At 39.0% G+C, this 72089-nt stretch overlaps 3 protein-coding genes across 4 annotated transcripts; 2 read left to right on the forward strand and 1 right to left on the reverse strand.

Annotated features, from left to right (window-relative positions):
* The first annotated feature begins 2042 nt into the window (after nucleotides 1-2042).
* On the forward strand, nucleotides 2043-4893 carry LOC124159475 (putative nuclease HARBI1). Its single transcript, XM_046535305.1, has 6 exons — nucleotides 2043-2710; nucleotides 2794-2850; nucleotides 2954-3172; nucleotides 3349-3557; nucleotides 3658-3949; nucleotides 4314-4893. The coding sequence occupies exons 1-6, from the start codon at nucleotides 2450-2452 to the stop codon at nucleotides 4344-4346; spliced, it is 1071 nt and encodes a 356-aa protein (XP_046391261.1). The 5' UTR covers nucleotides 2043-2449; the 3' UTR covers nucleotides 4347-4893.
* A 1223-nt stretch (nucleotides 4894-6116) lies between these two features.
* Nucleotides 6117-9751, reverse strand: LOC124159482 (myb/SANT-like DNA-binding domain-containing protein 3). Of its 2 annotated transcripts, XM_046535324.1 has the most exons (4): nucleotides 9335-9751; nucleotides 8437-8719; nucleotides 7749-8077; nucleotides 6117-6554 (listed from the first exon to the last, which is right to left on the reverse strand). In XM_046535324.1, exons 1-4 carry the CDS (start codon nucleotides 9512-9514, stop codon nucleotides 6534-6536), a joined length of 813 nt encoding a protein of 270 aa, XP_046391280.1. In that variant the 5' UTR covers nucleotides 9515-9751; the 3' UTR covers nucleotides 6117-6533. The 2 variants fall into 2 exon arrangements, with proteins under 2 accessions (XP_046391280.1, XP_046391273.1); XM_046535317.1 differs by lacking the exon at nucleotides 6117-6554 and having other exon boundaries at nucleotides 7052-8077.
* A 29950-nt stretch (nucleotides 9752-39701) lies between these two features.
* On the forward strand, nucleotides 39702-41534 carry LOC124164221 (scaffold attachment factor B2-like). Its single transcript, XM_046541805.1, has one exon. The coding sequence runs from the start codon at nucleotides 39702-39704 to the stop codon at nucleotides 41532-41534; it is 1833 nt and encodes a 610-aa protein (XP_046397761.1).
* The last annotated feature ends 30555 nt before the right edge of the window (nucleotides 41535-72089 follow it).

The following is a 72089-nucleotide window of genomic DNA, read 5'->3' on the forward strand; positions in this document are numbered from 1 at the left end:
ATTATCATTGGGCATCGTGAGGAATACCAATATGTACCCAATCACCAAATTTCATTGATCCAACGGTAAATCTATGGAAGTTATGCCCATTTACGTATTTGCTATAATAATCGAATCGTTTTTTCGATCTTACTGACATCTGTACTGTAAAATCCGCAATGCTATTGGTTTTAAATCCAGTCAATGGGTATCCACTATTTAATCCCTAGTAAGCTATGTCCTTGAATGTTAAATCCTACATGTTATAGCAATTCGATATATTTTAAGAAAAAGTAGATTCGATATATATCGAACGTGAGACTGAATACAAAACATACTACCATAGAGTATCGTGAGGAATACCAAGATGTACCTGTTTACCAAGTTTCATTGGTCCAACGTACACACTTATCAAGTTATGCCAATTTGCGTATTTGCTATACTAATCGAATCGTACTTTAGACACTGCTGACATCTGTACTGTAAAATCCGCAATCCTATTGATATCCCTTCTATGGTCACTCCCTTATCCCTGCCTTCTCTAATATCCCCGCTTTCAAAATTTAGCCTATGTTCTTATATTGGTGACGTAGACAGACGGGATGCGTGTATTTCTTACGGGGGCCCAATACAAAAAGATATAAATTCAAATCGATGTATCTTCAGTAGGAAACATAATATATCTAAATTATTTATGTGTGCGCATAATTCATTCTTTTCCTTACATATTGTTAGAATTTTTATCTCCGTAACTATGTAAATAAGCCCAAAAAATGGCTCAATGGAATACAACCTTGTATCGATCATAACTTCGAGTCTAATAAATCGATTCGCCTGATTTAACTTTTGTCGGATGAATGACATTTTCAGTCGTATTTTGTATGACATTCATGTTCAAAACTTGATTAATAAAAAAGTTATTAGCGATTAAAGCGTATCCAAGGAGATTCGTATCGATATAACTCGCACATGAATCGATCGAGCGGAATGGTCATCATTGCTAAAGTTGACCATTTTAATAATATTATTACTCTGAAAATTTCATTCCTCTAGCTTAAACGGTTGCTAAGATATTCAAGATTGCATGCTCCACAAAAAAATGGCGACAATGATTTTTCGCTTGCAGGACATTTTTCGGAATTTAATTATGAATAACCCAAGAGGGATACGGCGAAAGTAAGCTCAAACGTGAGGGTTCGGAGAACCCTCTAACGGTTTTTCTTGGAGATTCCAAATTTTCATATGGCACATGTCTCAACGCCGAAATCCAAGATTGAAAATTCGACCACCTCTACAATGGAAAGTCGAAATCGTTTATTCCTCGGAATTGTTTCGACATATGAAAATTTCGAGATAGCCAAAAAATCAACCAAAAAATCTAGTATCTTGCGTTTCAAGGAATTTGTCCTGCGATGATTGCAAGTTGGTCAAAAAAAATCCTAACGTAGTGCCATAAGAAAAGCATGGGGCACTTTCAAAAAATCATAAAAAATACTAAATATCAATTTATCGCAATGACAACCACACCAAAAAATCAACCAAAAAATCTAGTTTATGTCAATGGAATCTCATGTTCCTCACATATTTAAAAATACATAATAAAAGCGAAAAAGTTTTAGTCCCATAAGGCTCCAATGTTAATTCAAGTCGATATATCTCGAAAACCAATCGACTTTTTTAAGATTTCAGATTTTTCCTCCCGATGAATATTTTTTTACTTTTACGTCCAATAAGCCAAATATCCACACATATCACCAGTTTGGCTACTAATTTGTATCAATCACACAATCAGTGAATCAAATCCTAGCTATATAGGGACTTCAATGAAAACAAATGGTTTCTATTGTTTGTCGCCATAGAAATCATTTTCTCATTGACTGATTTGAAAAAAATCATTTGCATTACTCTTAAAATTGTATTCCAGACATCGAAAACTTAACGCTTAAAAAGTGTTTCTTTCAATGCCAAAAAGTGAATGTTTCCTAACAGCTTTTTCTACCATAATGACGTGCTACAAAACTTCTCGCGGAGATTAAGGTTGGAATTATGCCTCTTAGGGCCGTATTTTAAGACGTTCCTAGAGGAACGACTCTTCCCGTATGACGCGTTACTAGGGGGAAGTCAACCTCTAAGCGTTTTTTAAACGAACCTCTTCGTTTGTAGGACCAGCTCTATCTACAAGCATACCGATTGTCTCCCTACTATTTTGAGCATGGCTCAGACCATGCTACTAAATTGTAGGAACGGTTTCAAGGCCTAACATGGCGGAATGCGTTGATCACCTCCGGATTTTGGCATTTTTTTTTAGACACATGTGGCAATATGCGATCATAATGTAGTTAAAATGTCGCTTCTTTAACCGGTTGATGTTTATTTATTTCATCATATATGCCTGTTATAAGGAAACGTATAAAAAGAACGAAAAAGTGAAGTCCGTAATAGCAATGAAGTAAACAAACATTGCATCAACATGGACGCAGCATTTGCAAGGTACGTGATGGAAGAGCCGTATATTTATGTTGGAAGAATGCACCTAAGGGATAGGCAGAATCCCATTGAGTTTTATTCAGAAGCGGAATTCCTCCAGAGGTATCGCTTCTCGAAGAGAACGGTCTCAGACGTTTTATTACCTTATGTGAGGAGTGAGCGTTTAAGCAACCGTGGTTTGCCGATTCCGGATATTTTGAAGCTGCTAATTGCCTTGAGGTTTTACGCCACCGGGTCATTCCAGGTATGTGGTATCTTTTACGTAATATTTATAAATGTTTTTTTGTCGCGTTGATCATGTAATACATATTCAAATCCCTTTTGTAGTTAGTTTGCGGCGATCTGGCCGGGGTTACTCAGGGGACGGTGTGCAAAATTATTAAGGTATGCTTTCTCCTTAGTTTGGTACTTGTATGAGCGTAAAATTTCCATTTGTGGGGGGAGAGTTATAAGGCGTTTCATGACAAATATTTGGTAATCATTACAGAGCATCAGTAATGACCTGGTGGCAGTATTACCTCGGCACATGAAGTTTCCAAGTTCAGATGAAGATACTGCTCGATGCAAGAGATCTTTTTACGAAAAAGGTCAATTTCCTGGAGTGGTGGGTTGTATCGACTGCACCCATGTTCCGATTGTGAGTCCGGGGGGGGAGTTTGGCGAGTTGTACAGAAACCGGAAGGGGTGGTTTTCCCTAAATGTGCAGGTATGTATATTTTATTTACCAATTTATCGTCATCATGTTGCACCAAGTTGTTAGATTTCTCGATGTTACACTACTATTTATTCAAGTTTCTTCTGCACTACTATTTAGAATGCAATTTCATTGTTTTTATGTCAACAAGTGCTAAAGTGGAATCTTATAATTTCATTTTAATTTAGGTCGTTGCCGGTCCAAGTATGGAAATAATGGATATAGTTTGCAGATGGCAAGGTTCAGCTCATGATGCTAGAATTTTCCACAATAGTCGCCTTAAGCTGAAATTTGAGACCAATGAGGTGAAGGGCATCCTGCTAGGAGATAGTGGGTATCCTCTATTGCCATATCTTTTCACACCAGTTTTAAGACCAGTGTCTGCTTCTGAGAGGAGGTAAATAGGGAGAGAATTTGTGATTCACGTTGTAATTTTGACAAAAGTTATAGCACCTCAATGCCTTAAGTATGGTGATTTATGAAAACTAACCTTTCAGGTACAACATCTCCCACATTAGGACAAGGTGCACAGTGGAGCGTACATTTTGGGTGTGGAAACGTAGATTTCCATGCATCAGTATGAAGCTCCGCGTGAAGTTATTTACTGCACAGAAGGTCATTTTGGCTTGTGCAGTTCTTCGCAATGTGGCTATGCAGAATCATGATCCTATGCCTGATCGTATGCCAGCTATGCCCAGGTTGGAAGTCCCTGTACAAAGACTCCAACCTGTTCACGGTCGCCCAAATGCCATCCGGGCGGCAATCATAGAGAGGCATTTTGGTGAAGAGGTAATTATTTTTGGGAAAATTAATATGATATGAAAATTACCATTTCAACTCCATTTGGCTTACTTTATGTGATATCAAAGAAGGAAATGATATGCAGAAATTGAGATATGTATGACAATGGCTGGAAAGATTTCAATTTTAACTTCCATAATTTCATTTATTTTGAAAGCTCACTGATAAAATATGATTCGATTTGATTTAAGATTATATTCAGTGTACTCCATTGAGAATTCACCATGTTAATCTTCAGATCTAACAACAATGTGCTATTGACTTAGATTACTCATTATATGTAGCCCTGAAATTGTAAGGTACCTATGCATGTTCTAACGAAATCATACAATGTCATTTTTCTTTTAAATAGGTCAATGTTCTTGAACCTCAGAACGTGGCATAGGATTTGATTCTGCATAAACACAATGAGAAGAACTTCACGACCCCAAAAATCTTGTGTGAAGTAAATAACTTCATGTGGCATGGCACCTTGTCCCAGGAAGCAGACCTAAGGTATAGAGGATACTTACTGACTCCAAGGATATCATTTGTCTCATTGGTCTATGCATGCCATCTTTTTTGGAAAATTTTGCATCATGAGCTTCAACTTGTCATTTGTAAACATATCCATTATTTCTATTATTGGGTAAAACATCTCTGTACAATTCGCCGAGTAGGGAGCATGGTTGCAGTGCAATCCACAACTCCAGGACTGCTTGCATTGCGCAGTATCTTATGCTGAAATTGGCAACTTCATCTCGAGGCAAATTATGGTTTGAAAATATCCGGATGAGGCAAACCGCGGTTGCTGAGGAATTCTACTTCTGAATTAATGGGATTCTGCCAATCCCTTTTGTGTATTCTTCCAACATAAATGCACGTGTCTGCCATCACGTACTTTCATAGTGAATTGTTCAATTGCAATGGATCTTAATAAATAAATTATGTTATTCGGATTTAAAACCATGTATGTAGTTCCTTCATTTCCCTTTTTGCTCTAGGCTCCCACAAGTTTTGCATGTTCCTTGCAATGCATGAATATGGATAGCAAAATGAAGCATATGAAAAGAGCTATAATTACTTCTCATGGCTATAACCCTAATTTCAGGCCTCTATCTGCGTGGAAATTAATTTAATGTTTTATGTATTATACATACTAAAATTTATCTAGCAGGCACATCCATGGACCATCGGACCATGTTATGCCCTTTCAATTTGGCCATTTCATATTTGTGAGGAAATACAATGTCATGGAAAAATAATCATGAACGATGAATAGGTAATCAGATAATATGACAAAAAATGGGCTTTGACAATTAAATTTCAGGAAATTAATAAAATTAAACAATTCTGTATTGAAATTAGCATCATTTAAAGAAAACCTTAGCAAAATTACTTTTCATTAAAACCTGAAGAGGTAGTCAGTCCCCATAATGAAACATGACTGTATGATGGTAGGACTGATCATAGGGAAGAGCAACAGGGGAGGGTTATTCAAGATCTACCCACTTTCCATATTCTATGCTGCTAACATATCTTACAACAAGGAGAAGGTAATAAAAAATGTAAAGCAGGAACTTGATGTCAGCAATGGACCACTAGTACATTGGAGAATTGAATCAAGAGCTATACTCAATCAACCTTCATATTAATGACAGATGTGATAAACTACATAGAATATCAAATGAAATCTAAAAAAAAGCCTCCTACAAAGGCAGCAATACCTTGCACAGCAGTGAAATTACTAATTAGGGGAGTTGTGTAAGCATAGTATTTCATTAGCATTAAATTATTTTCATTCATGGGAGGTATTAAGAGAGATCGTTCACATGAAAGCAACTATATGCTAGAGTCACTATGGTTAACCATGATGCATTAATGACTGACATGTCAGCATAAATATTACTCACTCAATTTGCTAAACGAAAGTTTTTCCAATGAATAGTTTGTGTTACCTTCAGCAATATGTTAAAGTGATCCAAAAACTGCTTTGTATTAAACCACAAAACTACACCTTTAATGGTGACCACTCATGGTGAGAAAGGAATGCATAAAATTAAATATAATTATTACATTACGTATTGCTTTTACCTACGTCACCGAATTACCTGAACAGATTGAAAGAAAGAGTAGTTAAAGGAATGGGAAATGCAGCTAAATAACATTATCCATGTTCAATTGAATTAAACTTTATTTAAAATTTAAAAATAAATAAATAAATACAAAATAATTACAAAGGAAGGACGAAGTTGTTGGTTGACAGACAAAAGATATTTCTGAGAGCAAGAAGAGGATGCAAAATCAAATGCAAAGAAGGCAAAATTGCTGGTTGGATGTGCAGAATTACATGAGGAAGAGTTGGGATATGGCTAATGAAAGGCAGGAGTCAAGCAGGATGGAAAATAGTCATGCAGGTGCAGAGGATCTCTTTCCAGTTACAAAAAGGGCACCATCACCAGGGGAAATGGTCCATGAGAAGGCATGGAAGCAGGCGGGAGTAATGGCATCTTAAATGACACAGACGCATCCAGCAGTCCGGGAGAGAGAAGCAGGAACAGGAAGCACACCAACGCCAAGATAGAGGAGGAATTCATAGAGGTGTATCTGAAAGCTTACAAAGAAGTTGGCATATAAGCATATGATGCATACAAACTCCACACAACAATACAGATGTAATTTGGCCCCTCAAATCATGCATTACAACTTCATATCAATATGCAAATACAATGGTCATTCACATGCTTTTATTTACAATCATTCATTTAAGGGAGCATTGCATGGATTAAATGTTATCATGCTGGGTTTCATAACTGCAAGACTTCATACAATGAAAAGTTGGCTATGCATTTGAAAGTTTGAGTTCCCACAACTAATATGCCAATTCTGCAGAAAACTGAAACATGCATCAAACTTAACATACATATATTTTGTTTTCATTATCCCTAAAATTGGCTGATTTTAATGAATGTACTTTCCTGAATAGCCATTGGATTAGAATCATAAGCAAATAACTTTAAAGATAACAAGATAATGGAGGATTTTAACAAGAAATACGCTGGCAACACCTTTACCTAGGTGAAAGAACGCACATATTAGGGATAGTGAGTAACCAAGTAATGAATCCAGTAAGAAATAACTTTTTTATTTTCCAGTATTTTAAAGTTATTGAAAAATAAAGACATGCCAGTCCTATAATTAAAAGCTATTAAGAGAAAATAGAGAAATCAAAAAATAAAAAAGATGTGTGACCATGACATGCATTATTCAAGAACCAATGAGAAAGTACCTTAAGCTTCATTGTCAATTCCTGTCAATACACACTTCAGTGAAATTTTAAATAAAACCAAATTAAAGGAAGTACTTCATACCTTGATGAATTTAATCTTTTAATGGGGGATAATAAAAAACTTCAATAACGGGCAAATGGAATGAGTGGAAACAGAAATGTGTTCATGAAGAACTGGAGGTATTCCCTCCAAAAGCAGTCTGCCACTGGTAGAGATATTATTTCATGCTGTAGATGTTTCATTTATCACTATTCCAAGCACATCATCAAACAACAAGATAAAGAACAATGGAATGTCCTAGAAATTAAAAGGAATGCTATGCTTATTGTAAGTTAGCTATTTGCAGAAATGTTATTCATCAAGAGGTGTATTAAAAATTTTGGAATGAACACTGATGCATTATGAACTCACAATAGGAATGATTATTGCCTCACGTTCACATTTAAGATTCTACTCATGTATTTGGCTGTTACTAAACTTGTTTCATCTTCAGCATAGTAATATATCATAACAAGTACCACACGCTTCCGCTTCGCCTCCTCCGTTTGAAGCTGTATACTTAAGATACGCCTCTTAAATTCCTCCTCCATCTGGATGGTCTTTCCAGCAGCCTTGGCGTTGGCTAGCTCCTGTTCCTTGATTGCGCATGCAATCTCTGCTTCTCTCTTCCGGATCCGCTGGATGGCATCCTCCTTTTCATTATAAGATGCCATGTGCTCCAGCCTAGCTTCCATCTCCTTCTCAATGGCCGCTTCCCTGGTAAATCGTGCCCTTTTCGAACTGGAAGAGGTCCCTGCACCTTGAATCCTCGGAGTGTATGCTTCCTCTACCGGTCTTTCGTCACAATCTGAGGAAACATCATAAAATACACCATTGATTAATGAAAAACATGAGATACTTAACATTCCTGGAAATGGTATCAAGAAACTCAACTTAAACTTGATTATATTTGATATCCAATAACAACTTCCATAAGTCGCAGGAAAATAAGAACATAATACACAAAGGCTAGTACGATACAGTAAAATTTCTCTTAAAAGAAGTGTTATTCTTTCATGGAAAATCATGATACTGTACACCACTACTAATTTTTGGCTGGCAGATGTTATATGTGATACTTTTTTGATTGTTGTTAATCTCAGTGTGACACTATGGAATTCCCTTCATTAATGATAGGTACATAATCCTTATTTTCAATCAACTTGCCTGATATCTCAGAAACGTTGGGAGGAAGCAAACACTCCGAGGTCCCAACCCTACCCACCGTGGAAACGCTGGGGACCGGCAATGCATCGCAGTCTCCAGCATTCGGCGGTGAGTAGGAGATGGACGACATGGCAATTTCCATCTCTGGTGGCAAATCTTCCCTGCTGGTGGACGGCATAGGTCCGCCACCAGTCCTCATCCTCTCCTGCCTTTCATCAGCCAGCTCTTTCCTCTTTCTCATCTTCAGGTTATCCCAACTCTTCCTCAATTGCTTGGCGGTGCGCTATAATGGCGAGAAATTATCGCTAACATTGAGGTTTACGACACAAAATAAATTACTGGACAAACTAAAAATCAATATCCATCAATACAGCCACAATTTATGATGCTACGTTTATTAAAAAATTACTTACTTTAACAATTACAACTACTCCGCCACCATTGTGGAGTAGTTGTAATCATTACCGCTACCACGCCGATACCAAAAGCTCACAACAATAATTCCAATAGCATTCCATAACATGGAATTATTATTGTGAAGCTTTTGGTCTCGGCGTTGGAAAGTAACATTTATTTGTATTGCATGGCGTGAATCATATTTCATCTTGCATTGCTAATGAAGGGAAATACGTTACAAGTAAAATCTCTGACAGCGACTTAATCACAAAGGTTTTTTGCAATCTACTACCAAAATGCACTTAAGGATTCCAGCAAAGAATGGAAAACAAACTTCAAAGTTTTATCAACCGATTCTAAACCCCGAAGCCAATGAATGATCCAGGAACTTAAGTAGCGTTCAAAAAAGTCCTTCTTCTGAACAGAGTTATACGAGTTATGCAGAACCTATCCTACAATCGCACAATACATTCATAACCATCATACTTCCAAAGTTACTTACCTTCCGCACAAATTCATTAGAATTAAATTCTTCCTGCACATCCAACCAGGCTTTCGCCTTCTTCGCATTTGATAATGCATCCGTCTTCTTGCTCTCCAAAACCTCCTGATGCTTAACTATGATGTCAACCAACAACTTCGTCTCTTCCCTTGTGAGCCGAACCATACGTCGGTCCTCCATATTTCTGTCTGTTTCTGTTTCGCGCAATGAACTGTGGGCAGCAAACGTCACACGAAACGTCAAGGACGCGTGACGTAGATATGAGAATTTCAGCGAGCAGCTCAACACTCACTACTTCGAAGAGGAAGAGATTGCTTTCGTAGTAGGAACGTTCTTGACTGCGAATAGTAGGTGGAGATACATCTCTAACTCTCCCCACTCCGGCGAAGAGTAAGAGAAAGAGATTCGTTTAAAAATACGGCCCTTAGCCCTACAACCGTCCTGGCAATAGATTTGTAAATTTGTCAAAAATTTTTGTGGAACGTTTTGAGGATGAAAAAAAGATGACAATTCGTTCATGAAGACATTTTTTACTAAGAATAGCGCAATTAACGCTGTTTAATGCTTAAATACTATTTTCGGGTGCCCTGCACAATCTTTTTATCATTGGTAAGGTCTCACTGTTAACTGTTTTTGCAATTTTTATCATACTTAGCAGCACCAATATCACCAAAAAATTACCTACTTACTCCTTGAATAGCATGCAAATCTCCCGAAGCTCTCAATATTAACAAAGTTGGGGCAAAAGATACTTAAATAAAAATAAAAATGAGCGCATTGACCCTTTCTCGCTGTTAGGAGACCCAATCGATTGAAATTCAGATTAGTAGGAGCAGATATCAAGCTTTGTGATATTAAAAATTAAAAGAGGTGAAAGATTTTGTCATTTATAAGTTTTCAGCTGCTAAAAATACAAATATTAATATTCAAAACATGTAGTTTCTTATGTATCGGATTATTATGTTCGAAATTCCGCTTTTTCCAATTTCATATCGTAATAGATCTCACAGAGATACCTGATAAAAAAATTTTGTCAAGTTAGATAAAAACTTGTAATCATTTAGAGGGAATACGTCTTTCTTTAAGAAATTGAAAAAGAATGGCGTGTAAACATGCTAGAGGCCACATATCGGGGATTTATTTCGCTCTAGATATTTGTATCGAGCCATAGTCGACATTTGGTCTCATGTCAACTGCTTTCTCTGATAAAATATATCAATGTAGAATCGACTATTAAAATTTATAGTCCTTATCTTCATCCTTTTTATTGCATTCTTTATTGCAGTTATTTCTGTTTTCGATCAATATAACTTCTAAATATGTGACATTCATTGATTACCATGGCATTGAATGTGGGGATCGGGTTGATGTGGTAGCCAGAGTGTAGGCTTCCTATCCCGTGGGCTCGGGTTTAAATCCCGGTGGTGGCAGAGAAATTTCAGAGACTGCCCGATCCCTGCTGGAATGGTGTGTGGAGTACATTTCAAGCGCAACGCTCCGTCCGTCGGAAGGGATGTTGAGCCATGATCCCCTTGGCGTCATTCGTTATGAGCTGGCTAATGTCGACGCCGTGTTTCTCTCCACCCTACCCTATCTACCCTTCCCTCATGGCGCGAATGATCTCAGCTGTCGATCGCCTCCTCCAAATACCATACGATATGAGCATTTTATGCGAAATTATTGAAAGGTACTCAACTATACAGTTTTTTAATGGGCTATGCATGCTTGGCTGAAAACACTATCAAAGAGTTGGTCGCTTCACAAGGCTCACTTTTATCCTTGTTCTCTCATTCAACTAAAAAATTAATTCGCAGAACGAGAATGGAAATTAACGGAAGTACATTAGCCAGGGATGTCAAATACCGCATTATTCATACTACTCATCAATTGGGGTAAAGATATACGTAGCCAGTTAATTGACTCTAGGTCAAACAGGAAATCATCTTGTCTACGGGTATCAGTTAGATGACATAACTATATTCTTCTCTTTGGCTCGAATTTAGACAAACCTTAATCTTTTATTGAAATAATTCATAGAATATGATTTACTTTCCGGCTTTGAGTCATGCAACGTTTATTTTTCTCGAAAATTTTTAAATGGTTGATAGTTAGTAGTGTCCATTATGTCCCCTAGTTATATGTTCGAATGGTAATTAATCTACAACATGAAATGATCTAATCACTTTTTGAAATCATTCGTCACTTTTATAATGCAAACTAGATACTATAGCTTGGATGAGGGTTTTAGTGTCAACAAGTTCCATTGCGATGATAACCCACTCGCCTTAGTTTTTCGTCTTTTTACTTATATTATAGGCATTGAGAGCTCTTCCAGTATATTTGGCAAAGCCAACTCATATGTACTGGCATGTCTTGTGATCGGAAATATACGCTTCTTATCATAAAAAATATTCCAGCTAACCTAACATCTTGTCTTCAAGTCATCATCAAAGTCTTTAGCAGCGGAAACGTGAATTTGACTTTTTCTTGCTTGCCTAATATCTTTCCCTTGTGTAAAAGATTTCACCTCTCACTCCCTTCTCAATAACTGAGTAAATAGTTTTAAAATCGATTACTTAATGTTTCAATATTTTCTTTATTTTTGATACATTTAATAAAGACTGAGTTGCACACGTCAGATGGTATTAGAGGAATTACCGCTTAGACTTGTGGAAAGCAATTATCATGAATTATTGTACTCATTTTTAACTAGGTGAATGCTTAGCATGAGCTGCAAAATATCAGCAGCATATTTGGATTTGCGACTATTTTAGTTGCTGAAAAAAATGTAGCAAAAAGAGAGGGAGAAAAAAACCGTAAGGGCGAAAAATCTCCCCGTTATTTCTTCAGTTTTTCCAAAACTTCGAACTACTTGACTGCATGCCGAGTGATTCAATCGTTTGCAATAAAATCATTTTTAATGCAATATAAATTCCCTACAATTCTAATGAAGCAAATGGAACAACTGCGGGACTCAGCTGTGCACCATTAAAATTGAAAATGACTGATTTGAAAATTCTCAAGAAATTAGACGAGAAGATTATGAGGTGGATCTGTGACCCTACAAGGGAAGTAGATAGAATGAAGAGTTGAGACGATTATGGAGATAAGTATAATTCTAGAAGACTAGATATCGTTGGATCCTCTGGGACCCTACGAATGGCTTGGGTATCTCATAAAGATAGAATGGGAATTAAAATAATGCCTAAATGTATTCTCAGTAGGTGGATAGTGGGGGTCAGGAAAAGAGGTACCTAGACCACGGTAGATATGGTACAAGATGTGGAAGGAGCCCTGAAGGGAAAGGAATAATAGGCGAATCCATACTGTATAGCTGTAGAAGATGATGATGATGGTAATACATAGTCATAGCCTTAATACTATGGAAATTCTTTACTATAGAGATCTATTCTATTTTTGGGGATTTTTCCACTTTTGTCACCTCTAAGGGAAAGCTCTGGGTTGCTACCTCTTGCAGTATGTACCCGAAAAAAGTTTCTGGGTAAGGCCTCTTGCAGCTTCACGAAGGAAATTTCTCTAATCAATCCGTTGGGTATTTTCAGAATTAAATCATACTCCTCGACAAACTTAAAGCGAAAAGTAAATCTTATCTAGCGAATCGTATGTATGCATCTATGACTTCTACCGTACTTTTGGTCGTACCGAAGGGCGGAGCGTGGCGATACGGCAGCAGGTGATCTTTGGCGTATTCCATCGGTTACTCCAAGCGCCACTCTGAGAGGCGAGCCAGGGTAGGGCCGCATGGTCCAGCCGAGGGCGGCCGCAAGAGTGACCGGCCGGAGGGCCGCGGTGGCGCCGGCAGCTGACGCACCCGACACCCGGTGACGCCTCGGCCATCGACCGCCGACTCGCCCGCCCTCGGCCGGCCGCAACGCACATCGGGTTGATTGGCGTGGTCCGGTGAACTAAAATCCAGCGATGTGGTTGTCAATCTGAAACTTGGTGACATTGTTTTATCGATTAATCCGGTGAATTAACCTCTTTGGCGTGCTCTGTGGTGTGCACTAATTTCTTTTTCTTTGGCACATCCATCTAAACAGTCATCTACTTTTGCTACAGAGATCGAAAATAAAAAAAATAGCTTGATATCATCAACGATCTAAGCATCAATGGCCAAGGGTGAATAATGATGTGTAGCACCGCGCGCGGCCATCATATTTCCTTTGAGCTAATCACTCCTGGCAGCCCTTTAACTAAACTTCATATTAAACACGTTTTCATCTAAGAATCAGCGCGTTTCGGTTTTATCCAAGCAACTTTCCTCTGATTTTTTGAGAAAAAGGAACGCATAATATGAGATGTTCTCCTGTTTCTAAAGATAATCAATATAATATTGGAAAATAATTTAAACTATCATCTAAGTACTATAATTCTACGTACCTGAATGGTAACATTCCATGGTATAATGTCGAAACTGGTAAACTAATTTTTTAATTTTTTGCACCTCGATGTCAAGTTCGGAAGCTGGCCGCGATCACCGTCCGTACTTCCATGAAAACGTTAACTTTCGGCAACAAAAACAGATAGGTTACTAATAGCAATATTTAGCGATAATAAAACTTTGGCCGGTCCTCCTGAATGTGATGCACTTAACTCCAATCTCATTGACTCCAATTGAAAAGTACCAAAATTCTCACGTTGGATTCTCGACTCGAGTTCTCGGAGGCAGGCCATCCGCCGCGGCGACCGCCACTCCCTCCACACCTCTGTCCGCATCACCCGGTGACCGTTGGCCTCTCCCAGCGTCCCACACCCGACCGGCTGACGCCACAAAATGTCTCCCGCCCTCCACCGAAAATCATTATATCCCACCCTTTCCTGTCCTTCCCGGGTGGAGACTCAAAATGTGTGCGCTTGTGTGAGTGTGTGAGCTATGGTTGTAGCGAGTGGTCAAGGCTTGAGTATGCAAAGTGTATTAAAAACCCACGTGTGGTCAACGAAGCATTTTGGTTTCAGTTGCGGGGTGGGTGGGGGCAATGGATTTGACGGCCTGGCCTTTTTGTCCTCGGCCCGCCCCAAAGAGTGTCAATGATTTTACATCCAGGCATTTCGTTGGTATTTCGTTGATCCATCATTAATTAACAACGTTATTAATGATGTCACTGTTCGTTTATTGCGTAGACAGCCATCTAAAAGTCTATAAATTAATAAGGTGTCCTGAGTTTTACCTCAAATTTCACGTTTATTTCCATTCCAATTTGTCGATGAAAATAGTGAAATAAAAAATAATAACATATATACACGGGCATATAATGTTTACAAAGAAATTTGGGATCAATGAAATTTTAATTATTAATCTATGTCTAAATGAGATGAATAGATTCATGTTACGATAATAGAATTCAGTTGCTTATTTATACCTCTATTCAGAGTTCTGCTGTAATCCGTGGATACTGATGGCATTGCACATATTGAATTTCGTAGTCAAGATTTATTGAGTGGCTTAGCTATATTGCTCACTATATTGACGTGCCACTACTCGAGTTTCATAGAACAAATTCCAAAATGACACGACCACTTCGCGGATTGATCAAGCCCTTTCTTCTGTCACTGGTTGTTGACAGTTTAAAAATTGGTCGCAATAGTTGTACTGGATGGTTTGAAATTAGTGGCCTACAATTGATCTTGAAAGAGGTTGAAACCTGCTATTGATGTTTTTATTGGCTTTCAGATGAAAACTGGTCACTGAGCGAAATTCTGAAATCTATTCCAGCGGTGAAAATGTTTTCCTCGAAATTTTTTCATTTTTGTCATTTTTACCCTTTTCTAACTTTTCCAAAAAATACAAATTTTTCCATAGATTTAAATAAAATGTACTATTTTGAAGTGAATGTAATTTTATGTCATTTATTGAAGTTATAAAAGATGTCAGTGGAAATCATTGTATCTTAAATTTAGAAATCTACTATTGGTACTCACAGAAACGTAATTACCTTCTTATTTTTCCTTTCCACGCTGCGCCTCTACCTAATTCCAAGACTTGTGAGAAGGCAGATCTACAACAGGAATACCCGAGGGTGTAAGGAGCAGCAGTCAGACCTCAGGGGAGATGAAAGTATGTAGCTCTATTTATTTTCTTAAATCTATTTCATGCGAGTATTAATTTTATTAAGAGCATAAGTATGATAGGAAAAGGATTTTGAGCTGTCGCTTGATCCTTTGGATCGTTATGTCATCCTCAGCCAAATTTATTCAATTAGACTTCTAATCCAGGAGAAACATTGGAGATACATGTTTCAGGACCTTTTCCTGGTGCTAAACATGCAAAAATACAAGAAGTTTGTTAAAATATAATATTTGTAGATTTTAGAATAACAGACATTTTTGTTTTTGTTAAGAAATTATTTAATTTTACCAAAAATGTACCGAAAACTAATATTATCTGTCAGATGTATGCTAAATATACTGCAAACCTTTGAAAACTTATTCAGCTGAAATTGTCTGACATTAGTTGAAAATCAGAGAATCTACATAAGCATCACACTAATTCGTCCAGCTTGCTTCAATGCATTCATTGTACATATGATAAACAAATCTCATCCGGATATTTGATAAATTTAGCTTAATAATATGTATTTATTGGGTATTTATTCTTTGTATTTTCCTCAAGCTGGCAAATACCTTATTTAGACTAGTGTAGACGTTTCCTTAGACCACTGTGGCTTTCCAGTTTCTCTGGAAGAGAACATAATTGCTCGCGCTCCGTTGTGTGCTTGCATTAAAAATAGATTTTGCGATTAATATTGTAAATATTTTTACTAATTTTCACTTTTGAGTGTTAGTGCTAAAGAAAATGTATTTTTATTAGAATATTTTTCACTATCAAGAAAAGTATGTGGATTTCAACCATTTTAACTGCTAGTCATGATGACCTACAGGGTAAAAGGAGCGACGCAAGAATTTACACAACCAGAATTCATTTAGCACAGGAACAAAAATTCCTGCACGAGAGATATAAGTATTGCTTGCTACGGCAGTTCCATTAATGACAATGGAAGCATTGTTTTGTGTGACTATCATTCTCTCCTCTATCCGAGGTCCACGTCGGAGAGAGAGAAAAATATCGCCAACCGAGGAGGATCATTCATAATTCGCCTCCCATGTGTTCCTCTCTCCACACCATTCAACATCCCTTCCTGAAAACTGTCCGCTTCGTGACCCCAGTCACATCCTTTTTTTATTTTTATTCACCGTTTATGCAAAGACGACCCACCGCTCACGACCCCACGTTCTTTTACTTCGTCAGAAAATTCCGCGCTGCCACACGGACACCCCTGCCTCGCCTTTCGAGCGTGGCCCCCAATAAAAAGAAATGAGCGCGTCGCTCGCGCAATATTCGATCTGCTGTGAAATCACGAAGCTTAAGAGTTCGCGTTCGACTCGGGACAAAAGGTTTGGGCACGAGCCAGATTGGTGAATTGAGGCGACCCACGGACTGTTCGAATGGCGCCCATTATTTGACGCTCCGGTCGCATTCGACGGCCCGGGTCAGGATAAATTACATGCGTCATAAGTCCAAACTGTGGCGGCAAGACGCTGTGTGGGATTCGAATCAAACCGACCTCGGATTGCCAGCGTGTGACTGCCCTCTTATCAATCATACTGTCCTTTTGGAAATCATTTGTGTGTTTTGAATCATTTAGCGATATATCTCCTGGTCAAAAGGAAAAATAAAAGGTTGCGAACCTTTTCATTGAGGGAAGTTTATAGCCCGTATAGAGTTTGGTTGTAGATGCCTCTCGTGTGTTATGGATCTCTTTGCGAGGTATTTCATTATTTTAAGGCGGATATTAATTAGTAAAATGGGCGTGGTGCAAATTTTTGTTGGAATTAGTGTTTGTTCATTATATGCTATAATATATATGATAAATACTTTCCACTTATGTTGCCTCAAACCATACTCAATTTTACTTTTATTTTTCATTTATTTCCATATTATCTACCGCTGCATCTTGCATCATCTATAGCAAGCCCTTGCTTATGAGTACCTATAAGGCAAAGCTGTGGTGATGATTACGCTTATCATAAGCACCGTTAGATTTTATTTCACTTTCACGCTCATGCTTAAAGTGAATGAGTCTGGTAAAAATAGTAAATGTGGCAAAGAATTTCAAATTTAATTTAAAAGAAATAGTTATTATTTTTGGGACGATCTTAGACCGAACTTTACTGCTTTTACCTTCGCGAAGTATTATTTCTACTCCGGGAAATTCATTCTAAATAATGAAACTGCAATTAATGCCACTATCGAGCTACCGTATTCCTAACCGTACTATACCACCTATTTTTTAAAGCCTACATTTTCCTCTATACTTGGAAAAATCACAAGATCTTGTGTCTAAGGATGGCTCAATTCCTTTGTGTTGCTGAAAGAATATGAAAGAGTCAGAAACCGCATCTTTGCTCCGGAAGAGTTTGTTTTTTTTGTGCTCAGTTACTTGATTTTAAGAAATTGATCTACATAAGAAATTGATCAACATATTTTTGCTAGGTGATACACCTAGCATTTGTTGTATGAAATACTTTCTCAACTTCTGGTGGTGTGTATAGTGATTATGTACTGCTGTTGTGAATAAAAATAATACACCGTCCATGCATAAACTCAATATCTCTTATTTGATAGATAAAGACTACTCATCGATTTGTCACTCGTTTTTTTTTCTACTTATCAAGCCTTTTTAGTAGTAAGCCTTGTCATGCATGCGCCTACCTTTCTTGAGCTTTATTTCAAGGATATTGTGTGGGCGATGATCTCATAATGGTCCTCAAATCTCGGAATGAAGCACTAGGTGGTCCTATAGAGAGTGCCTTCATGCGGTGAAGCCATTGCTACCAGGAAGTCGTTATGTTGATGGTGACACCTGATCTTTCCAAAAATGGAGAAGACCACTCTTTCGTTTCGAGTGCTCAGCGTTAACCCCCAATGAGGTTCATTTCCAATTACTCGAATGTCGAAATGCTCACTCACGTTGTCGCAAGAATCGTTCCACTTCAATGGAATGTACATTAAATAAAAATAATCTATGCCTTTTCTCTCATTATGTGTCCAGATAAGCCGATGTTTAAAAGCCTTCAATATTTACAATGCAATGGTATTAGTTTCTGTATTTTAACGTAGATCCAACCGAAGTCTAATGAAGATATTTATCATTGTGACAGCTTATGCGTGACTTTCAATTAAATATAGTCTTACTGTGGAATATTCCCCTTTGAACGCATGCTTAAAGCTTTGTGTGTGCTGAATTCATATATAAAATTACCGAAATCAGATGCATTCAATTATTTATGGCTTAGCTAGGTAGTTTCCATCTGTAATTTGAATAATTAATCTGTTTCGAGCTTCGAAACATTCTTCTGAGGTGCCTTATGTCACCTCTTTTATTTAAATTCTTCTGTTATTTCCATTTTATCTAAACTGATGAGCACTAAACACCACATATGTGCAAAAATAGCATGTAGGTGATTCTAAAATTCTGTTTAATTATAAAAATATCCGTTGTGGCACTGAAGTGATCCTTACAAAACAAGTTAAGATGTTGGAGGGGAGAAAGACTGCGAAAGTTAGTTGCTTAATAACTGTCATGGATATAAGGTTATAAGTTTTATAAGGATATCCCGATGATATTCCTCAGGATGCTACTTTTGCACGCCAGAGAACTTTTCTTCTTCTTATATGATAGTTTTCGTAGTAAAGAATATTTTGACTCCAAAATCAGCTCCTTCCAGCCATTTCACGAAGAGAACTATCAAATTGAATGTCTGCTAAAGAGTCAAGTTATAATTAAAAATTTGTATTCGGTGCATGCTACAGGAAAAAACAGCAGCTATACAAGATCGTAAATTTGATCGCAAAGGATGGCATCGAAGACACTTATCAGTCGGAGACAAGAGTGTAACTTAATTTATATTCCAAGCATGTTTGTTACTATGGATGAAAAAAGTATTTAACACAATAGAGTGGTAACAAAATTGCTGTAGACGAAAATTCAGCTTCAGCTCTCCTGTTATATCATTCCTTGGTCTCGTTGTGACGATGGAAATTTAAGAAAAATAACGCTGTCATAAATTAAATTGAATTTTTATCGGTAAATTAATGTAATCTAGTTAATCAGCTTATCAATATTCACATGAGATGAAGTATTTTTACCAAATGCTTTCTCCGCTTCACTTATGAACATTATACCGTATAGCACGATGGCTTTGCGATAAGTTTGTTTGCGTACCAAATATGTTTTTACTTTACAATTAAAATACAAGGTACTGAGAATGCACTCATTAAATTTCATTTAAATTTAAATTTAATTGCTTTTCCTAAAGCGGTAGATTTAAGGTAAATAGCGTAAGAAATTACGGTGTGCGTCTTTTGATTGTCTTTGGCATGACCTTGGAATAACATTGATCAGTACAGAAATTCCAAAATAAGAGGGCCTAAGAGCAGATTTGGCACCACTCATTTCTTCGGTAAACGTTTTTATCCAAATGACGTTATGACCTTCTCTGTACCTATGAACTCAGCACCTAAGCTTAGCATGTGGAATATCTTTCTTTCTAAGAGCAGTTACTACCCTATTATCCGAGTTTAAATCGGCCTTCGTTGACTCGCACCACTTCGTTATGCTTTGAAGTCTTTTATTGAGTCTAGTTGCCAAAATATATTTTATATATAAGTTATATTTTGGCAACTAGACTCAATAAAAGACTTCAAAGCATAACGAAGTGGTGCGAGTCAACGAAGGCCGATTTAAACTCGGATAATAGGGTAGTAACTGCTCTTAGAAAGAAAGATATTCCACATGCTAAGCAAACCTCTCTGTACTTTGCTGCATCATTTGCAGATATCCGTAGTTTACTGACGAATATCGTTGACATCGCCATTATGTTAAAGTAAGAACAGTGTACCTATGACGCTTCCCTGTGGAAATTCCATAGTATCATTAACTTCCTGCGAGTTAGTGCCAGCCAGAAATACTATTTCTAATCTTCGACATTGGAGACCTTATATCCCATCAATGACATTATCATCCGACCCTGGAACGTAATTATAGCTGGTTAAAAATACGTCTACATCCTCATAATACCCTGCGAATCATCTAAAGAGTGTTTGGCCAGGTGTCACTAAGCATCAGTGTGCAGAAAGCAATACGACAGATGCACGCTTCATGGTCATCAATTAACATTAATTACACCTACTCGTGTAAGCCCCACCGAGCATGCATCACTCCATTTATGTCACAAATACAGTTACGTGAATATGATAAAAAATTTGCAGTTATTTATTTTTACAACATTATCCATTGGTATTGAGCCAAAAAATCAGTATATAAATGCAAATATAACAGTAAAAACTGTTAAGAAAAATATCTTAAAATCAGTCGCGCTATGGGAAACATAAACATATTTACTGAGGCATAAAATCGCAATTCAGTAAACGAATTCGGTAAATGGAAGGGACATGTCGAGTTGAGGGGGATTAAAAGGACACAATTTACACAAAACATGAAGAATTTGACTTCCCAAAAATTACTTAGTAAATTCCCTACCCTATCTGTCTCCTCTTTTTGATTTAGCCCCTTCCTCTTCTTCTGATAGTAAATTTTTGTTCAAACAATTTTTCAATGAACTGTTATGTAAACAAATTTGTTTTTATGTCTTACTATCATTCTCGTTCCTTTAAATGATCGCAGCGCCGACACCCGATTTTGTGGCCATTTTTTGAACTAGTCTCCATAATTAATGTTTAATTCTGAATGACAATCGACATAGAGTTGAAGTCAAAATGAAAGTGTAAGAATATAGAATTGCCGTTTGGTTCTTAGTTATGCTGAAATTTTCAGCTTGATAGCTAATCGTAAAGTGGGTTGACATTGAGTTGCAAGTTTTGACCCGGCCAAGCAACAAAGCGAGTTCATAAAAACGTTATAAAGTAAGATACATTCGAGTATCCTTCGCACATAACGTTGAGACCTCGATATGCGAATGCCTGTTACCGTCTCCTAGCCTTCCTCACCTTCTCCGTCAACCTAGCAGTTTCATCCCATCTACCATTAACCTTCCCCTCCTCTTTCCCCGTGACCACTCATCCCTCTCACAATCAGCTCGGGAAACAAAGCGACCAGCATCACGGGATTGACAACCCTCCATCGATAAAACGCCTATGGCTCCGCTCCTCCAATACATCATCACACCTCGGAAAGGCAGAACCAGGTTTCTTCATCATGTATCAGTTAGCCTTGCTTTTCCCCCACTCCATCTCCTTTGACCTACCCTCACACCCCTCATCCTCCACAAAAAAAAGACTCTTAACCAACCAACTACACTATGTATTCATGGCCTATAAGTTAAATTTTTGTCTCCGTTAAGTTCATGTGTAAAATGTTCCTTTCTTATTTCATGTACGACTTTTAGATTCATCGGTTTGATAAAAATATATTTGGCTGTCGTCTCATTGCAGGAGGAAACTTATTTTATCTTCGTTGCGCTTAAAAGTGTCATTGCCTTACTCGTGTATCTGTTCCATAGATGTGCTACCGTAAGAGAAAAATAAAACAAGGCAGCAAAATTGACAGGGATATGGAGTGATAAACCAGTTCCGGGCGAACACCGTTGCTTTCATTTCTATTGTGGAGGTGTGCATGCTTCATTGTTGAAATACGGCGTCGATCATTTATAATCAGATTTTTGGTCTGCAAGCGATTCACGCGATTATGAAGTTAAATTTGGACCACCTTGATTCTCAGGTTGTCGATTTGGTGTTGCCTTAGCGTGATGAAATTAGGAAACCGGATTCCACATATTTAGCCATTATTTCTTTTTTCGTCATTGACTGTTTCATTGATGGATTGTTTGTCATTGATGGCACTACTACCATGGCGGAAAGCGTCGTTACATTTCCCATCACAATTTCCCATTTCGTTTTTTAAGGTTTAGCCGTGTTTCGTTTACAATTTTTAGAATAATCTAATGCAGGAATAAATTTGTGTCGTCATTAGGAACCAATTTTTATTTTTGGTGTTTTAATATAAGACAAATACAGTTACAAATAGACAAATAGAATTACGTTTTTTACCAGTTTTACAGCATATATTGATTTAGTTTTAACCAAAAAAAGGAAGACACCATGTAAATGCTGCAAATGTTGGTCCTTTATCATGGAAAGCTACATTATTTAAATGTTTACGAATATTGTGAGAGCTTTCTCTGATATAAGCAAGGAAATATCGGAAAATCTCGAATATGTGTTAATTTAACTATACTTTACATTGAATGCAGATTTGTAAGGAGTTACATACAAAAATACTGGACCAACTACTACAGCTACTTTTCGAGCGTTACGCTTTCCGTCTAGGTGTTATGCTCCCTCAAGGAAGCACAGAGTCCAAGAGAATAACGCTAGTGGGACATTGTTTATTTACTAAGGAACTGGTGTATATAAATATATATGAATAATCGAAATTGAATTTTCTTACACATAGTAATAATGCTACAAAACAGCATAAACCTTGCTAGAAGGCACTTCATAGTTAATTGCATAATCACCATTCACATGTGGCTAACAAGTCGGCCACAACTGAAAGTGCAATTATTTGTAATTTTAAAACATGGTATCAGTCCAGCATTAATGTTGATTGGATATTTTTTTAATTCTACCATTCCCTGGCAATCACGTATGTTTTTTCTCAATATTGACGAGGCAGGAGGTATTCATACTGCAAGCAATTCATTGAAGAATTTCGATGAGGGAAATGCGGTCATACTTTTGCAATCCCACGTCAAAATAACCCGGGTGTGTCGCGTGACAAATGGTCATAAAATCGCTCCCAAAACAAAAATATTAAGCTTTTAGGCTGTAAATTGTGGACTATCAGGTTTGTTTGTGATAGGCATGTTCATGAGGTTGTCTCTAAACTCGGTAACTCCTACACATGACTTCACGGAGAAATACATGCAGTAAGGAGCTTCTGGCATCGAAGTCCATGCAATGGTATCGGTTGTAATTCAAAATCACCGCCAGCTATACTCTCGAAGATGTGGGCATTAATTCTTTCAACAGCATTTCTAGAGCCCTGCGTGCAGGGAATTGATAGGTGCATGCATACCGATCGATGGAAAAATGACATTTTTTTTCAAATCCGGCTTACCAACTTTTTCATTGATGACTGATTAGCATTGTAAGAATGAAATTTTACATTAATGAGATTTCATGCATCTCATCATTTTGCCAAATTGCCGCGGATATGTTAAAAAGAATTTAAATGACAATTTCCTAGACATCAGTACAGTATTAAAGGCAATTATTATTGCATTCACATGCTAAGGAAACATTTTTTAAAGATAAATGCGGAAGTCAGTCGGGGACGTACGCCGAAATTGGACCGAATTAGTGTTTACCTCCCTACGAACATACCAAGTATTTTAACTATTTAAGTACCTATTAGTTGGAGACACCATCAATGTAACGACAGTAGATAGTGAGAAAGTTTGAGTCATGTTACCGGTGTGGATGATTATTACTAAGATATTATTGTTTCTGCTATAATGACTCACCCTCAGTGCGTAAGGTGTTGTCTCAATTCACGCAATGTAATTAATTAGTCTGTGGTACAGTTTCAAACAACATTATTTCTGCATGATGTACGTGAGTGTAAAACATTTGTTCGTTAGACTCACCTTTGTTATCCTTAGGAACGTGTCACCTAAGTTGAACCAGTGCGTGTTGCCTAAGTTTGATCGGTATTACATGAAATTACGATTTGGAATAACTAGTGATGAAAGTACACAATAAAATAAAAAATAGTCAAAATTAGGCTCCCCAACTCTTAGCAATAGGCCCAAAATTGGCTAGGCTATAGGTAGATATTTGTAAACATTTGATAAACTTGAATTCTAATATTGGCATTTGAACAAATGCAGAAACTAGGGATAATTTTTAATCCCATTAGTTGGTTATCAAATTAATGGTAATATTAATATGCAATTATTCCTAAACTGTAATCGAATGTGAGGATGTAAGAAGTGAAATCAAGTAAGTTCAACTATTTTTTATAAAGTCATTAATGACTATTCATTTTTTCCCTCATTCACAAAAACCCATTCAAGGCATTCATTTCTAAAAATATGGGTTCAAATTTTATTACTAGCTTGCAGCTCTTAATTTATGACCAATCTTATGACAAAGATACATTCTGAGCATGTATATTCGGATGTTGCCGATGCACGATTGCAGTAGAAAGATATCTAAACAAACCTTCCTTAAGATAAGGGTAGGTAAAAATGATGTTTTCATTGCTTGTGATGGCGATAACATTTTATTTTTACTACATTCTGTTTTCTATTAATATACTTTTTAACCAACAATGTTATCCATGAGCTGTTGCATCAAAGGCGGTGAATAATAAAATATGGAGGCTAAGTGCAATTTTAGGTTATTTCTTATTCACTTATTTGTCTTACGAAAATCACGTTTCATTGAGTAACTAAGTTTTTTATCAGTTACCATTATCGAAATTATGACATCCATAAGCTCACCAGATGATTTTACTGCGAATTATATTGGATATTAAATCTGTAAGGAGATGTTTTGTATCCCGACTCATTAAAACTTCATAGAGAGGTATCCTTAAAGTGGTATCATTCGCGATCATGATAATAATCTTTCGAAAAAATTCGTCATACTAGGCCCAATTCATTCTACGGATCTACACTTTGCGCATTTGAACTAGATATTGATATTCAGTTCCTACGTATTTCTGTTGTTTGTATAATCTTCTCTTAATCTTACGAAGGGAAACCGAAGTCACACCTTTTTCATTATTCACGAATTTTGTTGAGCAATGTGAGAAATAATTAATAAACGTCTTTTTGATATTTAACATGGCAATCAATTAGCTTGGTCGATAGAGTCTGTAACTGCGCGTGGGGGGCCCGTGTTCAAAACCCGATGCAGACACATTTAATCTCAGCTTTTTTTGTATTTATTCTGAGGAAACCTACATTGAACTTTTATTTTATGATTTTCAATCAGAACAACGTTTTTCTGGGAGGAAAATCTTTCATTTGCTCACGCTACGTCGGGTTTATTAAGCGTTTGATCTTATTTGTTTTATCGAATCGTTAGGTGCCATGTTATTAGTATTTATCGAACTACATTTATCAAACTTATTTTGTCAAAGTAACAGAAATACGTAATTCTCCATATGAATCCCAATTTCGATGAGCTCGATCAGAAACTTGTATTTATAACTATACTTTTTGCAGAGTTTACTCGCTTTATGTAATGCTTTATCAATTAAAATGTAGTTAACTGTAGTTCATTGTATTTCGTAAATTTGTTATGTTATGATAGCAAGTATAATTTGAGTGTTACAGTGGAACATGCTCTCAGACCTTTTTTTGTGTTTGAATTGAATAATTCAGAGACCCAGTCAGTCTATTTTATTTTTATAGTTAGAAAAAGGTTGCTCTATAAAAAAATATTTTCGCGTGGTAACCTAAGTACCACGTGCTCGTTTTACTTGAAAGTGGAAATATTGCTTATATCAAAACTAGCCAATTGAAAAGTAACTACCCATAAGTAACAAACGGAAGACAAAAAGTGCAAGAACTTCCATAGTGACCATATCAGCGAGCAAAAGGAGTTATAGCATATGCTTGCAGAAACTCAGGTCGCGTGCATAAAACTTCTGGCATAAAAAATGATTCCACCCTTATTTCCGCAGTAGATAAATACTCCTTGATACTATGATGTCATAAATATTTCAAGCCTAATCTTAATTGCGATTTTTATTAAATTTTCTCTTTCTGTCGTTTTAGAATTACATTTGCGCGTCATATTTTGAAATTATTTACATATTTGATAATTATTTCGCAATTTTGAAAAAATATTCTAAAGTCTTATACAGCAATAAAGAGTAAAGATTGTAAGCCATAAATTTTGTAAAATATATGTAATACGAATTAGCCATTCAACTTATATTAATGAAGCGTGATTAATTCTGAAAGTTAATGAAAAAGATGGAAGCCAATTGTTTCCGACTCAAGTATTTTATATTTTTTTCGCTCACATTTGATAACAATAATAATCCCGCCCATTCTCTCAATAAAAAATAAATTTCGCATTAAAAATTGTTGTCATCGACCTTTTTACTAGTTTTAATAATATGTAATTAAAATATTTTTCTAGTCCGTGGAGATTTCTAATGGAGATTGCTAAGAAATACAAAATTGGGTTTTTAATATTCGAGTTTATCCGAAATTCTAGAAAATATTCGTATCAAGTCTTGATTTTAGCATGGCCTCTGATGTGCTTCATTGCCATGTTCTTATAGAATTCCTAACAAGATCACCAAGTCCCCCTTGGATTGTTTCAACGCTAATTTTTAATTATAGTTTAAATCTCATCCATACAGCCCTAACTAAAAAAAATCTCCCATCTTTAATAGAAAGCTTTTTAATGCATTTAACTGATTAACAAAGCGTTCTCCTTTTTTGCGTGCAACTTCAGGCTTGACTCTTTGAAACCTCTCCATGTTGGAAATTAAAGAACCTTACTAAGTTTTTCTCGTTTATTTACGCTCTGCATTTTATTTTGACCATAGACATTGCTTTTGCTCCCGCAATTCATCTATACATATAGAGTTATAAAATGACGAAAAATCTTTATTGCATACGTCGGTGCATACTATACCTATCTGCACTATGACCCACAGGCGATGTGATATCCAGGACTCCCCAATTGGCTAGTTATCCAATTTCCATCTCTTTTTCTCTTGGATTTGGGCAAAGGCTTAAATTGTTGGTGTTCAAATATTTATTCATAATTTTTCGTAAATTGATAAATAAAAAGTAGTAAATTAATTATTCCATTGAAATATTGAATGAAATTGAACGTTAAAGAAGGGATTACCACATCTTCCTCTTATCTCCATTTTTCCTTGCATCTGGTCGTTTTATAAGTCGTCACCCGGTGGAACACCCAAATAGCCGCCTCAAACACGTTTCTTCTTGCGAAGCAGCTGAACCCAGTGGGTGGGGAAAGCCAGAAAAATTTGTGACCAGCAAGAAACAATCATGCATTCGAGATTTTTTTTTTTTTAGTAGTGGCATCCCCGGACAATCGTAAAACGAAAACAAAAAATAAAAGAGTCAAGGAGAGTAAATAAATAAATGAATGGAACCAGCGTATATCCATTCCCTCTCCGGTGACGACTCCGTGAGAAACGAGTTTCCATTTATTCAAGTCTCTGGCGGGGCGGTGGGGTGGGGTGGGAGGGGACGGGCCCATGGGGGGGGGGGAGTGGACCCCCCGCCCGCCCCCCCTCCCGCGCCGTCACGTGCCCCATCCCGGGCGCCGCGGGGGTGAGTCGGCCGGCGACGGCGGCGCCAACCCCCGGGCGGCCGCCACCCGCCTCCCGTCCTTCGCCAGCCTCACCTAACTTCCACTCTCAGCCATTCTCCTCTTTCACGAGCACAAGGTTTCCATCGACATACTGAAACATTTGCGTAATAAATCAAAATATTGAAGCTTTGGTCATTGCAATGAGGAGGGAACTGGCTTCTCGTCCTCTAGTTCTCTTTCGTATTTCAGGGGTGTGGGTGGTATTTTTTAAACAAGAAATTGTGGGCAACAGAATGTTACTCCTCCATTTAAGACATAAACTTTAACCAAGATTTTAGCGAGCGGGGTGGGGGTGTTCAAACTCCTCCTACCTAAAAATTTTGTGACATTGTGGCCTTAGTGTAGGCCCTCCAAATAATTCCCCCTAACCCCCTGATATGAACTGGCTTTCCATAAAACCCCCTAAATTTTTTTTGCTCCGACCTTGCTTAAAGCCTAAAAGTCAATCATTAGGCAAAGTAGCCATATATTTAATTTCTCAGTAATGATTACCTCCTGACTGTATCCAGTGGTAATAATAAGTCTCTTAGAGAGAAGTTCTTAAAAATCCTAATCTGTGATAAGCATTTAGCCCTTTGTTCAACTTATTTTTTGGTAGAATGAATTTTGCACTCAGGTTAGGCCAGGTGCTTGATATGAGCTTATCCTTGCCCTATTTACGCACAATTATGTTGGCACATACAAAAGTTTGACTTCTAGCTGAGAGCACCTTGGGATGAATGGCTCACAACTTCCCCAGTCACTCACGAATTGCCTTGCGGGGTACCTGCGATGAATGTACACACATAAGAGAATTCATAGGTACTTAAGTATTAAATACTTTTTTAGAAGAACTAAGACATTTTTTTGGCTTCCACGGGAGGGTAATCCCCTCGGAAATTACCTTAAAGTTTTGTAATGGACTTAGTGACTGATAAAAAATATTAAGGAATATTCATTTTATATTAGTTGGAACCCGGTGGGTAGTGGGCAGGATTGTCGCCGATCAGCCTGCTGTTAATGAGTGGCGCCAAGAAGTCAACGACCGGACGGAAAATTAACATCCCATTCGACGGATGGAGACAGCGTATAGTCACTGGGAGTTCCGTCCATAAAATGCCCACATTCTGATGGAGCGTCCTCTGAAAATTCTCCCAACCCTGTCGAAATATGAACTTGGGCTCTCGGAATACCGACTACTGTACGAAGTCGATCATTAACTTTGTAGAATGTTATTCCTGATTGACCTGTATGCGAAGACTTCTCATTCTGTTATGTTCTTCATTCTTTGTGTATCAAACTTACGAATTTGTTATTGCATCGGACTGCTAAGGAATGTCTTATCCATGAAGCGGCTGCCATCGCTTTTTTTAATCTTACAGTTTCCTTTCATGGAAGAGGTGAAGTCTCTTTCATTCCACGAATTTGATTTGCCAACGAACCTACATCTACATAATACCCTGCGAGCCACCTCTAGGGTGTTTGGCAGGGGGTGAAAAATCACCAACATGCAGCATGCAAGAGGACCGCCACATGCACACCACACGGTCATAGAAATATTACGCACACTAGAAAAATATACATGCATATAGATCTAAGAATGAGATCTCAAAGTGCAAATTTAGTATTCGAATATGCTTACGCTAATTAGATCAGTCTATCACAAAATCTTCTGCAGCTCTATAACATGCGTTCTTAGCTGTACAATGGTGGCATTTGAATAGAAAATTCGTGGATAATATTGCTTTGATTCAAATAACTTGCTAAAGTATTTACTATCGCTGATTAAAGGTAAATTTTCGCCATGGCATTATCTATTCGCCATGAAGAAAGAAAGATCACCAAAAATCATGGTGCTCGTCAAGGCCGTAGATTACATCTGTTTCTGTAGAAATCGACTGTTTGTCCCTCTCTGTTTTAAATATTTCATTCCACTTCTTAAAGAAACATTTCAGTATTTCTACTACGGTTTTTGATGTAAAAACTTGTAAATTTAATACATTTCACTTGATTGTGAAAACGCAATTTGATTCTAGGACAGCTCAGAGTAGATAGGCACTTAACACTTCGATGTTCCTTATCCTACCACTATATGCGGCATTTTTATTTATTTTCAATTCCTTACATTATTTTGCTCAAAAATGATGCTGTAAATATTGCTGTTAGATTTGCACATGCCTTCCATTCCTATAGCTAGCTCCCAAGACTTCGGAGCTCGGTCCGCGACAGACGTTTATTTTTGTTCGAACGCGAGGCAGTGGGTGCGAGTGGTGGTCCCCGTGCGACCCCCGGCCACCCTCTTCCCCTTCATCCCCACCCCCGGTCAACTCCCTCCCCCTCCGCTTGCCCCAACAACTACTCACAACACGTCCACATCACCGCTCTCATGAAAATGCAGTTTATGATCGTCCTCCGAAATTCAGGGATGATGGGTCGTAAATAATACAGGGTCCTCCTCCGCTTGTCTCGCCATAGCATCTCTCCACGTGCCTCCACACTCCTCCTCCTCCCTTTTATCTATCTCTAGCTCCTTCAGCCCTATCATTCATTCTTCTTCCCGTTTCTTATGCGTACCTCTCCCTCTCGTCCGCAACCTCCTTTCAGTCCGCCTCCTCGCCATTTATTCCGGCTCGCGTCCGTCCGCGTCTTAATTGCCCCCGTAAGTTATCGGGGACCCCACCGGGGAGGAATACTTGACTGGACCCTTTTGTGACTTTGTTTGGCATCGTTTTAAACTGTCTCACCGAAAATGCTCTGCATAAGTGTGTGGGTATCATCGACTGAGCCACAGGTTTGTGCCCAATAAGAATAGTCAACCAAATAGAAGGATTACGTTTGAAATAATTTAATTCTATTAGAACTCAGGCGAGGAGTACTTTCCTAGAATGAATTACAGAATATACTCTTCGCCTGAGGATGACGCAGTGCGTTTAAACCATGGTAGTGATGTAATAAATATTTTATATGGAAAACATAGTTTAATTTTCATTCAATATGAATAAATTCCATTGAGTAACGCCTCAAACCATCAACTTAATTCCATTATCTTAATTCCTCTCCCATTAAATTAAATAAATCAAAGGTTCAAAATCTTGTTCACAAAATATTTCCGCCGACTTTCAGGTCTATGGTTGGTGAATCGTTTTTACAAAGCGTATCCAATATCGTGCTTAATTTATTTCGGCCCAGTCATACGTTATCCATGAAAGTTAATTAAATCAGTAATAATAGTATTTTAAATGATTTATTCTTTAAGGATTTAAAATTGAAAAGTGAATATTTATTCTTTTTTGATTAAAATTTTCAATGTTAACCGGCTCATTTTTAAGTTTTTTCTGACGAAGATACGGCTATTTTGATAATTTCTTTCTTTTCTGATTGGTAAATTTTTTCTGCCCCATATAGTGTGCTGCCATTGCTTCCGAGTAAAACTTATACAGTTTTTGATTTTTCATTTTTAATTCCATCGCATCACATCCATTTTAATGGATAGTTTATCGAAGAACTGTTGTTTGATCAATAAAATTATCGTGCAGTAAACTATTACGTATTGAGGACTGGTGCACGTTTACTTTTTGAGGGGTCTTCCTTGCGCACACTTCGAGGATACATTAACATTGTACGTATTGGCGTTGATACCACGAATCTCCCGTTTTAAGTCGAAATGAGAGGACTTTATGCCAATAAAATGACTTTCCCCAGAGTTTCAATGAGTCACACTGAAGAAAAGCACTTTAAATCGACTTCCATTGCTTCCTTACATTTTCGATTATTTGTTTACTCACCCATCGTATTGCGCTTCCACTCCATAGTTTTTTACAATACTCTTTTTCGAGAGGGTCTATCGTGTCTTTCTATAATTTATCCATTGCCTAGTCATAACTTTTCTGCAATTTGCACATTTTTTCAAACGTCTCCGTCAGTGGTGTCGTGGTGCCGGAACGCCGTCCGGCGCTGGTTAACAAAAGACATAATAGTTAAATAACAATTTAATCAATTTAGTTGACTTAAAATTTCTAATATTTACATTCGTAACCAAAACAAAAAAAATATAATGAAATGTAAATAATAACTTGTGATAAAAAAGCACACAGAGTAATATTTAATTTCTAAAAAAAATAGCAATAAGTAAAGTGCGTTCCGGCACTGCTAAATTTGCCATGACGCGGAGTATATGTGGAAATATATGTGGAATCATGGCATCATTTAGAGTGGGAGAGAATGGAGGAGTGCAAGGTATGCTTGGCTGCAGCGTCCATACCTTGCGCCTCGAGGGATTTCGTCCTGTGGGCGAATGCGAGTTGGATGGGAGCAGGACTAGAACGTGAGATTGGGAGGGGGTGGGGCGGGTGTACCTCGGCTGGCGCCGCGGGGGCGGTCCGGAGGGGTTTTGCATTCCCATGAGTCCTCCGTCCCTCCCGCCCTCTCCCCTCGCGCGCATTCCCTCTCGACCTCCCTGCGGACCACCGTGAGATGTAATGGATGGCAAGGAGGCGCAGGAATGAAGGGAGACGAGGATGTCCGGGCCACAGGGATGATTACACAACACGAATAAAATACACTGGTTCGCGCACTGGGCCGGTTACGAAATGAACAATTCTCCTCTCCCTCACTCTTGAAGTCTTGAAGGGATTGCAATAATAGAAGCAAAGGTCCTCCTGCTCAGTATGGAAGTGGATGTGGTCAAGGAGGAATTCATCTCCCTTCTCTGCCTTGGAGAAAAATGCATTAGTAACTGACGGGCAATGAGAAAATCACCAATAGTAAATAAAAAATATAAAACCGCGAATAAAAATATTATCGCTAAGAAATGCATGTCTGCAAAATAATGGATAACGTGTGAGACTACGACAATTGAACTATGACTGCCTATCAGGAGATATTTTGATAAGAACAGGAGAAGACGACTCGTGTGCGAAAATAGAGAAAGATGAGTGGAACAGGATGTTTGCGCCGGGAAAAGTGTTGATGAACCTACCTGCGAATGTGCTGTCTCAAAAGTTCCACGAAGATTTTGAGTAAAACATTTGTCTTGAAAAATTCAACGATATTTTTAAGAAAAATATTATGTGTAAAAATGTAATGGAGTGGTAAATTCTGGCGTTACAATACCTGGTTGCCATGGAGATCGCCACCTTTTTTTCCAAACCAATTCCTGCTCTGAGAAATTTTTAATCAATGAATTTCTGATTTATTAGGTGCAGGATCTCATCACAACAGAATTGATGTAATATAGGGTACCCGTTACTCGCCAAATTTTTATTCCGAGCCTGTTGTTAAACTGTCGACATATTAAACGTATTTTTACGACCGTACCTGAGAGCATTGATATGTGTAAGGCACTACGGTCTCATGATGCACCACAATAGCCCAAGCTAACATGATAAATGGTAAAGGGACTTAATATATCCTTTTTATACCATTGGGCAATATATGGAACTCTTAGTGCTTTATTTACATGACACGAAGTCTACTCACTGGTGTTCCCGAGACGAATTTGTAATCTATTTTACCAAATACCTGTGATATTCGGGCAACCGTTATCTCTACAAACACAAGGATTATTATTTAGATTAAGAATTTTGAGCAATGATGTGCATCGAATCCACCTCCATCCTACTTTTTATCTAAGAAATGAACGTGGTGAAGGCAAGGTTTTCCGACAGCCTATTAGTTCACTTACTTCTCGTGGGCCATGCGAAAAGCGCCAAATTTATGTTCTGTAGAAAATTAAATTTAAAATTTCCCAGAATGGGCATTTTAAACACAAAAATCTATGAGTAGATTTACGGTGTAATTTTTGAACTTTTAATATCACTCTCATTATTTTCAAATTCAGCTATAAACCCTTGGTGCCCTGCTGAAGTTTCATTATTTAATAGCTAAATTTCCAATTGTATTGCTTAAAATTGCAATGTGAGTGCATAAATAATTAATTTCAGACCTGAAGATACCTTTCCAGATAGCCATAATTCTAAGAAATCCACTGGCGAGATAGAAAAAATGACTTAACTTTACCTCAAATTAAGATGGAGAGCATCACAATGAACGTACACTAGGATGGAAAAATATTTTTACTTTGCCATTATCTCGTATTCAAGTTGCTAGGATCAGATTTTTTCGTAATTATATGAGTAGATTATGTTTAAGTGTCATTAATTGCGTACAATGTCGGTGTTTATGAATTTTTGACGGTCAAAATGGTGTATATTATTTCATGAATTTAATGAAAATCGCAAATATAATGCAGTGTACCTTTTCGAAACAAATCAACAAGTACGAAAAAATAAAGTATGACAATTATACCGAGGTGCAATAATTCGATTTCCCCGGGGATCCACCTTGGATCTGCAAGTTTTCAAATCGTTCCAATTCAATGTGCATGAAGAGTATATGTAACAATGATGATATCGAGCTTGAGTTGGTTTAAGGACTCCTCTGGTGAGATATTATTGCAAATTATCAAAAAAATTGAAGTACCCAGTATAGAAAGCTACAATTCATATTAAGGAGATCTCAAAATCGGATAAATATAAGTAAAAAGATTGATAAAATGTTTTAAATTCTTTTTGTGTGGTAAAAGATCATTCAAAAAATTTGCTGCAAATTGAAATCTGGATAGCAGTTGTTGGATCCATTGTTCGACATATTTTAATTTTATTTCCCAAAAAATCTAAAGCATGCCTGGTGATAGTTCACATCAATCGTTAGCACATTATGAGTTGGTGCAATTCATCGGAAGCAATTTTAAATACGTAAAAAGGTTGATAGAATAATTCTGTTTCGTAAAGAACGCGGTGCTTATCTATTAAGTGAATCCTGACGTGAGTGAGGCATGGAAAGTATAACTCTTGAAGCGCTTGCTTGGAGATGGCTAACTCACCCTTAGAGGACTTAGCGGAATTTCTCACTGGTAGGAGACCTCGATAATGCAAATGAATATTTGAAATTCAAAATCAGTTTCTCAAAATAAAAAGACGTTCCAAACGCAATGGTATTGACCGATTTTGGGACTTGAAATTTTAGAATCAGTGCAGATATCACTGTATAAGCACACGTATTTTCAAAGATGACACGCCACCATCCACTATTGTCGAGGTTCACAATACTACCTCTAGTGATAATTGTTGACCTCGCTGACGTAAATAAATCAGTGGTAGGTGAATGTATTCTACATCTACATGATACCATGCAAGCCACCTTTAGGGTTTTTGGCAGGGGGTGATCAATCACCAGCATGCAAGAGGATTCCCACATGCATACCACACGGTCATAAAAATTTTAGCATTCTAATAAATTATGCTTCCACATTAATGCAAAGGTAAAACTTGCCAACTACTCAAACTGCCTATGTAGTCCAATTAGTAATGAAGCCCCCCGGGTCAAGTTCAAAACGCTTAATAATTCACTACCTATGCAATTAATCTGCCTATGCAGCTAGTGCATACAAAATATGATGTTATAAATATTAAGAAAATGCAGAAACTGTATAATGTGGTGTATTTCTAAACAGCCGCTTGAACGACGATGAAACACCCTTGACACCTTTGTAATAATTCCCTTAGATCGGGAGTCGAACCACCGACCTTAGGTTTTCCGGGCCACTGCGTGACCGATACGCTATCCGGGTTCCTACCCGGCCCATGTCCCTATCTCGGTAGAATCTTTCCCACGCAAATCCATATGAATATATCCTGCACGAAACTGAAATGGATCCTTCGAAAGAGAATACTCGGTTTGCTGGAATTTAAATAGAAATCGTTGCGTCCTCACAGCTCTGAATAAAGAACTCAAGAAGCCCCAGCCTTGTCGACATTGACCCTCTGCCATACGCCACTGTGGAGCTCTGCAAAGCATGTAGATGTGGATAAATCTTCATATGAATTGGGAAGGCTGAATCCAGCGAGGGGGAGGGAGGGTGGATGCCCACCAACGGGGGGCCAAGAGACCCCCCTATCCCAACCCTCCACCCCCTGCATCTCCTCCGGCATGCCTTAAATTCCTGTCGCGGCGGGACCGCTGTCGGGAGTCCCGCTCCAAATCTCCTCTACACTGGCGCCCTCTCCCACTCACATGCTTCCGCCTTCCCTCACCCCCTTCCCACACGATATTACTCCCCCTCCCACATCCATTTTTTCTATATTCACCCAAGAAGGGCTTCATATTTCGCCTGATAACAGTCTTCGAAGCTCATATCTTGCTCCGCTGTGTGATATGTGATTGCCCTCCCTCGGCCATTTTTATATGAGTCGTATTATTAAGTGTTTTGAACTTGATCCGGGGGGCTTCATTACTTATTGAATATTTCTCTCATTTCGCCGCCCTCCCTGTACTCTAGGAATTTTTCTTTTAACAAGGAGTGGTGGGTATGATATACTTCGTTATTTGTGGTGAAAATGATGTTTCAAAAAGACAGCTTGCAAGTCAGAAAGCATGCTTAAAAGTTATCTAATATTTGCATCATAAAGTATATTATTTTTCCAATTCTGCATAATAAGCTTTGAGCCACCTCAAGGCCTGAGGAAGAATAATCACCGGCATTCAACGCGCAATACCGTACGTGTGAATTTAACGGTTTTAAAGGTAGTGGGAATGTGATTACATGTGCATATGTTTGTAGACGTGAGATTCCACCAACCACGCATCGCTCCATGCAGTACATTATTACAGCACACATACCCCTGCATTGAAAGCTAATTTTCATTGACGGTTAGAATTAAAGTAATTTTATCCATGCAGCAGGATCACCATCAAACAAAGGGATTACGCAAAGTGATATAGGGCACTCATACTAGCATATTAATGAGTGAGAAAAAGAGAAAAACACGTATTTCACCACTGTTTGTAGTCCATTCAGTGCTAGGAGAGGATGACATCTTAAAATGCTAATGAAAATGCCTTCTCCGTTCTCTCTGAGGTAGCGAAGGCCAATAATATCAAGTTCTCCCTCCTTCCACGATAAAAATGTTATGAGTTTGAGGTCACGAGGCCATGTCAATCCTATTGCGTGCTACCAATCATTCCACATTCCTCTCATTTCTTAAATAACTAATTTCTTAATCCCTTTATTTAATCCCTGTACTGAATTCAAGAATTCAGAATCCGATTTGAGTCAGAGTAAATGTAGTCTATTACGGTTAATTAAACTAAATGCCATAGTTACGGGCTAAAAGTTCGCTTATCTAAAACACTCTTACGGACGCCAACATACTACGGAAGATCAGATGATATAAATAAAATAAGAGAGATAGACTGTAGGATAGACAGATTCAGCATGTCTTTTTTTCCACGATCAATTAGAGATTAAAGCTGCATCGTTAGAACTCACCCTAGAGGTGGCTCGCAGGGTATTTTGTAGATGAAGATGGTGTGTAAATAGCGCTTCTATCTACATCTACATAATACCCTGCGAGCCACCTCTAGGGTGTTTGGCAGGGGGTGATCAATCACCAGCATGCAGCATACATTTGGACTCCCACATACACACCACACCGTCCAAAAAACGTCCCATATACTAACAAACTACACTACTATATGCTGTTAGAAATAATAATTGAATTAAGAAACATGCATTAATTTTTACATAGGTTAGTAGGCTTCACTACAAGTCATGCAATCTATTTATGAGTTCTATTGCTGCCGTTATAATCTCTTATTGATCGTGGAGAAAATGACATTCGGAATCTGTCTGTTCTACAATCTATCTCTCTTATGCGAAAGATCCACAGAGAAAAAAATCATTCGCCTTGACCGGGATTCGAACCCGGATCCCCCGATTTCCGGTCGAGTGCTTTAGCCAATTAAGCTATCGAGGCGTCATTCTTCCCTGTGGATATTTAATTTAAAATTTAAAAATTTACTTTAAACTATCTCTCTTATGTTATTTATATGATCTGATTTTCCGTAGTATGTTGGCGTCCGTAAGATATGGTTAACTTCGTCCGAAAAGACACTGCTCTTGAATTTATCTAAAAGGTTTAGTCTATTTTTCAATCTACGGTCCGACAGAGATTCCCATCCGAGTTTATCTAAGAGGTCAGTTACACTAACAAGACTATCGCAGCGACCTTTCACATACCTGGCAGCTCTTCTTTGCAGTTGCTTCTATGTGACTTCCGTCACTATCGTTTCCATTTCAATCGTCCGGGAGTAGCGGACATAGAATACATAGAAGATAAGTCCTCAGTCTTCATCAAATATACCTGCTGGGAAGCCTTAGACATTCACATGTACATCTACATAATACCCTGCGAACAACCTCTAGGAGTTTTGGCAGGGGGCGATCAATCATCAGCATGCAGCATGCAATTGGACCCCACATGTACACCACACGGTCCAAAAAACGTCACGCATACTAAAAAATTAAACTACCATATGCTGTTAGAATAATAATAAAATTCAGAAAGATGCATTAAGTTAAACTGTTTGTTTAAGTTAGATAGGTATTTATGCTAGATATAGGATAGACATGTAAACAAACCTCTAATATATTCTGCAAAAATCAGGCCTTTTAAAAGTCTTTCTCGCATAAACAATTAGCAATGTATAAAAGATAATTGTAAAATAGAAAGGTTTGTCCGTTTGGTTGCTTCAGTTATTCCAATAATATTTAATAGTAATGCTGAGTGCATGCGGACAAATGACGAGTTTATATATGCTACCAACCGTTATGCTCATTTTAATGCTTATATGGGAAGCGTATTCTGCCCATCTAAAAATGATCGGTTAGCTATCAATAAAGAGTATAAAACAAGCTTAATTTCTTGGAAATATTCATATCATCCCGGAATCATAATTAATATCTGACGTAAAACTAGTGGGCGTCAATAAACTACTTTTATCAGTTAGTATTAATCTTATATGCTTTCCATATAAATCTCTGTCCCCATTCATGTTACGCTAATCTTGTCGTGGGTGTCATTGGAAGGTTATCCTCCACCACTCACTGATACATATTTGTTGGGCACAACGTACCTCTAAGTATAATCGAGAAAAAGGAAATTTTATCTCTTTCTCCAACCTAGGTTTTGTGGTTCTCCAATATCATCAGAGTTTATGAATGGACGGGTGGAAATCAATTACATAAAAAATACGAGAAACTCACTGAGTCGACAAACAGAACATCCCGAACGAAAATCGTGCTGATTTAAAATGAAAGAATCCCATCGTGCTCCCTCGTGTGCCTCGATAAACATTTGTCAAGAAATGCGCGGGCTCGGGGAAGGGGTTCCCGGCCAATAAAATGAGTATCCCGTGGTCGGGTGCGGCGCCGCGCAGAGGGGAAGCAATACATCTCTCGCCTCGGATTCCCTCCCACCCCCCTGCAGCCCCCACTCCCCCCATATTTCGGCCCCCTCCCACTACCGTATCCTCCACTCCCTCTATAGCTGCCTCTCTGGCTCCCATTCTCATAGGTGATGGGCGTAAGTAGGGACTGGAGTGGGGAAGATGGGTAGAAAGTGCTTGCAGTCGCCTTTATCGTGAGCGATGAGGAAGCATTCGACTCCGGAGGGGTCCTATCGTTCAGCCCCACCCAATTTATACGGACGCAGCATCGTGCGAGCCACCGTGAAGGTGTTTCCACATCTAATATAGAATATTTGAAGTATTTCCATTAACACGGAGAAAAGTACCTCCCCGTACCTCATCCGAAATGTAATGATGAAGTATTTAAGATATCATATTGTAGCGGAGGAATCATCCATGACAACGGGGATTATTTATTTTAACGACGGAGAGATTTGAGTAAATAGAGGATTGAGGAGATTGTGTTTTGAGAACGAAGTGAGAGTTAATGTGTACGACTTCTACTGAAATAAAGGTGTTAAGTGTTCCGGAAATAAGAATAGTTGTTTTTTTTGTATTGGAACCCTCGCGCGTAACAACTGGTGTCAGAAGGGGACGAAACATAAATTATAGTGTTTGTTTGTTTTTTTGTATGAAGCGCGGCTTATTTTCAATCGAGGTAAGAGCATGGCTTCAAAAGCAGCGAAGTTAAGTGAGTTGAAAGTGGCGGATTTGAAGCGCGAGTTGGCGGAACGTGACATGGAGACAAGCGGGATGAAAGCAGTACTTCAGTTGCGACTTCGTGAGGCGCTTCAGGCCGAAGGCGTGGACCCCGAGGATTTCTCCTTCGAGATAGAAGTCGGCGCGCATGAATTCACGCATTTCCTCACTGTATTTAAAGAAGAGCGTGCCGAGTATTCAAGAACTTTGAAGGAAATTGCCAGCAATATTCGCACGATCAAAGACGAATTGCTGGCGAAGATCTCTGAAGTAAAATGTGGGTTGGAAGACGACGTCAGAGAATTAAAAGATGAGCTGGAAGCAGATGTCAACGAGATGAAGGAAGAACTAAAATACGTCACTTCGGAAGTACAAGGCGTGCAAGAGAGATTAAGGAACGTAAAAGAAGATTTAAAAATGGTAGAAGTCGATGTAGAGAAGCGTATTGAAGATCGTCTGAAAACTCTCGCTCAAGAATTGACGCAAACGGGCACTGTTGGAGTATTGTCAGGACTAGCTCCTAGTATCAAGGCCGTGCGTGTAAAACCACCTACATACGACGGCAAGATTCCTTGGTCTACTTACTTCAAGCAGTTTGAAGCCGCGGCCAACGCCAACGGGTGGACGAAGGAAGACAGAGCTACGGGCTTGATTGTGGCGCTGCGAGGAGACGCTTTGAACATTCTTCAAGCGATGCCTGACCATGAACACAGGAACTACGAGTGTCTGGTGGGTCGACTTGAAATGAGGTACGGTGACAAACACCTTCAACAAGTCTACCACAGCCAATTGCTCACTAGACGTCAAAACCGTGGCGAGACACTGCAGGAATTTGAAGCGGACATTGCGCGACTCGTTTTCTTGGCTTATCCCTCGGCGCCCGGTGAATTTATTGAGCGATTGTCAGCAGAGTCTTTCGTGGTTGGTGTGGCTGATCCGGAACTGCAGAGAGCTCTACGCTTAATGCACCCAAAAACTTTGGACGACGCACTAGCCCGAGCCTTGGAATTCCAAGCGGCAACCGAAACTTCAAAAATCCTAACTCATGTCCGAAGCACGAGCGAAGAAGAATCTCTCGAAGATAGGATCGAAAATATCGTCTCAAATTTTTTACGGAGGACAGGACAACCCACAAAAAGAGATATACGCTGTTGGGATTGCGGGGAGCTTGGACATGTCCGTAGTCGCTGCCAAAATAGTAGGATGCGGCAGGGACGCTTTCTCGATCGACACCATTGCCAGAGCAGAGCAGACCGACGGACTACGCATCTTACTAAAATTTCAAAAATGGGTGACGATATCCGTACTGGGAGCACTCCCCCTAAAACTAAAATTTTCGTGGGCGGTCTCCTTGAAGACGCCAAGGCACAAGATCTGAGGGCCCTTTTTGAGCGGTATGGAACTGTTACCGAGTGTGACATTTTAAACAGGTATGGCTTTGTGCACATGAAGACTGATGAGATGGCCGGCCGTGCCATAGAGGCCCTGAACAATGCTGAATTTATGGGTGTCCAGATTAGCGTTGAGCAATCTTCTAGTAAGAAGAGTGGTCGTGGTAGAGGCTTTGGTCCAATGATGAGAGGTAGAGGAGGACCAATGAGGGGGATGAGAATGGGAAGAGCCCCACCTCCGTACATGATGAGGGACGGTCGTGGGGACTATGACAGACGAGGACCAGGAATGGATGGCAGGGGCCCTGGAATGGACAGGATTGGACTGCCACCTCCACCATCAATGAGGAATGGATACTATGACAGTTATGACAGAGGCTATGATGGCTACTACACTGCCCGAACCTGAGCGCCGCACATACCCTGACATGCTCCACAAACCCCTAGAGGAAAGGCGAAGGTAGTCCATTACAATCGATTGGCACTTTACTAAGGTGGCAATGCAAGAGTTGAGGAGGATCAAGAGGTGAACGCACGTTGGCGGCCGAACAACATGGTCAAGGCATAAGTAAGAACTGTTCCGGGACGAAACAGCCTTGAGGAGGGGGCAGTGTAGCGGAGGAATCATCCATGACAACGGGGATTATTTATTTTAACGACGGAGAGATTTGAGTAAATAGAGGATTGAGGAGATTGTGTTTTGAGAACGAAGTGAGAGTTAATGTGTACGACTTCTACTGAAATAAAGGTGTTAAGTGTTCCGGAAATAAGAATAGTTGTTTTTTTTGTATTGGAACCCTCGCGCGTAACAATATGAATATTCTGCTCCAATAGTTCACTACCACTTTTATCTGAAACAATTTTCTGTGGCAAATGGTTTTTCTTTTCTTTAGGTTTTTCTTTGGCTATTCTCTCGAGATGTAAAGCGATGGTTATATTCGATATTTAACATTGATGATTACCATAATCGGTTCCACCATTATTAAGTAAGTTTATTACATGGTCAAAATGTGACAACAAATTTGTCCAGTATTTTCCTCACCACGATAAAGGGAGTATATATTTACCACTTTATTATTTTCGAAAATGGATGGTTGGATGATATATCAGAGAACCTAGATCAGCTCCACCTTTTCCACTTGACACTGTCTTTGTTTACTATGCTTGTTTTGCAGTCAAGAGCCAGAAAAACTTAAATATTTAAAAACAAACAAGAATTCTGTAATGTATATGTCCCTGATGATTCCGCTTAGGGGTGAAACATTTTATACAAATAAAAGGAAGATGCATGCGTTTTACTGCTTTAATATCGCTAAAATTATCATCCACTTCTATTCATTTTGGACTTGGTGGTGGCTGATATTTAACGATTTCACCCTCTCCACCTGTATATTTCAGATGGATTGCACAGTGGTTTTTCGTTGTCTTGCAGGAATTCTGGCTATCCCTGCCATAATAATTGCTTCTCTATGTCAAATTCAAGTAGCCTTTAAACAGAATTCAATGATCAACCAGTATTCAAGCCTCTTTTTGGAGCACAGAAGCCAATCAAGAGGAATGGTTTCGCAAATAATTTCAGCTTACTTAGGACTAGAACGCTAGAGCTCATTACGGGTTGACTGTTCATAGCTTATGAAGTCTCCATTTAAATATTTGGGAGTAAATTTTTACCAACAAGGACTTCTGCGCTTGGTTATATCCACTTTGATATATTTTTGCTGAGTAAATAGCTACTTCCAACGCCTCTACGTCGACTAACTAGACCCCAAATAACTTTCAGGGATATTAACAGTGATATTAGTAAAATTAGTATAAGAATCGCAGCACTCTCTTTATATGCATCTATCAGTGATAGCAACGGTTTCTTGATCAATAAAATTAACGGCTTCACTCGCTTGGACTAATCATCGCATGTTTCTGTTTTTCTATTGTTCTAACCTTGCATGGAAGGGATGATAGAATTGGATGGATTATATACCGTTGGCAAGTTTTGCCTTTGCATGTATGTGTATTAACATTTTTGTTATCATATGTAATATATTGCATGTTGTATGATGGTGATTGATCATCCCCTGCCAAACACCCAAGAGGTGGCTCGAAGGATATAATATAGATGGTGTAAAGTGATTATTTCTCCTTTCCTTCATATCTCCTTTGATTTTCTCAATTTATCTCACCGGCATTTCCATTATTTCATGTTAAATTGTATGGTGTAGTACAATTTTATATAATTCGGGGTACCCACTTAGAGACTGTTGAATCCGTGAAATATCTACATCTACATAATACCCTACGAGCCACCTCTAGGGTGTTTGGTAGGGGGTGAAAAATCACCAGCATGCAGCATGCAAGAGGACCACCACATGCACACGGTCATAGAAATATTACGCACACTAGAAAAATATACATGCTTATTCATTTTAAAAATTGCTTATGGTTAGTAATTCCTAGAGCAAATACATGCAAGGTTAGAACTATGAAAAAACATGCAATGAGTGACCCTAGCGAGCGACGCCATTAATCCTATCAATTGAGACAACGTTGCTATCCTTACTAGTACGAGGGAAGAATGACATTTTCAATTTCTGTTTTACAGTCTATTTCTTTTATTTTATTTTCATGATCGCGTCTACTATAGTACGATGGTAAGCGAAGGATATGATTCACGTCGTCTGAGAAAATATCTTCTTCGAGTTACCTAAGTAAGTTAAGCCTATACTTCGATCTACGATCCTGTAAAGATTCCCATCCTAACTCGTGTAACATACTTGAAACGCTGCACTCTTTGTCGTAACAACTCATCACAAATCTGGCCGCCCTGCGCTGTATTAGATTGATTTCAGCTATTAGTCCTACCTCGTAAGGGTCCCACACGCTAGCAGCATATTCCAAGTGAGGCCTCACTAGAGTCAGGTAGCTTATTTCCTTCACATTTTTTGGGCATTTACCGAGAATTCTTTTTACAAATCCAAGTTTACGGTTAGCTTTCCTGCATACTTCACGTATGTGCTTACCCCACGAAAGATCCCGGGTAATGGTGACCCCCAAGTATTTAACGAATTCGGTATTTGGTAGTGGAATCCCGTTAGCGGTGTAGCTCTTTCTTGAAGATATATCCTTTTCCCAAAAATTCATCACCATACACTTTTCAAGATTTAATTCTAACTCCCAAGTACTGCACCAGTCATTTACGGCAACGAGATAATTTTCTAATGCTAATCTATCGCTATAAATAATCTAGGAGTTAGACTCCACAATGATCTATCGTGGAATAAACACATTCGAGAAATAACCGGTCAATCTAATCGTAAAATGGGTTTTGTTAAAAGAATATTGGGAAAGTGCGACGACAAAGTGAGAGAAATTAGCTACTTTTCCCTCGTTAGGCCACATCTGGAATACGCTGCCAGTGTTTTGGACCCTCATGAAAAAGGCTTAATAACAGAGTTCGAACGCGTGCAAAGAAGAGCTGCCAGGTATGTGAAAGGTCGTTACGATAGTCTTGTTAGTGTAACTGACATCTACATCTACATAATACCCTGCGAGCCACCTCTAGGGTGTTTGGCAGGGGGTGATCAATAACCAGCATGCAGCATGCATTTGTGCTCCCACATGCACACCACACCGTCCAAAGAACGTCCCGTATAATAACAAACTATACTACTATATGCTATTAGAACTAGAATATAGATTAGAAATTCAGAAACATGCATTAAGTTTTACATAGGCTAGTAAGCTACACTACAAGTCATGCAATTTATTTACGAGTTCTATTGCTGCCGTTATAATCTCTTATCGATCGTGGAAAAAATGACATTCGGAATCTGTCTGTTCTGCAATCTATCTCTCTTATTTTATTTATATGATCTGATCTTCCGTAGTACGTTGGCGTCCGCAAGATATGGTTAACTTCGTCAGAAATGTCACTGCTCTTGAATTTATCTAAAAGGTTTAGTCTATTTTTCAATCTACGGTCCGACAGAGATTCCCATCCGAGTTTATCTAAGAGGTCAGTTACACTAACAAGACTATCGTAACGACCTTTCACATACCTGGCAGCTCTTATTTGCACGCATTCTAACTCTGTTATTAAGCCTTTTTCATGAGGGTACCAAACACTGGCAGCGTATTCCAAATGTGGTCTAACGAGGGAAAAGTAGCTAATTTCTCTCACTTTGTCGTCGCACTTTCCTAATATTCTTTTAACAAAACCCATTTTACGATTAGCTTGACCGGTTATTTCTCGAATATGTTTATTCCACGATAGATCATTATTGATTCTAACCCCTAGATATTTCACGGATTCAACTGCCTTTCACTGGGTGACCCGGATGATATAGTTACGCTGTAGGGAGTTATTCTTCTTCCAGAAATTCATTACGACGCATTTTTCCAAATTTAATTCTAACTGCCAAGCATCGCACCAAGCTTGGATAGCAGCAAGGTCATTCGTTAGTTCATCTATATCTTTGCTGGAACGGATTTCTCTGTAAACTACAGCGTCGTCTGCAAATAATCGTAACGTACTCTGCACTACTTCGCCAATGTCGTTTATATAAAGAAGGAATAGGAGTGGGCCAATGACACTACCCTGAGGAACGCCAGAAGTGACTCTAACCTCATTGGAGACTGCATCGTCTAGTACTACTCTTTGGACGCGGTTGCTCAAAAATTCTCTTATCCAGAAAATGACATCTTCGTCTAGACCATAAGATTTCAGTTTTATTATTAACTTTCCGTGCGGTACTTTATCAAATGCCTTTTTGAAATCAAGAAAAATCGCGTCTACTGGAATGTTGTCTTCCCCAGAGACTAAAATATCGTGGGCGAAAAGCGCTAACTGAGTTTCGCACGATCTGCTTTTCCTGAATCCATGTTGATTTCCCATTAATAAGTTTTGCGCGTCTAGATATTTCATTACCGAGCTGACTACGATGTGTTCAAGGACTTTGCAAGAGATGGACGTTAAAGATATCGGCCTGTAATTAGATGGTTGTTCCTTGTCTCCACTTTTAAATATTGGCGTTACATTAGCGATTTTCCAGTCATTAGGTACTTCGTGTTGCTTGATGGATTTACTGAATATTAACTGCAAGTAATGGGCAATTTCTGAGGCTAGTTCTTTATATAGGCGAGAAGGGATTTTGTCTGGACCAGGTGATTTATTTGGACTAAGCGATTTCAATATATTTTCTATTCCGAGCGTACTAATGTCAATAGCTGGCATCTTATGTATACAGGGATTGTCATCGGTCTCGGGTGAGTTTTCGGAAGGCTCCGTGAAAACACTCTTAAAGTAGGAATTTAATAAATTGCTTTATCGTAACTGCTTGTCAATACATCTCCATTGTCGTTTCTCAGCGAACATACGGTAGATCGTTTACCTTGAACTTCCCTAACATATGACCAAAATGCTTTTGGGTTATCCTGTAACTGCTCTACTAGTGTTTTTCTTTTAAAATTCGTGAACGCATTCCTGAACGCTTCCTTCGTGGCGGCTTTAGTCATCCTATATTTTTTAATTATTAGCTCGCGTTCATTAGCGGATAAATCCGTGCTGACTTTTTTCATTTTAGCATGACACGCTCTCTGTCGCCTCAATGATTTTCTCACTTCCGCGTCGTACCATCTCGGTTCACTGCCTTCTCTTACTATTTTACTAGGAATGTAGCTATTTATTCCCGAAGTTGCGAGCGAAAGAAAAGCTTTCCAAGAATTCTCTACATTTAACTTTAATACTGATTTTTGAAACTCGGGGAAAGCATTTTTCAGATGACTCTTAAACCCATCAAAATCAGCTCTTTTAAAAATGAAAACTTTACGCTCTTTTTTAAAGTTTACAGCGGTATTTAGAGAAAACTTTGCAGTTACTACCCTATGGTCACTTATTCCTTCGACAGTGCCAACGTTTATTACCTGATGTGGTATATTTGTCGCTAATAAATCAAGAATATTTTCTCCTCTGTTTGGTGCGGATGCTATTTGAAACAAGGAGTTAGATGTAAAAGTGTGTAATAAAGCCTCGCAGATCACTTTATCCCTCCCACCAGGAATGAAGCTATAAGTCTCCCAATCTATAGAAGGTACGTTGAAATCTCCACCCACAATCAAGTTTCTTTCAGGATACTTGGATGCTACGCTGTTTATTTGATTTTGAAAATCCAACATTGACGTTATATCTGAGTTAGGTGGTCTGTAATACGAACATAATAAAATAGTTTTGAATTTTGGACATTGACCTCTTAGATAAACTCGGATGGGAATCTCTGTCGGACCGTAGATTGAAAAATAGACTAAACCTTTTAGATAAATTCAAGAGCAGTGACTTTTCTGACGAAGTTAACCATATCTTGCGGACGCCAACGTACTACGGAAGATCAGATCATATAAATAAAATAAGAGAGATAGATTGCAGAACAGACAGATTCCGAATGTCATTTTTTCCACGATCAATAAGAGATTATAATGGCAGCAATAGAACTCGTAAATAGATTGCATGACTTGTAGTGTAGCCTACTAACCTATGTAAAACTTAATGCATGTTTCTGAATTTCTATTCTATATTCTATTTCTAACAGCATATAGTAGTATAGTTTGTTATTATACGGGACGTTCTTTGGACGGTGTGGGGTGCATGTGGGAGTCCAAATGTATGCTGCATGCTGGTGATTGATCACCCCCTGCCAAACACCCTAGAGGTGGCTCGCAGGGTATTATGTAGATGTAGATGTATTTGAACGTTGGTGCCTTTTATTCAATCTACATATTACCCTGCAAGCCACCTGTAGAGGTGTTTGGCAGGTGGTGAACCATCACCAACATGCGCCAGAGGATTAAAATTTACTTCCTTGAACATTTTTTCTACTCCGCAACATTTACACAGTATACTACATATTTAAATTACATCTCAGTGTCTTTTTTGGCGGATTTTAACAGGCCTTTTTTAGCATGGATTGAAGTTATTCGCAACCAGAAAATGAGGTAGCAGCCCAAACTTTGATCCCATTTCTCCGTCTCTTACAGCATTTCTCCAGACTCTCTTCCATCCCAATTCAGCACGTGGCCGGCCCTCTTATAGCATTCTGGAGGAGTGACTGTCCCTTCCAGGGGAAGCCTGCTTACTCACACTATGACCATGTCAAGCTGGCGAGGGGAACAGACCGACTGTGCACGGAGGAGAGGAAGGCTGGGAAGGGGAACTTGTCTATTTGTTTAAACTTTGACACTGCTCTCCGCGGGAGGCGAAAGAGGCCCCCTCTGGTGGGAAGGAGGGTTTTCCTCGCTGACTGCAGGAGAGAGGTAATGGTGGTGCGCCGGGGAAACCTAAGTTTTTTTTCGTGGAGGACCTCGTGAGTCGAGGGGACAGACTGAGATGCATGATATCACGTCCACCCACCAGAGCCATTGTTAGCTAGAAAGATGGGTTTTCAGGGTTGCGAGGTTTATATCTTTCTGAGGATGCCATATCCTTTTCAACTATTTTGGTACTGCTTCAAGTTGTTGAGTTGCATTTAATTGCTCCTTAACCTTCGAGATTTCGGGTATTACATCTACATCTACATAATACCCTGCGAGCCACCTCTAGGGTGTTTGGCAGGGGGTGATCAATCACCAGCATGCAGCATGCATTGGACTCCAACATGCACACCACACCGTCCAAAAAACGTCCCGTATACTAACAACTTAACTACTATATGCTGTTAGAGATAATAATAAAATCGAGAAACTTGCAATAAGTTTTACATAGGTTAGTTGGCTACACTACAAGTCATGCAATCTATCTATGAGTTCCATCGCTGCCGTTATAATCTCTTATTGATTACGGATTACGGATTTTGGAGGTAGCTACACTGAGAAGGAGGATAGAATTTAATCTTGAAAAGCGTATTTTGATGAATTTTTTAATATTACTTCAAAAAGAAGTTACGCCGCTAACGGGATCTAACTATCGAATGCCGAGTTCGTAACATACATAATGTTTACCATTACTCGGGATCTTCCGTGGGGTAAACGCATGCGCCAAGTATGCGAGAGAGCCAACCGTAAACTGGGATTTGTGGAAAGAGTTCTCGGCAAATGCCGTAGAAAGGGAAAGAGAGGCCACCTGAACCTACTAGTAGAAGGGCCTCACTTGGAATATGTTTCTAGCATATGGGATCGTAATGAACTAGGACTTCTAGCTGAAATCAATAGAGTTCAGCGTAGGGTGGTCAGATACGTGATGAGTGGTTATGATAAAAAGTACAAAGTTTCCAATATTTGAAGTCTGTTATAATTTGGATCTTTGCAGAAGCGTAGAGAAACAGATAGACTAAATTTTACTTAGTAAATTCAGAGAAGATATTTACTAAGATGACGTTAAAAATATCCTTAGTTTACCATCCAACTCTGGTAGACGTGATCACGAGAAGAAAATGAAAGAAATAGCCTGTAGAACAGAGTGATTTGAAGCTTCATTCTTTCCTCGTACTACCTACTTCTACTAACGTAGGTTTCGATCACCCTTTCATTAACCGTCGATTTGTTCTCATCGTTCCATCGCGTAATAAAGTCGCAGGAAACACAATTTGTGAAATTCCATGACTTGATTTTTCTTTTCAGAATTGTTTAGAGTATCTAACAGTGATTCTTTGCATTAATTTACATTCCATTTTTTCCGGAATCAGGTCATTTATAGAGATTTCTATAAGTAGCCTACTTTTTTCCTCGGTATTTTAGCCACCGAGACAACTTCACCCCACCAGCCATAAATTTATCACGTCCCATGCGAAAATTTTCCGCAGCGATCGTAAAAGTCACCATTAATCTCATAACGTTTTTTTCGGTAGTTCAACTGTTTCTTCACTCACCAGGGTGAGACATGCAAGGCCCAACGTGAAACACCCTAGACCGGGGAAGAAATTTGCAGAGAATTGAATCCCGAGGCGTAAATAGGTGTACTTTGTGTTTATTCGCCGTTCAGAGCGCTCCCACAGAATTTTTCAGCTCGTAAAATTGTTATCAGTGTCATATTTCTTCACTGCGATGAATATTAGTTTTCTTCTTTAGTTTAGGAAATCCTCAGATAAATGATATATGAGGAATTATCAACGACGTAACTCTGCAATTGTTATCCATTTTTCAACATTACGTATTTGTAGGTCTGCGTTTCCACTCTTTCACACTATTTGTGGGTGAATTTGCATTATAAACGTATTTATTGGTATGCTTATTTTAATGCGGGCGAAATGTGCATATTCCCACGAAGAACGCTTCTTTGGAATGTGAAGACCAGTTTTCACGTCCCAGATATATTTAGTATTTTTATCCCATCATGGCAATATGGGCTTGTAAACCTTCCGCAATGTGTCTATGTCCCATAATTTTATGCTCTTTATCTAACGTTTTATGAAAGTACCGGAAGTTTTCAAACCATTTAAGATAAAACTGTAGATTGCCGGATTGAGATGCTGGGCATATTAGTGCGGATGTTACGATTAGGTAGATTATGAATCGTATATTTCATCAACAAAATTGCTAAAATATTCGATGAAAGACCAGCTTTTTCATGCTAGTGGCCGTTTTTTTGTCATTTTATCGTGCGTTGGTCAAATGAGCTCGTATGCTTTTCCGCTACACATTTATTTTCCATAATTTCAAGTCCTTTATCGAATATTTATGAATACTATTTCATTAGATGTATATTCGGCTACATTTCTCCCCTATCCCTTCATTTCCCTTGATATGTAAACTTTTTGTGTCGTAATCTCTAGTATGGTATTTGGAGGAGGCGACCGACATCTGAGGTCATTTGCGCCATGAGGGAAGGGTAGGTAAGAAAGGGTGGAGAGAAACCCGGCGTCGGCATTAGCCTGATCTTAACTAGATGGGCGCCGAGGAGACCACGGCTTAACGTCCCATCCGACGGAAGGAATGCTGCGCTTGAAATGTCCTCCACACAACATTCAAGCAGGGATCGGGCAGTCTCTGAAAAATTCTCTGCCACCGCCGCAATTGGAACCCGAGCCTCCGGGGTGGGAAGCCAGTCGTAATCTAAATTTTACTCTTATTTGCTATAGGCTACATCAGGTATTTTCAATTACCGTTGCGGTCCCGCTTTGCAATTGTGACAATTGCGATCGGGACAGCGAGTGGTGAATCATTTCCCGGCATGAAATAGCGGGAGCATAGGGGTTTGAGGGTGCGTAAGGAACGCGAGGGATAAATGAGATTGCCTCGCCGAAGGGAAGTGGCAGTCCGCGAAAGAGGAGATATAAGAAGAGAGAAAGAAGAGGTGGAGCGGGGAGTAAAAAGTCGTCGTCGCGAGAAATACGAGGTAGGACGGTGACAGGCCGGGCGGGAGCCGAGAGAGAGTTTGGGGAACGGGCTGGCGTGGATGGGATGGAAGAGGTGGAGATGTGGGTTGGGGAGGCGTTGGAAGTGGAGTGAGGACGGGAGATAGATTGGAAAGGGGAGGGATGGGGCGGAAAAATAGCCGGAAAGGTGTCGCTTATGGAATAAGGTTTTTTTTCCGGGGGTGAGAACCGTGGTGTTGACGCTTAGATTGGTAAGAAAAGGAATTCCACCACTCCCTCCCTCTCTCCTCAGAGGAAGGAGCGGAAAAAGATGGAGGAGGTAAATGTTATTTGTGAAAAAAAGAAGGGGGAAGTCACCCGTATGGAACGACTATTACGGGAGGCTGGGGAGTGGTAGGTGAGGCGAAGATTCGGTGGGATTAATAGCAGTCAAAGTGGGATCGCGTTCGTATGCTGTCGCGGAACTGCCCGTTTTCGAAGCGAAAGGATTTTCCGGTTGATAAATGGGAGGATGAGAGTGAGGGAAGGAGATCGCAGGAGATTGTTGGGGGGATGAAGAAGAGGGATGAATACACGAAGTGTTGAGTACCCACCTCGCTGGCAGAAAAAAAATTGTTTGGAAATTGGAATAAAAAATACGCTCGACGCGAATTGTAACGCGCTGAAATCTTGATGGCTTTGAAAAAAAAATACGAAGCTCCAACGATGAGGATTCCAATTGAGGGGAAATTTTCGAGATTTTTTTTCCTTACCCCATCTTTCCATTTTTTTGAGGGCGAATAATCGTGGGTCCCTTTAAATTTATTACCCACCATTCTTTTACGGGTTTGTTCATTTTTTTACATTGCTTCTCGGTATCGTAGGTTTTTGAAAATTAGCGTTCTAAGCGTGCCAATTTTTTACCCTTTACTTATGAATCTAATGTTCATTAATGTAGGAAGAATTGTTTTGCAGAACCAACCGAAAGTGTTCGTATTTATTATTTTTTTTAAATAACTAATGTAATGTACATATTATTTGACTGATTTTTTTCAGTATTTTTAATAGAAAATAATTAATGCATAATATCAAAAGAATATTTTCACTGAAGTCGAAAGTGATTTTCTCACTCTCAATTGATTTAAAAAAAAGAGAGCACAAAGATATTATAGATCAAAAATCACCTTCTTTGAATCTAAAAAAAATGTTTTCATCGAATAGATTTTTTCTCTGTTTCCCCTGACTTAGAAATTACTCTTATTCATTTTTTTTATCGTCGAGCGTAATGTGAACTCAATTTGCGAGATCTCGAATGTCCACAAACATATAGCATTTCCCTTCAGTGATTATCTACGATGCTATTTCAATTTTAACGCTCTCTTTCGGCAAAACGATGCAAGTAAAGGATGAGGGGGAGAAAAGTCTCAGATTACACAAAAATAAAAAGTCAGAGTTGTCACTTTGGCCTATAGGAAGCGAAACGTAGGGAATGGGAAGGGTGGGTTCAGTGGAGAGGTGAAGCTGGATAGAGGAGTCTTTTTGGTGATACGAGCAAAACGAAGGCAAACACAGTGGAGGGGGATATAGGAGTGGCACGCGAAAGGAATGGAGGGAGGGCCACGAGCGAGGAAACTCAAAACCGAGAAGAAATATGGCCAGGACGAAATAGAGGTCCGAGCGCAGGAGACGGGCGGGAAGGAAATGGGTTCGATCTGCCCGGAGAGAAGAGTAAAAATAGACCGGTGAACGCATTATCCTCGGAATGAAATGTGCTTGCGAGAGCTATCTAGAGAATCAATGTCACCGCTATGTTGTTAAAAGAATGGGAAATTTTCTATTATTTCTGTGTTAATTTTCTTTCGTGATTTTATCATCAATATTTAAAAAAAACCATCGGTCCAACTTTTTCATGGAACTTGTAAAGCCCTCTCGATATGTTAACAATGATAAACTATTTCTGATCTTTTTTGTATTGGTAGTTATTTCTGTCTTTTCAATGAATTATTTTCCACTTAACTTCTTTGAGTATTGATTGACCTTCATTACTTCGCAAAGAGTCTTAATGTGATTCCAAACTTGCATGGAAAGACTTATTTTAATTATTTACAGTTTGAAAATGTTTACTTCACACCTAGGTAAGTGTTACAGTCTTGTGAAGATGGAGATTCTAATGCTTGGTGGAATCTTGCATCACCTGCTCACGTAGATACGTATTATTAATGCTATTATATGCTTTTGATAACCGTCAACTCCGCACCTATTGAAGGTTTCATGGTGGTGATAAGTCACCCTGTGCCAAACGCTCTAAAAGGTGGTTCCTGTTACGCCGATCTAGATTTAATCAACTCATTCATTCAATGCGTCGCTCAGAAGGTTGGATTGGACAGGTAGAGTTCTACGAATCAGGCTGCAGGCGTGTGAAGTTCTTTGAGGGTATTCAAGCCATTTCCTTACCCTGAGTGATATAGAACTCAAATAATTTTGTCTTCGTGGGATGAATCGCTGTTTAAGGCCCTTCGGTCAGTATACAAAGACTCTGACCGCAATTTCCACTACGTTCCCTTATACGCCTCACCAACTTGAGTTACCGATCAAATGGTGGGAAGCCAGCATTTTACTTCGATCTTATCTGAATCCTTTTCTACATCTACGCCCATTCCTTAGGTAATTCGTAAGCAATGAGTTACCTTCAAAGTGCCCGTTCCTTACTGTTGTACGGGTTTAGAAGGTAGTGTATCAAAAATTTTGCATTTTTTTCGTAATTAATATGTGCATTGTCATCCTGTCCATCTCTGCAATCTTATTTCTTTAAAAATCCAAGTTTGCACTCAAAGCGGGTATTCCGTGGTTATTTTCAATTTCTAAGGAATATGATTTCCCATATGAAAGGGAATTCGAGTTAAAAGCCCCTCTCTCGATCTCGGCAGCATTTGGAGACTTATATTTCCTCTCCAAAGACTCTTATTCCCAAAAAGAGAAGAGACTCGTTAGAGAGAAGCAAGAGTATTACTCTTGGAGTTTATTCTTAGAGTACTACCTTATCTAAATTTAAAAATTGTTATCTCTTTATCTCCTTGCGCTATCGATGTGTATTTTACCTACATGTTTACAGGTTTACATATTACAGGATGATTTCATCTACATCAGAAGTTTAAGTCCTTGAAATTTTAAGGTGACAAAAAGCCCATGTCCTCTCTGGCCATATTTTTAGCCTTAATTTTCGGAGATAACATTTTCATTGGATGGAAATTTGAAATTTTTCAAATATCAGAAACAAAACAATGCATGCACTACTTGGTCTGCGAGAGTTTATCAACGAAATAACAGAAAAAATTCAATGGGATTCACGAAGTCCTCAACGAGACTGCAATTATGGCATTAAAGTCACGAATCATCAAACCCAAAGATGCTCAAAAAACGATAGGAAAGATTACCTTGAAATAAATTCTAATGCTAACTAGAGTGTGTTCTGTTTCAGCTGTGATGGAACTTTCTCCATCGGTTTCGTGGTATTTAATGGTACCTAAATGCCTATAATAGTAATATGAATATTCATTAGCGCATAATTATGGTCTTTTTCGGATGCTTTCTTTTCCTTTAACAGCCCCAAGGATGTGTCGAGTGTTTAGCAAAAGTGTACATTTAGACCTTCGAACTGTAATTATTCTCGCCGGCACGTAATTGACTCGACGAAGGAGGACTCGAGGAAGAAAGACCCTTCGAGGCGCCAGGTGTTTTCCCCGGTTGGACCATGTGCGCCGTCTTATTCACTCCATTCCCACACTTCCCAGCTTCATCGCCACCCCTTCTATCCAACTTCTCCTCTGCTCCATCTCTTCTTCACCCACCAATCCCCTCCACCTCCTAATCTCCTACACCTTCCCCCTTCCCTCTCGTTCCCTCGTTTTCTTTGCATTAAGGGAGCGCCTTATAAATGTCTTCGGATTGGTTATTACCCCGCCACGCTTTCAATTTTTGAGACTTTTATGGCCTGTGCCGTAACTAAAGCAAGACAGATCCTCTTCCAACCGTAAATTAACTCGCCGAACGGCCAAGTGTCATAATTAATGACTGGAAGCGGTCCCTAATGGTTCAATAGGTACGTTTCGGATTGGTTACGGAAAACGAAAATGGCTGGATGAGTCCGAGTTGAAAGATTGGTGGGATGATCTCTTCGAATAATTAACTTCGAGTTCCTCTTGTATTGGCTTTACCTCGCTGTGCTCGAGCTGCCTATACAAGCTATTACGATTACCTTTTATGCGTTCCAGATATCCGACCATTCCATTTTTTTGTTATCATGATGTGTAGAATGAAGAGAAAAATAAATACAGTTTTTTTATCATCACTCAATTATATTGATAGCTAATGTAAAGTACGCAGTGCATTGGATTCATTCTACTGTATTTTATGCCTGGTGAAAGTATTTCTAATTCCCTTAATGAAGCAGTAAAATTATAAAACACTTATGTTGATAAATGAAATATTTGCCGACGGGACTAATGAGTTTTGTTCTCCCAGGAAATGATTAGCTTCATGAGAATGAAAATAGGAATTACTTAACACTTGATATTTTACCCGTTCCATAAACCATTGTGGAATATTCATTTCCCCTGTTTTTGAAATGAAATGCAAAACAAGTATCAATACTACGTTCAAAATCCTTTGAAGAGCTCTGGCATGAGAATGAAATTGATCTAGCGTCATGACGCCTCTAGGATATTGTGAAAATGTGGAATCAAGGGGGACACTTTCGACTAAATGAACTCTAAGATTATTATGGTCTTGCATTTGAAACCGGAAATATTTCTGCGGAATGGAGAACTATTCTTTTTCTATCGAACTTAAATCATATTCATTGTTACGGAAATTATTTTACTTCATATTCACTAAATTGTGCATAATTTAATTTAAAATATTTCAATGGCAACAAAATCTTGTATTTGTAACTTACAGTAATTTTATAAGGAGACGATTCCTTTATTTGAATTTTATAATGCCAATCCGACAAACTACTCATTTTTAAATAAATAAAAGCGATAGATGTTGTCATTAGTGAAACATATTTTTTATTGTGAAACATAACAATGCGAGATAGCGATTTGAGTTCTCTCGCATTTTTGAATGACGGCCCTAATTACAGACATTGAATTCAAGTCAGGTGATAATATAACAATCGCTCTTCGCTGGAATTGCGAGAAAAGACACGAAAGATCTCTCAAGATTAAATTTTCCCCTCATATAAATACACGGAGTTGTAAAACGTTTTCCCTTCAGCATTTAAGAGTCTTCCAGCCTACTTCTCTATCCTTCTCAGGCATTGGAACAATTTTATTTGAGACCAATTAAAGATTAATCTTGTGTGGACGCAATTATGAAAGCACTCCGATGTCCTTGGAGGGAGTTTTTAAACCTTTGTTCATTATCGCCACTAACACCTTAAAAGTGAGGAATGTAACTGCTCCTATCTTTATGAAGCATCTGGCCAACTCTTTCTACTCCAAAGAACGCCGAAAGGAATAACAATGGATTCTGTTTAACGACGAGGAAAAAAATTAAAATGGAAATCTTAGAGAAAATATGCATATATTTCGGCCGTCTGTATCATTACTTACTGTATTTCTTTACGCAAGAATACTCTCGGTCATAATTTCCCAACGTACGAGAAAGAAGCTTAAAGCCGGGTACTCTAACTCATAAGATCCTTCTTAAAATAATGTCACTAACTCTTTGTATAAGTTGATACCTTTCAATCATCCGTGAAGTTTCATGTAGTAATTGTTTTGCTTTCCCGAAAATCTTGAAGTTCTATTCATCACTCACTGAAGTACATGGTTTGTATTCCCGCACCTTAGGAACTGATATTTATCGGAGATTGCAGAACGAAAAACAAATTTTTGTGGACACGTGTCCCTTAACCACTGGTATGTCGGAAATATCTTAATGGAAATAAGTCTCGAGCCTGCTGTGCAAAAGTTTTATTTCAAGCCCTTTCATGCAGGATTTAGAGGCTTTCATGGTAGATTCGTCGTAAATATCTACTGTTTACATAGCTGTGATAGAATTAAAAATGGGCTGTATCCTTCACAGTCATCAAAATTGTTTTATGTCCCCAGTGTGTAAGACTAAGCATATAGAACCGAAAATATGCATGCGTAACCCACTCTAATTTGATATAACACAATGTCTATGATATGAGGCTACCAAGGAAATTAATAGTTAGGCTTTATAAACGGCATTAAATGCTTTTTTCGTTTAGCTTTTACGATGTTTTATTATTGGAAATGGATGCATCCGTAGAAATAAATGCCATTTTTTATCTGTGGCATGGTGTAGTTAGCTAATCAGGTTGAATACCGTAAAAAAGTTGTTTGTCATGTGGTTTTGAGTTTGATTGAATTTTAATATGTGTGGTTAGACTTGCATTAATGTCCTTGTCAAGGAGGAAATTTCCTTTTTTCTTGGCGGTGGTTTCTCTGATCTATGCATAAAATTATTCCGGGTTTCATGGGCGGGTTTTCACATACCTCATTATTATAAGTGTCATTGCATCCATGTGGCTAGGTCTTTTATTAGTACATATTTCGTGGAGCGGTTGCGTGGAATTTCAAACCCTCCGTGCCAAATAAACCGTGGCACCCATGAAGTATCTCGTCTTCTTTTCCTCCGTCCGCTATTGTTTGAGGTACTTTCAATTTACCACTGAGTATGGATACTCTATTCCTCTATGGATGCACGGATTCTCTCCTATATACACTTTCATAATCACTCTTGTCACAATAGCGCTCGACCTTGCCTCCCTATCCGTGATGGGGACATTCCGCGCCCGATATCGATGAGGTAGAGACTGGTCCACTGCCTCATTGAGTTACTCCATTTATATTGTCCTTTTGACCACCGACTCGCTATTTGTTATCAGGATACCAAAATAATTTAATTTAGAAATCTAGAAAGTATCCTATCATTATTTATATGTGAGGTAATAATACTATAGTGAAATCGCAGGTTTGAACAGAATAATCCCTGGGGAACTGCTTACTGTTGCTCTAGAAAAATCATCTATGTACGAATGCAACTACTCTACTATCAGTAGTCATCTCAGCCGTTAATGCCAGAAGATGATGAATTATTTGGAAAGATTTCCTAACAAGAACGTAAAACCGTAGAAAAAGATATTTTAGAAAAAAATCTTCATCGGCATGTTATCAGAACTTCTTTAAGAATGTAAATGCGTAGCAATTGCTTTAATAATAGTTTTATGGTATCTTAGATTCAAATACAGTATATTTAAGATGAAAAATTCTCGAATACTATATAAATATCACAGCGAGGTTTTTGATGGATATTCCCGCATTTTTATTACCATACTAATATTAGCACTCTTGAATAATAACTTGTTTTAAATTCTAATACGAACGTTTGATAATATAATTTAATATTTTATTTCACGCCATTTCCTCGTAGGTGCTTATAAAATATTATAAAACTCTTAAATAAGGTTATTGGAGCTTTTATCATGTTTTAACCCCCTCAAATACACGGAAAGAACCAAATCGATAGAAATAATATGTAACATGTTACATTTTTGCGACGAGATTACCTGCTGTTGACAACAAAAGGGTGGAGATTTCCCTTATCATTTCAATTACGTAAAATGTTCCCTCACCTAAGTTCAATATCATTTCAATCTCCATTCAATTTTATTCTCCAAAAGCTCTTTCCCAACAAAATGAAATGCCTTCATAAATGACATTTTCAGTATAATGCATAGTTGGCATGACACGTCGTGTCCTTATTCTATTATGTAGATGCTATGGAATATTATAATTTAGTCTCTTACGAAAAATTGATGAAACGTGAATAAAATACGTATTTATTATACGATAATTGACTGCTATCCACAATAGTGAAAAATCTGACCTGGAATTGATTGTTTGTGACAGAGGAGTAGTAGACTTTGAATTTAATGAAATCTACTGCTGCGAAATTTTGAAATATGCATTAGATAAATATTTATGAGCTGCAGTGATACATACTTTGAGTAAATTATATTAGATTCTTATTATATTCGATTTTTATATTAGATTATTCTGTTTTGTATACCTTGCTGGTAATTCCTAGGCGGAATGTTTGAAACATAAGCCTTAAATCACTTTTCAATAAAGTTGTCTCTCAGAGCTCTTTATTACTTCTTGCTCCTCCAACAATTTATTGATTACCTTTATTAGAACTTACTTGGTAGGCTTACTTGGTAGAGCCACATATCTAACATGCGAAATAAATCACTTGGCAATTACAATATACTAGTCGAAACCCTGGGTCGGAACGATAAAAGGTTTTGTGGAACATTACCAAGTGATGTATTTCGCTCATTGATTTTTTGTTCTTTAAATTATCTTGCAAAAGAATTTCCTTACAATAAAAATAAATCTCTCCAATGGAGTTGATCCCTGTATTAAATTGAACCCAGTGTCATTTAATTCACATAGCCATAGGGATTAAAATGGTAAAAATAATACCGTGTAAGATACAAAAGGTACAAATTAATTTACTTCAGGGCGTATATCATGGAAATTTATAATGGTTGTAGTAAAAAACAAACTATATTCTCCTCAGAATTTTAATTTTCAACCGTACTACCCGTTGTACCACACTGTCACATTGATGAGGGATTAAAATAAGGCAACTTGGGCATGGAACAGTGTGTAATCAAATCGACCACATTGCTTTGAGCAAGAAGCGGAGAATATCTCTATTGGACATTCGGTCTAGTAGAGGGGCAGACTGTGGTAGTGACTGTCACCTAGTAACGACGGGCACTAGACTTAAAGTAGCATCAGAGAAAACCCAACCAGAGAAGACAAAAAAATGTTTCGATTCGGATAAACCAAGGAAGTCAAAACGGCCAAAGGATTCAGTTTGGAACTTCGAAATAGGTTTACGGTCTTTGATACAGAAGTCATAATTCTCTTTACACCCTATTGCAAGACGAGGACTATGGAAGCGATAAGTATCTATGATCACTTGCACAAATACGTGTACATTTATACGCTATATCGTGGGTAAACGGGTTTTGCGGTTGAAAATGAAAGTCACGTGAAAAGTAATAAGTAAGTTATTTTTCTTTTACCGTCAATGATCAAATTATTTTCTTTCTTCGGGTGCGTTTTTCATACCCTTATCGACACTGAACTGCGGAGGGCAGGCCGGAAACAATGAGTGGGCAAGCCTATTGTCAATGCCCTTGGTGCACGATGTTGAAGGCTTCCGGTGTCCCTGGAAATAAGTGAATCTCACGCCAGCCAAGGGCGACGGCGACAGCTATAAGCATTTGATATCAAGAATACGGTTACACCTTCGGGCGAATGAAACGATGAATTTGCGTGCATTTTATAATTAACAGCGAGCACATGCTGGTGTGTTGTAGTCTCACCTGACAGATGACCTCTGGTTATCGCTTTGACGCCTTCTTTGTTAAGAGAACGGTCATATCTACGCGCTAATCTTTCTTGATTCTCAAGATAAGGAATGTAAACGCTTCTCCACTGAACGAAAAACATAGCGATTGTACATTGGAATCGCCGTAATTGGCTTTATTTTTGTGTATCTATTTCTCAGTCCGCTGGTTTCGAAACACGATCTGGAATTGATACGAAAAAAATGTGTCAAAACTAGGAACAGAACAGCTGCGACCGAGCAAACGATTATTTGGGCTAAAACTTCATTTGTTATTAACGTCAATTATCTTGCCATTTTCAGTTTTTGTTGGGAATTTTTTAGAATTTTTTGTTTCCTCCACATTGCCAAATTTGTTTTGAAAGTTTAGATTCACAAACTTGAACTATCTGTTCCCTACTTTCATCTAGGTACTAATGTTCTTCAATGCTTTGCATCTCTATCTCAGTCTTCGTGAGTTGCAATGAAATAGTCTAAAGTTGGGAAAACAGATTAAGTATTTTTTCCCAACTTCATCAGGACGTAAAACAACGAGAACTTTTTTTAAATTATCAAATTTATAAAATAAAAATTAATCAATAAACCATTATTCAGTGCATCGTGTGCCATAGTGTAGATAGTAATCAGCATTTAATGCAAGTCAAATGCGATGTAGCATTGATTTTCATTTTTTACGAAATATGTAGCTTTCTTAAATTTCTTCTTTCTTTCTTCCTCAATCATATTAATTATACAGATACAAATTTAAAATTTCTACATGGTGCCTTGGATGGAGGATACCAGAAAAAAATGACTCCGCAATATTTTTCAGAAATGACTGGGAGTCTTATAGACTTTTCGCAAGACAACATGATTCAACCGTTCTTTCTGGTTAAACCCTCTAGATTTATGGGGGCGTAACACCTTTCGATGATAAGCAAACTTATACCGGATACTTTTTAGTTCATTTCATTAAAGCAAGCTTTTAGAGAAGAATAATGTGACAAATGGGACACGATTACCGGTAACTTGAACTTTATGCAGCATGAGTTTAGTTTGCAGGATGTAGTTACCTTTTTGGCGTAGTTGTTATAAAATGATTGTGTTGTTTATTGGCGAACTTATATTTCTCATATGAGTTGTAATGATATGGACATGGTATAAAAGTCTTCGGGGGAAATAGAATCCCAGGCGAATTTTGTGCCGGAATAATCCGACTTTCCCAACGAAAATTGTTAAATTAATCGATCAAAGGTATAAAATGCAGCGTCGGTAAAGTATTTAGGAGGCACTCTTACCCAGGTCTTATCCCGGGGAAAGCACATTCAGCAAATTTGCGGGCAGTCAAATCGTAAATTGGGATTTATAAAAAGTAGTCCTGGAAAATGCAAAAAAAGTAAAAGAGCGATGTCATTATTCTCTCGAGAGAACCCTATTTTGAGTACTTACGCCGTTCGAGAATGAGACCCGTATGAGAAAGAAATGGTTGCGGATAGAGATAGAATACAGGAGAATACTCTCTGTCAGACCTTAGGTTGAAAAATAGACTAAACCTTTTACATAAATTCAAGAGCAGAGTCTTTTCTACGTTAGCCATATCCTACGAACGCCAACATACTACGGAAGATCAGATCATATAGATAAAATAAGAGAGATAGACTGTAGAACAGACAGGTTCAGAATGTCTTTTTTCCACGATTAATAAGAGATGATAACGGCAGTGTTAGAACTCATAAATAGATTAGATGACTTGAGCGTAGCCTAATAACTAATGTATAACTTAATGCATGTTTCTGAATTTTATTACTATTTCTAACAGTGTGTGGTAGTGTAATTTGTTAGTATGCGTGACGTTTTTTGGACCGTGTGTTGTGCATGTGGTAGTCCAATTGCATGCTGAATGCTGGTGATTGATCACTCCCTGCCAAACACCCTAGAGGTGGCTCGCAGGGTATTATGTAGATATACGAGAGCAGCAAAATATATATAAAAAAATTGCTACGTTCAACATAATGATGTAGCGGCATTAATTATAAATTAAGAGTAGCAAAGCCTAACCAATCGAAGTGAAAAAACTTAGATGAAATCTTTTGCGGAAATTTCAGGTATAATACTTCTTATCAGATGTTCAAGATATTTTGAGAAAGAGTTATGGTAGAAATGGTCATATGGATAAGATTAGGGGAATACGCTACAGAACCCATATATTTAAAATGTCGTTTTTCCGCATGCAATAAAGGACCGTAATGCATACGATGTTTTAGTTGTGAGATAGCTGGACAGACTAGGTGAAAAAGGCTCTGCGTTCATATTTAATCACTTAATATATTTGTTAATACTCACCATCAGCATGATTTTTTGGCATATTATAATGCATGCATGAATCACTTACTTCGCTAACATTTCGTTTTTCCAGTACTAACTTCTAGATTTATTTGCATGGTTTGTCCTTAGCACTCTCCTAGTTTCTGGTCAGACCGTGTGTCGTTGTCCTGTGTGCTTTGCCTGTGTCCTGCAAGCGAGCGCGTTTCTGATTAAAGCTAGGATGAGTGCTACATGCCCGGTGTGGAATCGCTTCGAGTCATATCCTGGTGGTGGTTTGATAGGTTCCTCACCGATGTAGATGAGTGAGAGGCGGGTGCGATTGAAATACGCGCAGTCGTTTCCTTCTTTCATCGCGAAAGTCGTTGACGGAAAACTAGCAGAACACCTGCCCCAGTCACAATACGCGCTGGTCACATGAAAGGTAGCTCATTAAGTAATTCGTATCGATTGCCGTTGATAAGTTGCATTTTACTCTCTTACCACAAATTCTCATATTTTTCCTTTTTCTCCTCTGTTGTCTCCAGACCAAGCGACATCTCTTGTACTCGGTCAAGGTTCAAATATTTACTCGCGCTTCACCTTTATTACCACGCGAATTATGCGAGGCAATCTCCAAGGATTCCGTCTCCATCTTTAACGATGAAGAGGAGAATACTGTGGGATATTTTGTATTTTCAACGTCTTGAATCAGGCCAAAGATTAGCATGCTGTTAGTAAGGAAACCGAAATTTTTTTGCGAACCGTTATTTGCGGCACAAAATTATATTATGTTTCTGTTCTCACGAAACACTTTTTTGAGGATACTTAAATAAATATTGATTATTGAATCACATTATTAAATCAGTGAAAGTAGGAACAGAATTCATTAGGATCCCGGATATCAAATGAAGTAATAGGAGTGAAATTCATCATTTGTAGACTTGGCCAGAATATTGAACTCATCTTCAGATGAGAGGCGACAGACGACCATATAAAGGCGACCTTTTCATGTGTGACTAATGATAAGATAATTTATAAGATGAGCATATTTTGTTCTTCCCTGAAATGAAAAAAAATTATAAACCTTATTTGTAATTTAAATATAATGTAATCGAACGCACTTCTCCTCAGTGAGTGGTATTTTATGAAATATGATGCTTTCAGATGGACCTCAAGAAACGTATTGCTCATTTAGCAACGCAGACTATTAAATATGTTGCGTGTACTTAAACTGAATCCAAATGTTTGGATGCACGTATAAATAAACATCGTTGGGAATAAATATCTTTAGATAATTGTCGAAAACTAAACTAATTTAAAACCTCTTCATTCATTTTTTCATTGAAATAAATCCTACCTAAGAATCAAAGATACTCACTCATAAGCGCTCAATTATTCATGAATAAAAGTATTGAAAAACATATTATTCTTCGTGTGAACGAGGAATAGACTCGTTTGCTCTTCATGATTCGTCGTCCATTTTATAGTGCAGACCTTTGAATGTCGTGTAAAACCAATTGATCAAGTGGAAATCGCGGTAGCGGTCGCGAAATATCCATTATTTTCTCATGAATCACAGTGAAAAATGGCCCACGGTAAGAACGTTAGAATAATAAGTATCGGCAGTCTGACATGTAATTCCTTCCTTTTTGCTTTTTTTCTACGAGCGGCGGCGGGCTTCCCTAATGTCTCACTGCCTGCCACTAGTAGACGAAGTACGGTGGCGGGAAGGGACGCCTGTGGGTTTTAAGATCGCAAGATCGGATAGCGTTTTTCACTTGTTCGGCCGAGGTCGTTGAGTGCGATGGCGTGCCGCGCGAGGTCTCTGCCATCGCACGTCCGATCGTAAACCCAAGATTACCCAATGGAGATATCGGAATGCTCGCCTTTTGCAGGTTAGCATTATTGAATAATTTCTCCTTCCTCGGTTTTTCGTTTTAACTTTTGTAACTCCTACCTACTCATCAGAGAAGGTCCTCTCCTGTATTCCGTCGTTTTCCTTATCCGCCTCCAACTCAAGTTTACTCAATTCAATCTATTTTATTATCAAAATTCGCGTTCTTTTTCATGTCGGACTAAGAGTGTATAAGTGTGTATAGGAATAAGAGTGTATAAGAAAAGCTAGTATTACGTTTGGGTGATTTTCACGTTACATTATCTTATCTTACGGGTAATTTCCTGATTAAATAGTTAGGATAATGCGGGGAAGATGCAAGAAATAGATTGATAGAGAGAAACAATGAAGATACCATTCATTTATCAGAACATGACGGGCAATGGCAGTCAGCAGCAATAGATACCGAATACATCGTTGTTCCCGCTAGGATGATTTTCTGAATAAAAATAACCTCTTTTATTTTATAATTATTCGGCTTTATCCTTAGCATTACATCACTAAGTTCGTTTGTGCATAGGGACATGAACGTAGGTACTTTTCATTGAACGGCAGGGTGAGCGTTCTGCACTGTGATAGCGTAGTCAGATGGGGTTTTCGCGTTAAACCGCTGTCTCTCCAAGTAAAAAACAATGGAAAAAAAGATATTTTAAAACCCATTTAAAACTCATCCTTTATCAAAAGTGTAAATTTATTTTTTAATGAATTTACTTTTATAATAAGACTGATTTAAAAAGCAAACTTCTTTAAATATATTGGCCAATATGAAATGGCTTCACCAATCATGAAAAACATCAACATTTATACTAAAGAACTGCTGTGGTAGTGTATGCATAGAATAGTGCACGGCCATGTAAAATCCACTCATACCAAGTACTCTTGAGGAGGCTCTTACGATATTATGTTAATGTAGCTGTAGATGAGGATGCATCCATGCTAGGATCGCGGCCGGACGGGGATAGGGGCGCTCTCTCTCTCCCTATTCGGCTTCGACGCATAATTGGGATCGAGGGGCGGCCAAATATGGAAGCGGATGAGTTACCATCCTTGCGGGGCCTTCACCATTTGTTGCCTTATTATCAGGGTAAGATGGCGAGCTCCCGAGTGGGCGAATTGGAGCTATAGGGTGCGTTATCGCGCTCTGGGATCTGATGTGGTCAGGCAACGGAGGCGAGGGAAAGGGATGAAGAGCCGTCTATGCGAGACCCCTTTCGGTTTTTATGCATAGGAAGAAGAGGGGGCGCAGAGAATGGGAACGAATTTACATGAATGAGTGCGTATAAGTCGAAGAAAATATTCTCTCTCTTTCATTTGATCGTAAAGTTCTCGGACCCATTGTCCTTATGCCTCATGACTGCCTGGATTCCTTCGCACTAAAAATAGACGTTTCAACAGATGTGGTAATGAGCATTTTGAGATAAGCAGCGAGGTCTGAGTTATTGGATAATCTCTAGCGTCGTTCTCATTCCCATTTATTTTATTAGGTCAATTAATTTGCCTAGTTTCGCCAAAGAATAAATTACTGGATGCCCGTCGATCCACTTACCCTTGTCCAGGTCCCCATGCTGTCCACTAGACGTGATGCACTACCCTCTAATGAATAATATGAATTCTCCAAGTACGCAATAGATTAGTTAGCGCATTAGTAGTTTTACTTAGAGCCATTTAAATTCTCGTGTATTGCCAATTTATTTCTGAAAAGATTCACATGGGGGATCCACAAATATTCCTGCCAGCTAATGCATAAAAGCCTGCGTAAAGAACGTTTATTTTGTGAAATGGTGGTAGAATTTATGTCCCCGCGGTCGTTTAAGCAATGAAGCTTCAGTAGTGGCGGCAGAGGCCTAAATCGAAGTTTATTATCGCTATTTAAAGCACAACTTCTCGTTCAATTGCCTCGCGATGCATTATTAATTGTGAGCGCAAATAAAGTGGAAATTTATGAATGAGTCGCATTGAATGCTGAATGACTAAATGAGCAATATCCTAACACGTTCAACAGTCGGTATCGTTTTTAGCGTTTCCACGCTCCCGTTTCCGTTCGGCTTTGCATTTTGAAAACCCACCAACCGAAAATTCTCCTCCTCATTTCCCCCCCACAATACCACTCATGGCTCGTAAAAATACCGCGCATTGCGCTCTCGGACGCTCCTTTTAAACCGAATAAATAGGCAGTTTGGGGTCACAAAACGCACACACAGAGCCCTGTATCACTGTCGGGGTCGGGCCAGCGAGGAGCGGGGGTGGGGGGGGGGAGAAAGGGGGGGGAAAAGAATAAAAAAAGGCTAGGATGGGGTGGGTGAGGTTGGGACGGGCCTCGCAAAATAGTGGCCGCACCCGGCCGCGCCGTCGGCCTGCAGGCGACGGCACCCGCCGCCACCCAACTCCGCCCACCCCACCCGGAGGGAAGGGGAGAGCTGGCCGGCGCCACCGCCCGGCCCGACCGCAGCAGATGGTGCGCCAAGGGATGGACCTCTCTCTCTCTCGCCTGGTCCACCCCCCCCCCCCCCCCAGTTGGTGGTCACAGCCGCAGGAAAGGGTTTTGGGCAGCAGGCTGGGGAAGAGTCTGGACGGTGTGTCACACTTCCGCTCCGTCCAATTTGCACTCGAACGCAAGGTGTATGCAGCGTGTAGAAATATATTTTCGTTCGCCAGCACACTTTGCTTTGATTTTTATACGAAGTAGGTATTTGATTTTAAAAAAAATTGGGTATATAGATTTACCTAAGTAACTTGTAAAAAAATTGCGAAATTCAAGCAATTTGTGTGTTATCGAATAAATATAATCCTTCCCGGTCCACAGCTCGGCATTTCCCTTCTGCCTCCTAGATCTCTCGCTTTTAAGTCCCCATCAACCTCCATCCCTTTGCCCTCAGCGTTTTCATCCCTCTCAACGTATTCAATCTGCTTTTAGGCCGTTTCTAAGCCTATTGGACAAGATTATTCCCATCTGCATAGCTGGGAACTGAATCGTGAGCTGGGTGAGAAATTTTTTTTAGTTTATGTAATAAACTATCAACTAAAATATTTTCGCCACCAATTTTTGTTTCAATAAGTTCTCTTGAAAAAAATACTTAGATCGAATAAGAATCGACGAAAAAAATATTTTTCTATCAGCAGTAGCCGATGGAAATACTATATAAATCTTTATTTTGGCAGGTGAATTTTATTTTAGAATAAATAACGTAGGCCATAACTAAATACAAGAGAGAAGAAGGCTGATTGATTCAGAAGTTAGTTGTTATCAATGACTACTGGGAATTAGTTAAGTCACCGGTGCTTAAAATGAGGAGGTCACCCATATAGTGAGATGTAAGCAATTGCACTATTGAACAATGGATGGTTGCTAGATGAGTTGAGGTTTCTAACTCCACTTCATTCAATTATATTCATAAAAGTACTAGGATATTCCACGTTCAAGCCTCTAAATAGATGAGGTAATGCTTCGTGTCCTCATATTTCGGATATACTTAAAGGTTTCATGCTATATTGGTACCACCCATGAGTATTTATAGAAGCCTTCAAGTTGAACCACTGGGTGAGATATCAGGTGTTAAACGTAATTTAAGTTTTTCGGATTGTTTGACGAAAACTGGTGACAATATGATGAAACACATATCTTGCAAATCAAAGCAACTAAGTTTTACGGTACTGTTTGCATCATTCACGTCTATTGTTTTCCGAATTTTGCTGACATACAAAAGGAACCATGAGCCAGGTGCGTCATTGGAAAGCAAAGCATTTGAAAGACACAAATAGTACGATCAAATATATTCAATGAGTAAGATCACAAAAATTTTGGTTGAGTAAGTTTTCAGTAAAGCGCAACACGTCACATGTCGCAATCCATTACGAGATGTAATGGGTTGCGCGGGTTTGCTTATCGGAGGAAGAAAGTTTACCAGTCTCAGGTGCAGAAGATATAACATGCATGGATACTTGTCGACCCCTAGCGATCTCACCAAATCGATTTTTTCGTCTTTTATTCTTCCCCTCCACTAGAGCAGGTTTAAATGGTCATATTAAATCTCGCAAATAAGAAAATCACTAGTGCTACCGATTTAATTTGAATGTACCGATGTGGTTCACAACATCAGTATCCAGCTTAGTCTTATTATTATTATTATAGTATTCTACCGATTAAGGTAGGTTTCCATGGAGTACTAAAGAGGTGATCTGGGAGCCTCCCTTTCCTTCCAGCACTGCCTTCTTTAATTCACTGTAAGGCCTACTCTCTTTCAGTCTATCTAAAAATCCTATTCTTTTCCTTCCCCTCCCTCGTTTCCCCAACATTCTACCCTCCAACACCATTTTCAACATCCCCTCACCGCTAAACACTAACTCCATCCAAACCTTCTGTCTCCTGCGTATCTCATCTAAAAGCTTTCTCTCCTCGCCAACCATATCCAGCACTTCGTCGTTCCTTTTCCTCTCCGTCCATTTCACCCTCTCCATTCTTCTCCATACCCACATCTCGAACGCCTCCAATCTTCTCTCGTCTTCTTTCCTCAGAGTCCACGTTTCCGCACCGTAGAGAGCTACACTCCAGATCAAACTCTTCACTAACCTTTTCTTTAAACTCTTACACAACGATCCTCTAAGAAGCTCCTTCCTGTTCATGAATGCCTCCTTCGCTAATGCGATTCTCTTCCTTATGTCCTTACTACTGTATCCGTTTTCCTCTAACGTACTGCCTAAATAGTTGAATTGCTCAACCTGCTCAAGTTTTTCACCACCCACCTTTATCTTGAGTCTCACATTCCTCGCTCGTGATGCTTTACAAAACCGCATTACCTTAGTTTTCTTGTGATTAATCCTCATCCCAAACTCCTCGCAACGTTCGTATAACGCATCCACTAGGGCCTGAAGCCCCCTTGCTGACTGACTGATCAACGCCTGGTCATCCGCGAATCTCACTGATTTGAACATCATTCCTCCCACTTTTATCCCAGCTTCTAACTCATCCCACGCTTCCCTTACCATCTCTTCAGCATACACGTTAAAGAGCAGTGGCGATAGAGGACAGCCTTGCCTCACACCTCGGCCAATGCTTGCCCACCCAGATTCTCCGTCCGCTATCCTCACTTGCGCAGTCTGTGCCATATACAGATTACAAATCAGTCGTCTATCCCTCCAGTCAACACCTATTCTCTTGAGAATATCCATTAACTTTACCCAGTTCACCCTATCAAACGCTTTTTCAAAATCCACGAAACACACATATACGTCCTGCTCATATTCTAGGTTCCTCTCCACGAGGGACCTCATTATTGCTATTGCATCACGAGTTGAATTCCCTTTTCTGAAACCAAACTGATCTTCGCCCAAATACTCGTTTGCCCTCGCCTCCATTCGTCTGTTCAATATCCTCAGCACTACTTTAGCCGCATGGGATATTAGGCTTATAGTCCTAAAATCTCCGCATTCCACAGCTTTCTTCTTTTTCGGAAGCGGAATTAAAACCGTCTTCACGAAATCCTCCGGCCAACATCCCTCCTCATAGATCTTGCGCACTAGTTCGAAAAACCTTTTCTTACCTTCCTTCCCCAGATTCTTCAGAAGCTCACACGGGATGTTGTCCACGCCTACTGCTTTCCTAGCCTTCATATCACGGAGTGATCTCTCTATTTCCGAATCTAATATCCCCGGCCCAAGATTTTCCTCCTCCACTGCACTTTCCTCCTCTAGAGTCAATCTCTCTGGTCTGTTCATTCCGTCATACAGGTCCTCCATGTATTCTTTCCACCTACCCTGTACCTCTGCTCGCTCGGTTAGCATCCTCCCATCCTTAGCCTTAATTTTAGACATGGTTTGTCCTCTTTTGCCGCCCGATAGCGACTTAACTTTGGCGTGCAACGCGCCTACTTCTCCATCCTTCTGGAACTTTTCCATTTCCTCGCACTGTCTTTTCCACCAAGCCTCTCTTGCCCTCTTAGTTTCACGTCGTAATCGATTATTCAATTCCCTATACATTCTTTTGCCCTGTTCTGTGTCCACGTTCTTCCACTTCCTCCTCTCCTCCATTTCATTAACCATTGCCTCCGTTATCCACGGCTTCTTTATCCTTCTACTGTCAACGTAACCAATTGACTTCTCCGCCGCTTTGACTATTCCCGTTTTTATATTATCCCATCTTTCCTCTACCATCTTGGTACTTTCAATCTCCCGTATACTAATGTCCACTAGCTCCTGATATTCTCTCCTCATACTCCCCTTCAGGGCTTCTACGTTCCATTTCTTCGCCTTCCTAACTTTCATAAGTCTTTTGAATCTTACGTTGCATTTCATGAGCACTAGATTGTGGTCCGAATCCGCATCCGCTGCAGGGAAGCTGCGCGAGTTTTTCACACTGTTCCTAAACCTCTGTCTTACCATAATGTAGTCTATTTGATATCTCCCCGCATCCCCTGGACTTTTCCACGTGTACCTTCGCCCTTTATGATGATTGAACCACGTGTTTGTGATGAATAATTTGTTTCTCCTACAAAATTCTGCTGCTTTCTCTCCCCTGTCGTTCCGTATTCCTAGACCAAAATCTCCTATTTCGTTTCCATTCCTCCCTTCCCCGACTGAGGCGTTCCAGTCCCCCATCACTACCAGATTTTTCTTACCCGGTGTGTCTCTAATTATTTCCTCGAGCTGTTCATACACCTCGTCTACTTCTTCCTCCCTATGATTGCTAGTGGGCATGTAAACCTGGACCACCACAAGGTTGGTGGGCCGCGCCTCAATTTCTACCACCAGAATCCTATCGCTTACCTGGTCTATACCTACCACACGCTTACCCATCTTCCCGTTTAATACTAAAGCTACCCCTCGCTGGCTTTCTTCCCCTCCACTATATATAACCCTATACCCATCACTCCAATAATCCCCCCCATCCCTCCACCTCAGCTCGCATAATCCTAAGATATCTATCCTCCCTTTATCCATTTCCCTTTTGATATTTTCTAACTTTCCCGCCCTCATCATAGTCCTCACATTCCACGTCCCCACATTTATAGCAGACTTCTTCTTCTCCATCTTCTTGGTCTTCTTTTCTTCTTTCTTCATTGCT

This window comes from Ischnura elegans, chromosome 1 (assembly GCF_921293095.1).
Source record: "Ischnura elegans chromosome 1, ioIscEleg1.1, whole genome shotgun sequence".
In the NCBI taxonomy this organism is placed as follows: domain Eukaryota; kingdom Metazoa; phylum Arthropoda; class Insecta; order Odonata; family Coenagrionidae; genus Ischnura; species Ischnura elegans.

Coding starts and splice junctions, on each gene's coding strand:
- LOC124159475 (XM_046535305.1), top strand. CDS start 2,450: ATGGACGCAGCATTTGCAAGGTACGTGATGGAAGAGCCGTATATTTAT. Junction 2,711..2,793: donor ACGCCACCGGGTCATTCCAG/GTATGTGGTATC, acceptor TCCCTTTTGTAG/TTAGTTTGCGGCGATCTGGC. Junction 2,851..2,953: donor CGGTGTGCAAAATTATTAAG/GTATGCTTTCTC, acceptor TAATCATTACAG/AGCATCAGTAATGACCTGGT.
- LOC124159482 (XM_046535317.1), bottom strand. CDS start 9,514: ATGGAGGACCGACGTATGGTTCGGCTCACAAGGGAAGAGACGAAGTTG. Junction 8,720..9,334: donor CTAATGAATTTGTGCGGAAG/GTAAGTAACTTT, acceptor TCGCCATTATAG/CGCACCGCCAAGCAATTGAG. Junction 8,078..8,436: donor CAACGTTTCTGAGATATCAG/GCAAGTTGATTG, acceptor ATGTTTCCTCAG/ATTGTGACGAAAGACCGGTA.
- LOC124164221 (XM_046541805.1), top strand. CDS start 39,702: ATGGCTTCAAAAGCAGCGAAGTTAAGTGAGTTGAAAGTGGCGGATTTG.